The 72089-nt window shown below is 39.9% G+C and overlaps 1 protein-coding gene across 4 annotated transcripts; it reads right to left on the bottom strand.

Annotated features, from left to right (window-relative positions):
• Positions 1 to 24404: 24404 nt before the first annotated feature.
• Vldlr (very low density lipoprotein receptor) lies at positions 24405 to 63314 on the bottom strand. Of its 4 annotated transcripts, XM_063250404.1 has the most exons (20): positions 63178 to 63314; positions 62884 to 63017; positions 50289 to 50408; positions 43788 to 43910; positions 42284 to 42406; positions 40298 to 40669; positions 40068 to 40190; positions 39861 to 39983; positions 39309 to 39428; positions 39081 to 39206; positions 38415 to 38586; positions 37614 to 37832; positions 35928 to 36046; positions 35205 to 35344; positions 34771 to 34912; positions 33346 to 33492; positions 32284 to 32367; positions 31847 to 31927; positions 30866 to 31035; positions 24405 to 29709 (listed from the first exon to the last, which is right to left on the bottom strand). In XM_063250404.1, exons 2-20 carry the CDS (start codon positions 62963 to 62965, stop codon positions 29674 to 29676), a joined length of 2622 nt encoding a protein of 873 aa, XP_063106474.1. In that variant the 5' UTR covers positions 62966 to 63017; positions 63178 to 63314; the 3' UTR covers positions 24405 to 29673. The 4 variants fall into 4 exon arrangements, with proteins under 4 accessions (XP_063106474.1, XP_063106483.1, XP_063106478.1 ...); XM_063250413.1 differs by lacking the exons at positions 42284 to 42406; positions 63178 to 63314 and having other exon boundaries at positions 62884 to 63122; XM_063250408.1 differs by lacking the exons at positions 32284 to 32367; positions 63178 to 63314 and having other exon boundaries at positions 62884 to 63120.
• Positions 63315 to 72089: the final 8775 nt, after the last annotated feature.

Raw genomic sequence — 72089 nt, 5'->3', positions numbered from 1 at the left:
TATCTTTCAAAGCTTGAATTATTTCCCCCCCATGCTCTTCATGATTTGATGGTTTGTGCTGAGAAGTCTGCTGTAATTCTGATGGGTGTTCCCTTGTAAGTGATATGTTTCTTGTCTCTGACGGCTTTTAATATTCTGTTCTTCTACTGGATTTCTGGAATTTTGATTATTATATGCCTGGGTGTTGTTCTGTTTGGGTTGTAGGTGGCTGGGGTCCTGTATGCCTCATACATCTGAGTATCTTTATCTTTTGCTAAATTAGGGAAATTCTCCTGGATTATTTCTGTGAATAGCCTTTGTAGTTCATTTGTTTGTGTCCCTACTTCTTCTTTTACATTCTTAATTCTTAAGTTATAGATCCTCTTATCATCTTCTAGCCTTTGCATTATTGCTGTTTGTTTCCTTGTTACTTTTAAGAAGTTTTTCATTTCATGCTCCCACTTTAAAAATCTGTCCTCCAGTTCAGATAATCTATCCTTAGTTTCTTTCAAGGTGTTATGCCAGCTTTCAATAGAGTTTTTAGTTTCCTGGTAATCTCTTTGAACCTGCTTCATGTATTCTATGTTTTCTCTATTTTCTCCATCAAACCATTCTCCCCTTTTTTTCAGTTCTTCTATTCCACCATCTGTTTTTTCTTGTGCGGTGCTTAGCATTTCTCTAACTATTCTACTTATATCTTGCTTTAGGTCATTAAATACTTCACTTTTGAACTCGTCTATGAGGCTCCAGAGGTATCGCTTTATGTCTCTTGGTGCTGTGTCTGATATTACATGTTTTCTGTCCCCATTCTCCTTTGCATTTACCTTTCCTGGATCAGTGTTCTTAGGACTGGGGACTGAGGACCCTTTCTTGTTGCTCCCTCTTCCCATACTTTTTTGTTCCTTCCATACAAGCATATACAGGAGGCTCAGTTTCTTTTTTTGTCAGTTACAGTTTGTGTGAATCCACTGGCTAGGTGTTCCCACCCACTGCAGTGTACTAGGGAGACACAGACCTGGGCAGGCTCTGCTGGGCCGCCCCTCCAGGTCAACCTACTGAAGGCTTCAGTACTAGGGTGCACTGCCAGGTGCTGGGACCTGGTTTGGGCTAGCCTACTGGGTCTTAGTCTGCTGTGTCACTCAGGCCAAGTGCTCCCCATCAATCCTGCTTGACAGGGGAATATGCAACTAAAGTCACTGCAACATCCTGATCCAGCTAGTCTGCCTGGTCGCAGAATGTCCTCTGTTGGAGCCTCCTTATCTATGGAGGGGTCCCCATTCCTCTCACTCACCGCAGGCTGATGCAGGGCTCCCTGCCAATCCCGCTCTCAACTCTGTTCACTGATTCCCGCTCTCAGAGCTTTAGCGTCTCTGTCCCTGCTGTGCCAATTCAGATGCAGCAGCGGTGGCAGAAAATTCAAATCTCACGGGTTCCACCTTTGGCGCTGAGATTTTATCTGTTCCCATTATAGCACCGGGATTGCATTTCCAGTTGGTTTCTTTCAGCTTAGTTCATTCCTGGGTCAGCAGGTTATATCTCCCCTTGCTTAGGACTGCTCACATCGCACCATTCCTGGACTCTAAGCTGGCTATCTCAGAGAGTCTCCATGGCTGCTGTTATCTATCCACCATATTCTCCTGGCAATAGCACTATTCTTAATGGCTAAGTCTTGGAAGCAGCCTATGTCTCCATCAGCAAATGAATGGATAAAAAAACTGATAGTTGACACCAACCATGCAGAACCCAGGAATAGAGAAGCCAGTCCGTTCCTCCCATGTGTTGGCAGAAGCAATGCTGGGTCTGGGAGGAGTAGAGCAAGAAGCCAATTTGCCCTTCCCATAACCTGTGCAAGCCATGGGGTTCCCAGAAAGAGAGAAGCCTGTTTGCCCCTCCTGTCAATGGACCGGCAAGTGGGCTGAGAATCAAGAAGCCTATCCCTATTCCATAAGCAACTGGCTGGTTTGGAGGACAGGTTGAGTTGATAGTGACTAAAGTACAAAAACAACTAAATGCTTGTATCATTTGATTGACTTTGCAGGCCTAAGGCCATTAGTTTGAGCATCTGTTAGGAGGGTAACAGTATGTAGTATAGCAAATATGGGGGATTTTTTTTCTTGTTTTTGAAATTCAATATTGTTCTCACTGTTTAGTTTGGTTCTGATTTAATGTTTTGTTTTGTTGTTTTGATTGGTTTTGCTATGTTTTGTTTTACTTGATTTTACTGTGACTGATGGTATGGATAGCTGTTGTGAAGGGAGTAAGAGTTTTCATAGTAGCCATTGTAGATTTCCCATTACCCTGTATTGAAGTTCTGGACAACTTTCACTGTTTTGTTTTGATTTGCTTTATTCTGTTTTATTCTCTTAGATTTTATTCTCTTTGAAATTAAAATTAAAAAAGAAACCCTGGTATTTATATACAATGAACAATCACTCTGCCCTAAAGAAGGGTAAACTGAGTCATAGGTAGGAAAATGGATGCACTTGGAGATCATAGTGTTAACTTAAATCAGGCACACAAGCTTAAATATCACAGGATTTCTCTTATGTTAGAAACCCAAATAAATGATATAATTTATAAATTAAACAGCAAAATGAAAGATAATATGAAATGGAAATAGATCTTTGGATAAGTGAAGGTGACACAGAAAAAGAGGAAGAGAGGAGGGGAGGGAGAGGAAAGGGATAAAACAGCGTACAGCTCTGTTTTGTACTACTACACTAGCTCGCCATGGTGACTGTAACCATGATGTACTGCAAACATGTATAGGATGGTGACTCAAGGATCCAACGGCCCTCATAGCTTGCTCCTGGAAACGGAGCTTATCAAAGTGCCATGTACATTTAATGAGTACCAACCAGGACTCTTGCTCCATTCTTTGCTTCTTTGTCCTCCTGCTGTTCCTGTTCATCTCTTTCTTAGGGTACAATGGAAGGGTCAAAGAATCACTCCCTGCCTTCTGACAGAGTCTAAATCTTCTAAAGGACATGTCTTCCATCTGTTTACTCATTCTTAAGCGTTGCATGTTGGATGACTAATATTCTCTACCATCTCCTGTTTTATGAAAAAGCTCTGGTATGATTTGGAAATGTCCTGATAAAAGCCTGGGTCAGAAAAACTGACAGACTATAAACTCATTGATGGCAGAGATCTGTTTGATTGAAATATGCCAAACTCTTAGAACAATTCCAAGCCTAAAGGAAATGCTCATAATTTTTGTTAAATGTATACATTTTCAAGTGTGTTGATCATAATTTAATAGTTCCAGACAGTACAGAGTCTGCTGAAAATGAAGGCTTTTCCTTTGTTCTTTCTTCATAGGCTTAAGAGTTTTGAATCACAGAATAAAGGTGGAATATTGGGTTGGAGAGAGAATTTCAGAAACTTGAAATTTTAGGAGTAAAGGGTTAAAAATAAACAAATAGCCAGGGATATAGCTCAGTGGTATATGCACTTGTTTGGCAAGTGCAAGGTCCTGAGTTCAATTCCTGCTGCCAATAAGTAAATAAATATCAGAAAGTACATGACCCAAAGAATTGAAATCATATACTTGTGCACTGATGTTCACAGCAGCATGCTTCATCATAACCAAAAGATGGAAATGACTCAGGTGCTTATCAACAGATGAATAGATGACTGGGTAGACAAAATGTATTCTATAGAATATTCAGCCTCTAAAAGACGTGGAATTCTGTTGCATGCTACAACACAGATGAACCTTGAAGATGCTACACTTAAACAGCCAAGTGCAAAAGAACAAATACTGTGGGGTAGTACTTATTTCAGACTAGACAAATTCATAGAGGCAGAAATCAAAACAGAGGCTACTAGGGCTGTAAAAAGAGGATGGGAGTTTCTGTTTAATGGGCTAAGAGTTTCTTTTAGGGATGATGAAAAATTCCAGAAATAGATAGCGGTGAGGGTTGTTTAACTCTCTGAATATACTTAGTATCACTTTGAAATAGCTAAAATTGTAAGTATAGTTATGTATATTTTGCCACAGTTAAAATAACGTACCATAAAACCTGACAGTTTGATGTGCCCAGGAAGCAAAGAAACTTTAACTTTTTGCTTTTTTGATTTTTTTACTCTGTCATGACACAAAATATTTTAGTATTAGATAGAGTTGGTTTAAATCCAAGCCTGCCTATACAATAATGGCCTTGCTTTGATCAAGCCAGTTAACCTTTCATAGTTCCAACATTCTGGCTTTTAAAAGGCAGGGCAGAGAAATGTGATATGAGAATAAACATTACTCTGTATGTGAATGATTAGCACAGCTCCTGCTTCAAAGGCGGGGAATAAACAGTTATTCACAGTCTCGCCTCCTCTCTTCCTCATCCGTGTGACACCCACTGTGTGACACCCACTGTTCCCATTACTCTCTCCCACCCTCTCCATTTGGTGAAAGCTGGTTCTGTGATCCAGGACCTGTGTCTGCAACAGGTGCTGTTCCTCCCCCTTTGCATGGAGAAAGCAGCTTTTCGATCCAGGAGTCTGCCTGCAAAACTTCCTGTGCAGCTCTTTCAACCACAGCTCAGATTTCTCTTTGCGCACGTGGCCTTGCTACATAGTGTATACTCTTTCCTAGCTGCATCCTGGATTTTAGAATATAGCAAGGAAGGGGAATATCATTTTTATTTTTGTTGTAATAAAGTATTAAGGTATCTCCTCAGCCCTGTGTGTTCACACTGAAAGTCCACCTCTGTGTCCCTCGCCTCCCTTCCTCTTTCTCCTCTCCTCTCCTTGTCCTCTTACTTTTCTCTTCCTTTCTTTCTTTTCTATCTGCCTGCCTTTCCTTCTTCCTGTCTTTCTTTCACTGGGAATCAAATCTATGGCTTCACATGTGGTGAGCGCATACTCCTCAGCGGACAACCGTAGCCCTTTAAGACATTTTTTGAGACAGGGGACCCCCCCCCCGCTGGGTTAATCAGACTGGTCTTAACCTTGCCTAACTCCTCAGCTTCTACAGCAGCTGGGGTTCAGATGTGCACAGCCACATCATTTTCTTAACATTTTTGTTGCAAGTAAACATATAGAAGTTTTAGAAGTCAGAAGATTCTACAATGATTTTAGTGAAACTAGTAGGTTTGTTTCTCTCTTCATTCCCAGTCCTGAGCCAAACTCCCCAGAGATGAGTACTATTAACTCTTACTGCTTAATTGCTAATATTTTACTCCACTTACAAGTGATATAGCTTTGTTGTTATATCTTGTATGTTATTGTCAATTGACATGCTAAAATGAAATAAGAGAATTTTGTCGAAAATCCCATGCACCTGTTTCTATATTCTCTCCCCATGTATCTTTCCATTGTACTTTTAGATTATATAATTTATGTTTATATTTTAATGATGGAAATTTTATTCGTAACTGGGGTCCTGTGAATTTTACTTTTCTTATGTGACACTTTATTTCACCAAAAATAATTGATTTCTTAATTTGTTTGATAAATCTAAGACTTTGTATATCTAAAAACGTGTTTGTGTCACTTTCCACACTTTTTCAATTAGTAATTTGATGTGATAAAGAATTCTAAGCTAAATTAACTGTACATATGAAAGCTGTTATTCCATTTCTTCTGGTGTCTGATATTGAAAAGTCCAGTGACTTTTGTTTTTTTCTCTTTATTGGTGCTTACTCTTTAGTTTTCTGAAGTGTTCTGAGGCTATGTGTTGAGATGTTTGCTTTTGCTCTTTTTATGTTGTATAATAAGCAGGCTCTTCAAATCTGGAGACTCAGGTTTTTCATTTCTAGTAAATTCTCACATTATTTATTAGATGGTTTTAAACCTTTTATAAGTCCCTCTTTGAGTGTTGAAACTTCTTTGATAGTTTTCCTTTGTCTTTTGTTCTATTTCTGGAAACCATTTTTCTAATTTTATCACTGAACTCTTTTGCTGACTTTTATTTTATAGTATTTTAACTTCCAATAGTTTTTTCTTTAAGGCAGGTTTTCACTATATGCAGTTTTGGCTGGCCTCAAACTGTGGCAGCCTCCTGCCTCAGCCTCCGAAGTTGTGGGATTGCAGGCCTGTGCTATCAATCCAAGTTTTCTTAGTCTCTAAATGTCCCTCTATAAATACCCTGTACTTGTTTTATAAACACAATATCTTTATGTCTGATAGCTATGAGTTAGTGGAGTCTTTTTTTAACATTTCTTTCTCTTTTCTCCATTGATAATATTCATTCTGAAGTTTGCCCTTGTACAAAACAGACTTTTTATTTTGTTGTGGTTTTCAGAAGAAATGCTTCTAGTATATTTCATCAAGTATGAAAGTGGCTGTATATTTAGGCTTGCTATATAGTATCTTAAAGAAGTAACTTTAGGGCTGGGGGTTTAGCTCAGCAGTATAAGTGCCTCTTGGCAAATGCAAAGTCATGAGTTCAATCCCCAGTACCAAAAAAAAAAAATCTTTAAAATACTGATTTTCTAAAAGTGATCACTTGAAATTACTAAATTTTATGGAATGGCTTTGAGATTTTTAATTATAAGATTTTTTTCATTTCATCAATTGGTATGCCATTTTAGGTCACTTAACATTTAATCTTTCTGACATAGCTTGAGAATTTTGACTTGGCTATGCTAGATTATGCCCTTTATACTGTTTTTAAGTGTGACTTGCTAGAATTTTATTTGAAATTTAAAAAATTTACATTCATAAGTAACAATGGTCTGTAAGTACAGGTGCATGTGTGTATGCGTACAAGCTATCATTGTCAGGTATGGAAGAAGATGAGCTTAGGTTCATGCAGAGACTCAAGTACATAGACAAAAACTGATGGAACCATAATGAGTAACAGATAATCCATACTCAGATATTTCAATACTTTTGTTTTAAAAATGATAACATAAGTAGACAGAAAACCTGCAAGAAAGGTAAGCAGAGTGGTGCATGCTTCCACTCTGGGAGGCAAAGGAAACAGGACTGCAAATTTGAGTCCAGTCTAGCCAATTTAGCATTTTAGAGGGAGTATGTCAGAAAAAAAAAAAAAACTATGAGGGTGTAGCTCAGTGCTCAGGCCTTGGGTTTGATCCCCATACAACGAAAGAGAGAAAGAAAGGAAAAAGAGATATGCGAGAATATAAAAAACATGAACAACAAATTCAGTCCCATTGACATTTATGGAATACTTAACTATAGCAGACTATGTATACTTTTAAGCTTGTACATGTGGCATTTATTAAAGTAGACTTTATTCTCATGTTCAAGTCTTAATATTTTCTATCGTATATGTCTTTAAGTATTTTGTGGTATAGATGATTTAAATGTTAAATTCTAATTATTGCTAGTTAATAGAAAGGTGACTGATATTTATGTATTTTCCTTGTACCCTGTAATTGCTAAACATGGTTACTAATTTTAGATGGCTTTTGTAGATTGCATAAGATTTCCTATTCAGATGATTCTTATCATCTTTCTGTCACTATAACAAATCGCCTGAGGTGCTAAATTTAAAAAGAGAAAAGGTTTGTTTTGGCTCATAGTTTTGTTGTTTCCAGTTCAAAATCAGATGGACTCATTGCTTCAAGCAGGTATGCTGAATAGTAATGACAGGGAGTGCATGGGAAATCAGACCTCTCTGGTCAGGAGCAAAGAGGAAGGAGACGGAGAGCCGCAATCTACTTGGAGGGCTCATGCTCAGTGACCTGAGGACTTCTCAATGGGCCCCATCTCCTAAAGTTTCCACCATCTTCCATGGTACAATCTTGGGAAATGATCCTTTAACACATCAGTTTTTGAGGGACACTTGATTCAAACCATAGCATCATCTGTAAATAAAGTTTACTTCTTGCTTTCTAATTTGCATGCATTGTGGATTTTTTTTTTCTTACCTAATTTCATTGGCTGGGACCAGCAATACAATATTAAAGTAGTAAAAGAAAACAGCTTTGTCTTCTTCCTGAATTGGGCGTAGAGAGGATTCTGTCATTCACTAATAAGTATGACAATAATTAAAAATTTTTAATACATGTTCTTTTTTCAAGTTGAACAAGTTCCCTAGTATTTCTCATTTACTGAAAGTTTTTATCAATAATAAATGCTGTATTTTGTCAAATGTTAGTTCAGCAATTAAGGAGATAATCGTGTGGTTTTTCTAACCACAGTAACAGTGGTTACTATGTTACACATTAGTAACATAATGTGCACTGACTAAATCAACCTTCCATCCTTAGGATGAATGCCATGTAGTTATGTTACATTATCCTTTTAGTTATTGCTGAATTTTATGCTAATATTTTGTTAAGAATTTTTACATTTCTGATGTGAGGAATATTTGTGTTGTTCAGATTTTTATTGCTGTGATCCAATACGTAAGAAAAACAATTTAATGAGGAAAGATTTACATTAACTCATGGATTTAGAGGCTTTAAATTACGGTCAGCTGGCTTTATTGCTTTTATTTGTGATGAAGCAGAAATATCATGGCAGAATGGCAGGGTAGAGGAAAGCAGCTCACCTCATGGTCTCCAGGAAATAGAGAAAGAGAAAAATATAGAAAGGAAGAGGCTGGGGACAAGATATACCCTTCAAAGACAAACACCAGTGGCCTACTTCTTCCAAGTGGCCCCACCTCCTGTTAGCACCTTCAGCTATGAATTCATTGCTGGGTTAATCTGTGAAGCTGTCACCTTGGCATCTCTAGGCCCCAGTTCTGAACATTGCTTCAGCTCTCAATACATGTCTTTGGGGGAAATTTACATTTAAATCAAATATGGTTTCATATGGTTTTGGTATCAGAATAATGTTGGTCTCTTGAAATGAACTGATAAAGATTCTGTCCTTGATTTTCAGAAAAGGATTGGGTAGATAGGATATTATTTCTCTTTTAAATATTTCATAGAATTCACTAGCAATGTCATTTTGTGGGCCTTGCATGCCAGGCTTAAATGTTCCGGCTTTTCTTAGAAACTACCACAGTTCCCATGGTATAAAGCTGTTTACATTTGTTTTGGGAAGATTAATTTGGCAACTGCAGGCAGTGAAGGCCTAGATATAAGTACAAACCAAAGAAAATCTTTATTCTAACTTTCAAAGTTCCTGCACATAAAGATTTTGTTTAATTCTTCAATGATTTGAGGATTCCCCATAAAGAGAGAAAGTGACCCAGTTCGATGAAAACTACAAAGCCTGTAAGAAGTTTATTTTTTACGGAAAGGCAATACAGAAACTGTAACCACTGTCACTGAAAAATGACTCCCAATGCTTAGGGTTTCTAATGTAGCTGAATAAATCCAGCCTGGCTCGACACTTGCATTATGAAATACAAGGCCAGAGTTACACTGAAGCATTTTTAAGTGACTGGAATTCTTTAAAGACTATTTTATATTTTCTTTGTAAGTTCAAAGAGTCATAAAAAGAAACATCTGAAGGAGCTGTTCATAACAGAACTCTATGAAGTTTCTGGCTTGCACAACCCTGGAAATTGGTCATTTTGAACAAGCATAATCTTACATTCTGGCATGGTACACAGTGCAGTTCTTTCAGCACTGTTTATTATTTTTGAAGAACAATATTGCAATTTGATCTATCCAATTACAATAGCCACTCTTATTGAGTTGCACTTTATTGCATCAGCTTTCAGGATAGGATAGGTAAGCCAGGGCCAAGCAAAAAGGCTGAGAACTTCACAGATAAAAACACTGATATGCATTTGTTTAAAGACTGAAATTGCTATATTTTACATACCATTTTACAGCTCATGAAAATGGTATGTAAATACGAGTTTTATGAGCATATCTTTCAAGCATTCCTTCTGCACTATGACAGACACATTGCTTTTCTATTTGTAAGGCATATGCACCTTTCTAATATAATGAATTAGTGTCAAGAGGATGTCCTGGTAAATACAATTCAAAGAGTTCATGACTCAGGAAACAGCTCTCAAAGGCATTAGTGTGAATGACTTGGCATTGTCAATATGAGTGGGATTATTTTAGTCACAGAAAATCCTACGTAGTGATTTTCATTGTAAACCAGAAGTCCATGATGTCATACTTCAGCAAGCTTTCTATCTAGGAAGTGAACCTGCAAATTGCACACATAGCAAATGTCAACAGCTCTGGGCAGTTGTAATGGAGGGCACGGGAATGGAAGATGAGAAGCTCATCTTTGGATAGTACTCATCTGTTTTCCTTGTCTGGTTCTTATGATACCTGTGTAGAGTGATTAAGCAGAATTTCATTGCTGATAATATTCAGTTAAAGAAATAAAGAAATATTCATCACTGATAATATTACCGTTAAAGAAATGGAGGTTTATCAATGAAATGAAATTACTAAGATTGTAAAGCAAGTAAGTGGCAACTGAGATTGGAACTCAAGGCTTTTTAACTCTATCATGTGCTGTTAATCTAATAGCACATTGCTTCCCCAAAATGAAAATGCTGATATAGTGATTAAGAGAAAGCTAGTTTGCAGAATCAAGATATACACCTAATTAATAACACAAGTCAAGCAAATATTATATCCCTGGAGCTGAATATTATCAGTGAACTTCCAAATGTTATAATTCCATAGTGAAAGAATTTTTATAGTTTGCTTTAAAATATGCTAATTTTGTCATTAATTCTGTTATGATGTCATCTCAGAGAACTTATATATAGGACCTTAGAGATAAGAAAGCAATAATAAAATGTGAATTTATTTAAATGTTTGAGTTAGAGCTTTCTAACCTGGAACATAGATTTCTTTAAACCAGTAGGGAGACATCAGGTTAAGAGAAATAAACTGTAAAATTTTGTGAATGCAGTTGTCTCACAGTATATAATGCCAACAGAACCCCTGTGGGTAAGAAATGCTCTGGATATTCAAGTATCTTAAAAGGTGTAGTATTTACATAGAACCTATGCACATCTTTCTATATGCTCTAAGTCATTCCTAGATTTGAGGTGAACATCTCTAATCTGAAAACCTGAAATTCAAAATGCTCTAAAGTCAAAAGGATTTTGAGTGCTGATAAGATACTAGAAGTTGAAATTTTGTCACAGTGAGACTTTGTATTATGGTGTATATAAGGTATGAGATATAAAGTATGTTTTTTCTTACTGTATAATGTATATGAAAAGCATATACATTGTTCTTCTCCAAAAATACACCAAAATTAGACATCTGAAAAACTTCTGATCCAAAGCATTTCAGAGAAGAAATATTCAACCTGTGGTAATAATACTTAATGTAGTTTGAGTACTTGATACACCATATTGTTTATGATTCAATAGAAGAAAAATGAGTTTGTATATGCCAAAAATAGTCAATTTTGTTTTTGATATATTTATTCCATGAATGGTTGAGTCTGTGGACATAGACCCACAGTTATGGAGAACACATATATATCACACACTTGGGTGGGTGACCAGAACACCTGGACCACCTTCCTAAAACTGTTTCTATTCTACAAGCCACAGATAAGCCAAGGTTAATTATGTCAGCCATATATCCTTACTATGTGCCCCACTTCCCTATTGGATCAATATTAGCTAATATGTATATTCTTGTTGCTGGGACAAAATATCTGACACTAAAAGGTAAAGGGGGAAAGGTTTATTTAGCTTGCAGTTTGTAGAGGTTTTGGTCCATAATCAGCTGGTTCCAAGGCAAAGTAAATGGCAGACAGGCATCATAGAGTAAAAAAGTTCAAGGGTGAGCAGAGGTAGCAAAGAAAGCAAGGGACAGCCACAGCTCTTTCTATTCCTCATATCTTATACAGGATACTTAGGGCAGGTACCACTCACAGTCTTAACCTTAGTGCCCTTTAGCCCAGCATTGCACCATGTATTAATCCCAGTGTCACATACTCTAGATCTAGTCACGTCTGAAAAAGGCCCACCTATGATCACATGAGGCTTTGAAGAGACATCTAAACAGAAACCATAACATTCCTTCCTTGGCCCCCCAAAGGCTGACGCACATCCCTTTATGAAAAAGGCATTTAGTACTTTCCAAAGTCTGTATATTTTCAACCTTTCTTGCTGTAGTGTCCAAGTCCAGTGTCTCCTCTGAGATTTAAAGGAAACTCGTAGCTGAAAGCCCTATACAAATGAAAAAAAGTCAAACATTTCCAAAATTCAGTGACACAGGTAGATATTTCTATTTCATAAGGCACAAATGGGGATACAAGGAAATGAGACCAAAGCAAGTCCAAAATCCAGCAGGGCAAACATTACATCCAACAGTTCCACCTTCAGCATCCCCAGAAATCTGTGACAAGTTATGAAATTTAAAAGCCTTGGGTGGCTGCACCCAGTAGGACTGCCAGTGTTTACCTCCCATGCTTCTTTCTGGGGTCAGCTCTACTCCTTCCTTGAAGTTTTCCTTAGATGACACAAGTTCCTGGCTTCTCTAAACTTTTAGGGTCTCCAGTCAACCTCTGGCTTCACACATCTTCACACACAGCCCACTCAAGCCTCCTTCTGACATCTGGTTGGAAGCTTCCCTGACCCCACAACTCTTGCATTCTTCATGCATCTCAAATTAGCACTTCATGGATGATGTCAAAATCTGCCACCAGCTGGAGCAGTAGCCAGTCTCTTGTCTGAACAGGTTAAGTACCTATGAATCAAATCACAACAGCTTCTGTAGGCTGCTGACATTCTGATGTTCTGGGGTTCTCAAACCAAACCAAAATCTTTCAACTTTGCAACTCTGAGGCTGTGAAGACTGTAGTCCTGTTGGTTCTTGTGATGTCTCCAGGCCATCTTTTATATTGTTTTTTTATGAAAATCTTGGCTTTCTCTCTTTAGGTTTTTTGGTGACCAATTTCTTCTCTGGTCCATTTTTCAGGGCACAACTTTACTGAAGGAACTTCCTTTCTGGCCAAACTCACAATATTTTGAATCATGCTGCTGAGATCTTTGCTCTTGATTCTCAACCTAGATCTGACAAACAGCCCCAACAGTAGCCACATCACTGTCTCAGTAGTAGGTGCCCTGAAATCTATTTTGCCAGATTAATTATTCTGTCACCTTTAATCTCAGTCTCTGGCAAAGTCTCTGAACATGAGAAAATGTGACAAACTTTTGCCAAGTCAGAACACACATAGTTGGAGTACTAAAGCCAATGCAGTAATTTTCCCCACTCTTCAGTTTAAACTTTACCAGAAGAATTTATATCAGCATTCTTATCATCTGATCTCTGACCAAAATCTTGTATCAAGTAGCACATCAGGTGTTCTACTTCTACTTTTTGTTGTCCAAACTTTTCCTAACTCTTTCCTTTCCCATAAGCCAGCTACACATGGTCAGATACTGTCTCAGCAGCAATTCCATGTAACTGGTACCAAATAATGTTACTTTTCTCTTTGCTGGGAGAAAATACCCAGTACCCAAAGCCAAAGTAGGAAAGATTTACTTAGTTCACAGTTTATAGAGGTTCCATCCCATAATTGGCTGGCTCCAAAGCAGGGTGGATGGAAGACAGACAGGCACTTGAGATGAGAAAGAGTTCATAGTGCATAGAAGGTAGCAAAGCAAGCAAGAAGGATGACCACAATTCTTTCTAATTCTGATATTTTATCCAGGCTAATTAGCATGAGTAGCACTCACACTTTGAATCTTAGTGCCCTTGACCCTAGCATGAATTAGCCCCAATATTGCCATCTCTTAAAAAGCCCCCCTTCTGATCACATAAGGCTTTGAGGATAAATCTAAGCACAAGCTATAATAGTGATTATCCTTGCTCTCTTCCAGGTTGACTATAGTTTAACTCACATTTTACTCATATTGCAATTTTGTGGTATAAATTATTCCGCACAATGGGTCTTGGTGGCAGCCTACAAGGACCCTTCCTGTTTCTCTGGAGATATTACTATTCCACCATAAACCTTTGCTACTCTTCACTTCCTTTGTCTTTTGGAATTTAACCATTGATTTCTGGGGATACAAACTTGATACATCTGACCTTTAGCAGGTTGGGAGTTCTATTTCTCCTATATCAACGTCATAGTGGGCATTAGTTTGAGGCTTTGGATGTTGGCCTTCATTCCATAGCCAACAAGAAGTGATATAAAATGGGGACTGACATAGTAACACTTGCTTTGTAGAAAAAATGGTTCCATTGTTTGAAATATTCTAAGCTCCTACAGGACACTGCTATAAATTTTCTTCTCTAACTTGCAAAATGCTGGCTGCATATCATTTGAAAGCTACCTGGTCCCTCTTAGCTAATAGCTTGTAACATTATTTGTAGTCACTCTGTCCCTTAAGCTCCAGTTAATATGGGCTTTTTCTTTCCTTCTATATTCTGAGGAATGTCCACCATTTCACCAATAGTGTTCCAAGAGTCCCTGGAGAGTTCCTGCTCTTAAGCTCTAAGCTCTTGCAGGGATGCCGTATAAATGTGTCTTAGTCATTTTGTTATCAGTGAGATAAAATAACTGACTTCACAGGTTAAATGAGGAAAGGTTTATTCTGGCTCACAATCTGTGGAAGTTTCAGTCCATAGTTGGCTGGTTTCAAATAGGGACAACATGGCAAAGAGATATGGTGGATAGACCTGTTCATAGCATGGCAGAACAACATGGCAGAGTGGGGAGCCCCAAACCTTTTTCTTCAAAAAAAAGTCTTTTACTTTTGCAACTTTGAGCCCAGAAGGTGAGGCCCTGATGGTTTTTGTGAAGCCTTTAAGCCATTTTTTCTATTGTCTTCTTATAAAGTACTGTACTTGGCTTCTTTTTAATGCCAAGCTTTTTAGTAACTAAGATCTCTTCTGCTCTGTCTTTGTGAGTGCTTCCTTTCTGGTAAAACTGCAGACATTTTAAATGGGCCCTTTGCTCATTTCTCATGGAGTGTCTTGTGAAAAGCAACAAGCAGTGATCATATTATAGCCTGAATTTTGGATAGTTTAAAAATTGATTCACAGTTTGCAGAGGTTTTAGTTCAGTCTGCTGGTTCAAAGGGGAAGCATGACATAGCAAAGGGGTGTAGTGCATGTTCTCATGGAGCTTCTCATGGCATGGCACATAGGAAACAGAAAGTGAAGAAAAGAACCAGAAGGAAGATGAACTCTTCCCCAGGCCATGCCGCAGACACCCAACTCTTTGAAACAGACTCCACTTCCCATCACATTTAGCTCTAAACTCATCAGTAGACTATTTAACTGTTGAGTGTCACACTTTTGTGATCCATTCACTTCCCAGAAAACTTACCTATGATCACATGGCATTTCAGGGGGACATGTAGATTTAAACTATAACAAATCCCTTGTATTGGTCTGCTGATGTGATGTATTAACCCAGGTCTTGGGATAAACTCCTTTCAATGACTTTCATCAAATGCACCCACACTAAGTGTTAGTAGGAATTGTAACTCATTCAAAATTAAATGTATTACATATTCTGCTGACAGTGAACTTTGACGCCAGCATATGCTAGGACTCCATCCTCTTCCACCCTGACCTGATTGTAGAAGTAGATCAATTCAGTCATTGATAGCTTCCTTCCCAGATTAATCTCAAAATCTCTTTGGAAAATCCAAAGATTCTCCATTTCTTGTAGCAATACAGAAATTGTCTTTTCCAGGGACATTCCCAGTCTTCCACTTAAGACAAGAGAAGATATTTTGGTTTTAAATAATCTTTTTCTACCTCAGTTTTACTGGGTTTCTGAAAGATTGAGATTATACATAAACTGATGAAGTGGTGTTGGTGAATCAACACTACTAGTTAGGCTGATCAAAATCTTTGCCTACCTGTAATGGAGATAGTTTCCAAATTGTTGGAAATATTGAATCTGCCATAGGGTTGGGGAGGAATGAGAAGAGCTGTATTAGTCTCTTTTTAGCATCATCTGTTTTGGAGATTGCTGGATCCTGAGATATAGGAGGCAGGCTTAGTCTTCTGAGTGGTAACAGGTATTGAGACTAAGCCTAGGAAGAGGCTGCTTCCTGTTTCAAAAGCTCTTTGTTAGTGTTTGGTTTATTTTCTGTGACATGTGTAGATGCAGTTGAGAAACTCTCTTCACCTTCTAACTCATTTTTTAAAAACCCTCAAATTTGGGGACTCGGAACCTTTTCCCCCCAAAATAATGCCCTATTTTTTTTTGTCTTTTTCCTTTTTATCGGTACTGGGGATCGAACTCACGACTGCCTGCTTACAAGGCAGGCGCTTATGCTGCTGAGCTAAATCTCCAGCCCCCTATTTTATTTTGTATATTAAAGTTTTATGAGATATTGTTGAATTTGCAAGCTTTCAATGAGTCTGGAGGAATTACTGAAGAGGATTCTTACTGCTTGTCTTAGTTACTTTTTACTGGTCACTGAGACAAAATACCTAATGCCAAAAGTTGGGAAAGGAAATGTTTATTTCTTACAGTTTTTGGAGTTTTCAGTCCATACTCAGTTGGCTCCAAGGCAGGCTGGTATGCGGGGGAGGACACAGTTCATGGTGGCTGCAAACAGCAAGGCAGAAACCAACAAAAGAGCAAGATGCGCCTTCTTCCTGCCATTACATCACATCCTGGTTCTAGCCATATGTGGATGTAGCACTGACACCATCAATCCAAACACTATACAATGAACCAATCACAGATGCATAATGCAAATGCATGAGGCCTGGGCCACCAACATAAACCATGACATTCCACCACTGGCCCCTAGGACTCATGTACATCCTTTATACAAAAAACATTTAGTCCATCTCCAAGAGTTGCCAAAGTCCTAACAGTTTCAGCATTGCTGAATAGTCCAAGTCCCAAGTCTCCTCCCAGATCTATGGCAAACTCTTCACTGTAACGCCCTGTACAAATGAAACAAGGTGAAAAAATTCTGAAATGCAAAGGCACAAGATAAACATTACCATTCCAAAAGTTACAAGCAGGGGGATATAAAGCCTTGGAAACAAAGCAAGTCCAATATCCAGCAGGACCAACATTAAGTCCTAGAGTTTCATGCTCAGCATTGGAAGCAATCTGGTTGCAAGCTCCAAAAGGCTTGGGTGATTCCACCCCCATGGCTCTTCCAGGGATTTCAGTTCCTGCAGCTTTTCTCTTAAATCCTTTCTGCTCACTTTTTGCAGCTTCCCTTGAATCATCCACATTCCTGGCTTTTCCAAGTCTCCACTGCACCTTTGGTTTCACCTTTATATCTTTACAAATTGCCCTCTCAGGGGCACACTGCTTGGCCTCTTAGGCCCTTTGTTATCAAGGTGGAAGCCATCTCACCCTCAGAATTTGTGCATTTTCCTTGCACCTAAAATCAGCACCATGTTGATGCCACCAAGATTTGCTGCAATCTGGAGCAGTAGCCAGGCTTTTTTCTCTCTTGACTGTAGGGGTCAATTGCCTGGATTGTTGGGCTCTATAAACCTGATTGTGAAGAAAAGCTTCTCTATGTTGCCACCCTGGAACCTCATGTGGCCTCTGTCACCATTCTGGAGCACGGTGCTCTGCAGCTTTCTCCTCTGAGCAAATTCTTTCACCTTTGCAGTTTTGAGGCAGCGCAAGGTGGTTACCTGCTGCTTCCTGGGATGCCCTGGGGCCATCTTTCTTATCTCTCTGTTTCTCCTCAGCAATCAAAGTCTCAACTTTGTTTTTACAATCCACAGCTTTCCTGGAATTTTTCTTCTGGCCAAATTCACAGAGTTGTAAATTACCCTGCTGGGCCCTGTGCTCTTGATTTGCAACACAAAGCTGGCTAAAAGCCCCCAACAATAGCCATGCCACAGCCTCAACATTTCACTGCCTGGAAATATCCTTTTCCAGATTAATCAGTCCATTGCTTTTTGTCTCAGTCTCAGGCAAAGTCTCTGGGCATGAGCAAAATGCAGACAAACTTTCTGCTAAGCCATAATACGCATGGTGGGGAGTCCAACAACCAATGCAGTCCTTTTTCCCAGTACAAACCTCCCAAACCTGGTCTTATCATCAGGTTTTCTATCAGCCTTCTGGTCTCCTGAGCTCTGACCAGAATCTCCTGTATAGAACAACCTAACCTGCTCCAGCTCTATGCATCCAGGAAACATGTCTGAATCTTTCTAAACTCTGCCCCAAGCCATTTCCAAAGCCTCTCGAAAAACACGGTCAGGTATAGTCTCAGCAATGACCCCACTCTCGGTACCAAATTCTGTCTTAGTTACTTTTTACTGGTCACTGAGCAAAATACCTAATGCTAAAAGTTAGGAAAGGAAAGGTTTATTTCTTACAGTTTTTAGAGGTTTCAGTCCATACTCAGTTGGCTCCAAGGCAGGCTGGTATTGCGGGGGCACAGTTCATGGTGGCTGCAAACAGCAAGGCATAAACCAGCAAAAGAGCAAGACACACTTTCTTCCTGCCATTATATCACATCCTGGCTCCAGCCCTATATGAGTGTAGCACTGACACCATCAATCCAAACACTATACAATGAACCAATCACAGATGCATAATGCAAATGCATGAGGCCTGGGGGCCACCAATATAAACTATGACACTGGGTAACTCCAGATCAGCATTTTCTGCTTCCTCAACTGGACCCTGTTACTTCCTCTAACAGATGAGCATCAGACTTAGTCATTTTACAATTTCTTTTAACTCAGAAATGCAAAGTTTCTATAATTTCATAAGGAAAAGCAGTTTTTTTAATGAGTGACAATTTTATAAGGCTTCAAGCCCATATAATGGGGAATCATGGTTATCACGTACGTTTATATATTTGATTCATTTCCTACACTAGGGAAACTATTCGGAGTTCATAGATGCAAGCTTGATTTAGTTTACTTATGAGTATGGTTTCAAGCTGTGCCCATTTATTGATAAATAGCTCAATGTGATCCTTCTTTATAGCTGAGTAGTACTCCATTACATAGAAGCACCACAGCTTTTTTATCCATTCCTCCATTGATGGACATTTGGGTTGTTTCCATGATCTAGCAATTACAAATTGTGCTGCTATAAACATAGGTGCGCATATGTCACTTTGGTATGACGCTTTCAGTTCTTCTGGAAAGATGCCTAGGAGTGGAATAGTGGGAACAAATGGGACTTCCAATCCCAGCTTTTTGAGAAATCTCCAGACTGACCTCCACATGGAAAAGCAGTTTTGATGATTCTCCAATTCTTTTGGGAAACAGGTGAATAACAAGAAAATATAAATAGTTATGGATAGACACAAAATGCTGGACCTTGTCCAAAAGCATTACATTAAAATGGAAAAAAATGTCATCCAGATAAAACATGTTTCCAGACACCATTACTCAAGAGCTTGCATAGAACTCTATACCCTGAAGATCCGCCAAAATGAATTCATGGAAAGGCTTTGCATTAGAAATGGAGGACTATCAAAGTCTGAAGCCCTTTCTTTTTTTAATTGCTAATTGGAAATTCTGTATGCCTTATTTATCTGTGTGTCAGTTTTTTTTTTCTTTGTCAGGAAAGTTTTTTGTCATGATGTCTATGAACATTTTTAAATGTTATTTTTGGTGTCTCCTGCTTTTTCACTAACTCCAGTCAAACTTCAGTCATCTAGCAGCTGTTACATTGATTCTTCATAGTCCCTATGGACTATGCACTCACTGCACTGCACTCACTGTCATCCAGTGGAGTCTTTCATATTTGCTGCTCCCCTCCATTGCTGTGTCTCTCTGCAGAGGGACAGATGAATTCCCATAGTCCCATTGTGTCATCTAGCAGCTGTTACACTGATTCTTCATAGTCCATGCTAGTTTTGAGAAATCTTTCTTTTCCTGGTGGCTAACTGCAAGTCTGCCTTCAATATCTGAGATTCTGTTCTCACATTGGCCTAATCTACTTTGAATACATTCAGTGGAGTTTTTATTCTCCTGGATATGGGCTTAAATCTGCTTATGGATTCCATTTCTTTCCTGTGCTGAGCTTCCATAATTTTCTTAAGCTCATCTATTATCTTATCTTATCTGTATTTGCTCTAACATCACTAAGCATGATGTGTATTTTGGTAATCTCTGTAGTTATCTGAGAAACTATTTCTGATTTCTTTTTTTGCAGAGCCTCAGTCAATTGATTTATTATTACCACTTCAAAGAGACCTGGTGGGGTCTTTTGAATTGTCCACTTCATTGCTCCCCGAATTTACCTTTGGTGAACTGGATATTGGGGCTTCATTTTGTTCAAGTATCTTCTCATTTTACTTTCTCTTTTTTAAAGTTTAATTCCTTGGGTAATGCTTGTAAGTTGCCTATAGTGGGTTACTTTATTTATTTATTTTTAAAGTTTAAAATTTTTAAAAATTTTTTGGTATCAAAGATCAAACTTATGACTGCATGCTTACAAGACGGGTGCTTATGCCGTTGAATTAAATCCCTGGCCCTATGGTGGGTTACTTCATTGGTAGTATTTAGGAACCTGAGGTGATGATTACTTCTCTGAGGTGTAGCTGGTTTTGGGGTTTTGAATATTTTGGAAGATTTTTCTTTCTCAGTTTGTTGAAGATGAGAAGTTGCTACTTATTTGGCCTAGTCCCTGGTTCTTTGGCATTGTGCCACCATATTTTCTTTGACCCTTAGTTAATCTCAGTCATGGAATACCTGGACGAACATCTGTTGAGAACAAGTATGTCAATTTTGGCTATAGCAGTATCAATAGCATCAAATACAGTCTAGAAAATGACAAACTGAGCTAATCCTTAATTTTCAAGTTTTAATCATATGAACTAGATTTGTAATTACATAACAAAATGTAAGACAAACGAGATAATTATATGAAACTATATAAATCTGCAGTGTGTAAATTTTGTCCTGAGGGGTTAAAATTTAAAATGGATTGAGGATAAAATAGAAAAATGGAAGGAAAGAAAGACATTAGAAGTAAGGTTGGAGTATAAAGGGGAATCACACTAACTTTGGGAAACTGGTGCAGAAGACTGAAGGAAAAGAGCGATGGAAGAGAGAAAAGGAAGAATAGAACAGAACCACAGCCACAAAGAATTTAGGAACCACTTTCATATTCACAAAAATCAGTAAAGGGGAAAGTGAAGAAAAGAAAAAGAAAAACAGTCCACTTTAAGGATTCTCTGATTTCACTAGTAGACAACCTGTGGAGACAGAGTCCTGAATCAGGCTTATTTATTCCATCAAGCCAGCAGTTGCTTTTTGGTGGTGTGGTGGATAATCTCAGCAGTCCTGTCCTGAGACCAGATACATTGGGCTTGCTGTAATCCAAGAAATTTCCGTGGGTCTTTACCCAGCAGGGAGCTGCTAAACAAGGCCAGCAGCAATTCTGGGATCTGAGCTCAGTCAGCTAATAACTGTCTCCCTGTGGGAGGAATAAGTCCTCTGCACTCACTATCATCCAGTGGAGTCTTCCATATTTGCTGCTCCCCTCCACTGCTGTGTCTCTCTGCAGAGGTTTCTGTGGTTGCCAGCCATCACCATCACCTTGACTGTGGGTTCCCAGGTTCAAACATCTCCTCTTGTGTAGTGAGCTCTGACTCAGGGTGAAAGTGCACTGGCTACTGAGTTCTTCCTTGAAGTTTTTCTTTTTACTCTCTCTGTGGGACTCAATTCACACTTCAGATTCTTATTGAGTCTAGGGGATCCACTTCTTTTCTTCTTGTCTTCCTCATGATGCTATATTCCAGTGTCTGCACAGTAACTATCAGAGAGGCTGTGTTTTCTGTTCTTCATCACTCCACTATCTTTCTGGAAGTCTATCAGAAATTTTTTGTTTTGTTTGGATTGGAAATTTTGCTCCTGGTCCACCTTCTTTTCATTTGATTCTGACTGTATTTAGTTATGGAGGGGTAGGATGGATTTTCTACAAGGTCCCATGCAGTTTTGTTGAGTTTTTCTACCCATACTCTAGGATTATGCCTGCCATTATTGTTCTGTCAGGGAGGCAGGCAAACTGGTATCAGCATGTAGAGACTACAGCTGAGATTGGAGCCCACACACACTCTCCTGGATGAGGGAATATCCATCATGCCATGTTCTCTATTCCAGGGACATGTACTGTGCATGTAGCTTCCTCACACGATGGACTAGCTGTGCAGGCCACTTTCTTCCATCCCCAATGGTCCAACTCAAGCACAACTATCTACCTGATTATTTCCATAATCTCCTAACTTGTTCCCTGTTTTCATCCTTGGCTTTCTACAGCCTACTCCAAAGAACATCTTTTAAAATTGGATATCAGTTTATTGCTTTGAGTTCTCTAAAACCCTATCATTTTAACTCCTGAGAAGTAACCATGACTCTTGATCTTTGTTTCCTTTTCTCATCACTTTTGTCCATACCACTCGTAGTTGCCAGACCACCTTGCTTTTTCCTAGGTGAATCAAGCATGCTTTTGGTTCAGAGCTTTTCTCTGCTACTTCCTTAGTGGATCATGCCCACACTTGCACCAGGTTCTCTGCTTAAGTCACCTCTGTGAAAATCTGTGTTATCTAAAATAAGACATTTTTGTTATTCTCTTTCCCCATACTGTTTTGTTTTGCTTTGTAGCTCTTACCACTGCCTGAAATGTTACTGTGTGCTCAGCACTGTGTGTTCAGTACATTCCCAGCTACAATGAACACCCGAAAAGAAGAGGTTCTGTCCTGTGCATTCCCACTGGTTTTCCAGACTCCAGAACAATGCCTGGTAGAAGAGGTACAAAACAAATGAACAAAGTAATGATCATGATGTAGGGGTGAGACTATGTGTACATAAGAGGAGGGATAACTTCTGAACAGACTGGACTATAGACATCACCAAAGGTTAAATATTTTGCATTTTCCCTAATTGATCTTTGGTCTATGATATTCCCATTATAAAACTTTCCTACACCCTTCTAGAGATTGTTACTGTCAGTATCCTAAAGCCTGAGAAGGAATACCAGTTATTATCTAGTTATCTCAAATCATTCTCCAGCATTTGGAAATCTCTTTGAGGAAACTACTTTCATTTGAGATCATGCTAGAAGGTAAATTTCCTTTCAACTTTAAAGAATGAATCCTCCCTGAATTTTAAATGTAAATATGTGAATTAAAAAAAACATAAAATAAGGGTTTAAAATATTCTCTCTGCTTCGGAATTAGACACTGCATTAGATATTTAGGTCTGATGTTTAATGTTCTCCATTTCCTAGATTATAGGTCAACTATATTTGCTGAGCATAATAAATCCAAAGAGTACACTAACCTTACCTGGAGTGGTAGAAAGTTTACTCTGTGTTCCCCCACTGATTAAAAAAGACCTTCTATATGGTTGGCAAATTTAAGCCAAACATGTGTATCCTTTAATCAGCATGGGGCTTTTTGCAAAACTGATAGGTATAAGACAATCATCTCGGATTCTTTTAAAGAAGACATTCAATATTGGGGAGGTACTTTATAGGGAGATTTATCAAAGAATGCTTGCACATGAGATGTTAATACAAATGTGCATTTCAAAATCAAATACCTAAATGAACAGCAATGAAAGACTGATTTTTTTGAATTATTTTTTGGTATACAGACATAGTTGTTATTTGAATGAGCCACTTTATACATATTTCACAACTTTGTCTAATGAGACCCCTTTGATAGTACTATAATTTTTGTAATAGAACAGCTGAGATGGTAAGTGACTTCCTATGACCACAGCTGGCTAAGCTGTGGAAGAAGTTCTACATGACTCCACGTTGCTGCAGAACTGGTTTAAGTTCAACATCACCTTCATTAAGGACTTAATACTGAGCTGTAAGAGATATTTTGTTTCTCCTTCCATTAGTTTACTTACTCTCCCCACTACTCTTTCAGGTCTTCTGAGTTGATCAAAATTTACCAGCCATTATAATTCAAACAAGAGAGCATTACTGCTTGTAGAATAACTGTAAGGCTCACAAGATTTAGTCTTGTCAGTTAATTTCAACATAGACTTTGAAGAACTGATGAAAGGGAAAGCATCAAAATGTCAAAGTCTCCTGTAAGGATCTTCCCTTTAGCTGGGTACCACATGTTTTCAGTCGGCCATATGGAGGGAGATATGGACTAATGAACATTTCTTGGTAATTGTAGCTTTGACTTTGGCTTTTCTCATGGGAACTGTAGGAAGGGGTAATTTGAGAAGGTAATGTACTGGCCGCTAATGGTGGGGCGTTAATGGTCTTCCTAAGTACAGAAAGAGAGAGAACATCACTTTTTTTCAGTCAGTGAAGCCAAATCTGGGTAACCCTGTTTTATAACATGTTCACCAGGAGCTGTAATTTGTGCATTTGCTGCTAGATGGCTCTGAACCACTAGGAGTACATGCATGAGTGGCCCATCAAGTGACAGGGGATAGTCCTGATGGTTAGTTCAGGCAACTTAAATGTCAGTCATGCCCCTGCTACCAATGGTATATACTGCCCAGTGGAATAGTCATGCATGTAGGAAGAGTGGCTCAAGCTGGCAGGAATGTGTTCATCAGAAATGGGTGATCTAGCTGTCTTCAGCATTTCAGTGGGAAAAAAAAGTAAAAAGGAAGGCTTGAGTAAAAGATATTATAAAAGGTCTTTTGCAAAGAAAGAAAACTCTTGCAAAGTTATCTTAAAAATAAACTTTATTTAAGGTAAAAGTACAGTTCACTAATAAATTGAAAACATTTATCTAGAGGTCAACAGGACATGACGTGTTCCAACATGCACCTTTAGAGTTCTAAAGATCCTGAGTATGGTAATTGGTTGTATAATGTGGACTCCCGAGGCACTGCATGCTTTTAAATCACATTTTAGTATTGAATTTGACATTTACAAAGGGCACAAGTTTTATGAAAACTAATAATTTTGTCCAAAAATGTTTCTCCCTTTGCATGTATGTAAATTTAGAAATACCTACACCTTGGTGTACATTGTCGAATGCCTAAAATTTAATTCTAGTTATAATATCTATCAGTTGAAAGCTGCCATTCCTGTTCTCTTCTTAGACATCTCTTCCTATGTGAAATCTTTAGATTCAGATTTATTGTAACTAGCTTTCTTCCAATATTACCCTCATGCACATATCTATAGAGTCCTTGAGAAATCTTTATCTTTTATTTTGCAATCCAGTAATCTATTTAATTCACTTGCATGAACAAGGAACATAATTCTGGAATATCTAGTATGTTAAAGGCATGACATGTAACTGAATCACTCTGTGTTGTCCTGATGTAGTAGAGCTAGCTTTATATTTCCATGCCCATCATACTGGAAGGGCATCTGAGACACCTGGAAAGTGCTGAAGCATCCTAATATCAGTAGTAAAGGTGACTCAACAAACACATAATCTGTTACCTAGCTTAATTTTAGGATGACATCCTTTTCTGCAGGAGGGTGGTAAGCTCATAGGGTTTGGAATCTTTTGGTTTGCACATCAGCAAGATAGAGATACTTGTCTGTTACGGGGATGTGAAGAGCCAATACAAAACATGACAGCATTTGTTTAACATGGTATTAAACATGTGGTAAGAAATTAAAGGGGACTTAAAATGTTTTTATGGCCCACTAAAGATTATGCAGGCTCTAAATATTTGTTTCTCTGCATAGGCAGTGAAGCTAAAAGACCAAGGCCGACAGACACATACTAGCTATGATTCTAGGGTTTACCATGTAATCCTTTAAGTCTTTGTGCCTATACACGGTGATATCATTACCTGAGTTTCATACTTAGACTTAATTAGAAAGGTGTAAGTGAAAACACTTGACCCAGGGTCACATGCATTTTATACTCATTGAGTAAAGTTACCTTTAATTCTCCTTGGTAAAGTCACTATCAGCTCCTGGACTGTGCTACAAGAAAGAGAGACCATACATTGATAGTGATAATCAGTAGTGATGTCTGCCTTGCACATTATAAATGTTAAACTCTTTGAGTGCATCTCTCTTAATCTTTGCTATGATTAGTAGACAAGATAGTCCCCATCACATCCATTTGACAGAGGGGCTTATTAACCTGCCAAGCTACCACATATCTGGCCTCCCAGAAAACTGCTTTGAGATGACTCAGGCTGCCCTACAGAGTCCACAACCCCCACACTCTGCCTGACTTACTTGTGCCTTAGTGTCCTGGGATGCAAGGAGATGTACAGGACACTGCAACATAGTCCAACTTCAATCCTGTCTCTCAGATGAATCAGATTTAGAAAAATGAGTTTCAGGAGACACCATGGGAAACGGGACTTGGTGTATCTAGGAATCCTCCCACTCGGCCCCTAGGACCTCCTTCTGACTTACATTCAGCTTCGTACTGATGAAGGTAGAACTGACTGAAGTACATAAAAATATGGATGATTATTGTTACATGAAGCTTCTTTGAGCTGAACATCCATGTTAGATTTGAAAGAAATACTCTTTAAATTGTTCACCTTCAAATTAATTCTTCCTATACTTGAAAACAAGATATCTCCAAAGCTTTTTCTAGACTTCTATTTATTCTGAAATTCTCACAATTTAAGCTAATATGACTGAACTACGCATATACAACTTCCAGTTTTCTCAAACATTAGGGCTAAAACAGTAGATTATAAAACGGAAAGGCTCAGATTTAGGGATCAGGATTATTCCAGAATCTAAATTAGCAAAAATATCTGGTTTTTCTTTTCTTTTTAAAAAATAATTTTACCAGCATTAAAAGAAAGAGTATAGGCTTCTTTGGGTTTAAAGTAACACATTATTTGATGAGGAAAGATTTCATTTGGAAAGGATTCTGGGTAATCATTCCAGCTGGCCTACAAAATACAAGAGAAACTCTTCAAGTGAAGCCCCCCACCCCCGAATTTGGTTTGGAGGGAAAACAGTTAAAACCTGCACTTTAGGATCCAAGTTCTGCTATGTACTTAACTGAAGAATTAGTCCTTTAAATGCTCCCTAGTTCTATTGTTTTGAGGCAGTCTTCTCATTTTTTGAGAGGGCCCATAAGACTTCCAAAACATGGAACAGAAAGAAGCAAGTGCCAAATTTAAGCCTCAATATATTTTTTTTGCCAAGAATTCAAGAAGCTTAGAAAGAGGCTTAGAAATGATACCAAGACTTTAAAATAGCTATAACATATTGTGATCTACTAGGACTATTTCCTTCCAAATAGTAGACAGCTTACAAGGAAGCTACTTAAAAATTTGGATTCAAGAGACTTGGCTGGATTTCTTTACTAGGGCCCATAAATCTGTTGATTTTTCTGTTATTTATGGTAATTCCTAAAATCTCTGGAGGATTTACTTTCAGTTATTTTCTAAAACAGGCTCATATAACTCCAAATTACTCATGTAGTGTTTGATAAGCTTCGTATTTTACCTTTTAATTGTCTTCTCCTATATTTAAGCTTTAGAGACACAGCAAAGTTATGCCAACACATCTCACAAAGGATTCTTTAGAATCTTGCTCTGGTGATAAATCTCAGGCTATTAGTACTTCATGAATTATTATTACATGCTGAGTTGACTAGCACTCTAGGCATTTAATTCTTATCTCAATATAACTATAAAGTTACCTCATTTATTTTTCCAAATGAGTTTGTACCTCTTAAGTTAGATACAAGGTGCTGTAGCTTGGATTTTTACTGAGGACAAGGTAAAGAAAATGAAATGCTTTAGACACTTTCAGGGTCAGAAATTGGTATCCATAACTTGAAAGAACACATATAATGGATTGTAAGCCTAAAGAAGGTAGGAGAGAATAATGCTTTATTTTATTTGCAAAACTATGACTTTGAGCCTTATAATTAATTTACATTGTACACCCTTATAACAGGGAAAAACATTGGAATCTTTAAGCTTCTAAAAGAGAATTTAGTATTACTTCAATTAAAAAAATAAATCAGCGGCTTTAGTACCATAGTAAGATCAAAGCACCAAAGAAATGAACTTAAGAGTTCAGATATGATAAATACCAACCTACTTACCAGATCGGCACTTCAGCCAGTCCCTGTCAGCAAGCCATATTGGTATGTTCACTGTTCATTCTCATGAGTACGTAGAGGTACAGAACAAGTGGGCAGCAGACAGGCCTACCTTAATGTCTCCAGCCTTTTCCTTCTGCATGGTTGACTTCCATACCCCCCATAAAATAAATGTCAATGTCTAGCCTTTCTCTTTCATCTGTTTGGCCAAAATTTCAAAGGAGTACAAATGAGACAACAAAATTAACTTCCTCTTCATCTATGATTAATCGTCTCCTTACCTAATCCAAAAGCAAGAATGCTTTCTATTCCATATGCAGGCGTATTATGTTTCATTGAGTTTTGTACCTACTCGGACATCTTCTGCTCATCTTCTTGCTGTTGCACTTGGGATTAATTCCAGATGGATTAATGCATCTTCTGAAGTAGATGCCCCACTGCACATTGAACCTACAGCATCTTCTCAGTGTTTAAACCTTCGCATCCTCCTTTGCTTCCCGATATCTGGAGACTTCAGAGTAAGGAAGTGATGACTAACCTCACCATACACAAACTCATTTGCTCTTTATACTAAAAGTTCCAGAAGTTTCCTACAGAAGGAATCTGTCCTAGTCTAACCAGGCTGACAATTTTGAAGATACTACAATGATATTCTCCATGAGTCACCTTAGAACAGTGGTTATCAAACTTTAGGTTATATAAGTGTCATGGGAAGGGGCTGTGAAAACAGGGATTCCTGGGCCCCGACCCCAGAGTTTCTAATTCAGAAGGTCTGGGATGGTGCCTAAGAATGTGTATTTCTACCAAGCTCCCAGATGATACAGATACTGATGTACCTGGGACCACACTGAGAACCATCACTTTAGATTCAAGAGTGATGCTGGTTGATATTCTTCCTAAGCATTTTCCTAGTAAGACAGAATAGACTTCCATAAGAAAAAAGCCCTCCCCTAGGCCTTAGAAGGCACTTGTCCTTGATCTGTATATGACAGAATATGGAAAACAGAATTGTGGACGAAGCAGAAGAATTCTTACAAATTTCAAAACATGCTTCTAGATCAAAACAAATTAATAAGAAAAGGAGCTCTTCTATAATCAAGAGGAATTCTGGGTACAGACTAAGGAAGTTTCTTTTACAAAATGAGAAACATTTGAAGAGAAAATGTTAAATGGTACCTTGTCTTTAGTTAGTACTTGTTTGTAAAGAAGCTTGCTCAATTATAGGCTTAGATATACAACAAAGGTGCAGCTCATACATTTAGCTAGAAGACTTATACTTACATAAGCTATTTTTAACAATTCATTGTAGAGGAATAGGCACAAACCATGGTTAAGCTGCTTGATTTAATTTTTAGCACTTGAAAAAAATGTACAGTAGTTTGAACTCTCAGTCTTTGTAAACCTCCATTGAGGTCAAAGAATTCATTCATACGTACAAAATTAGTTTACAAATTTTTTGGCAATTTCATTTTAGTAACCCGTTTTATCCTATTGCCATTGTCCCAACCATTGAAAAAGTTTACAATAATTTACATAGAAATATTTTCAAAGTGCTTAAGAATAGTGATTGTTCTCTGGGATATTTACAGATGGCCTATACAATGTATGTACAGGTGGTATACACTATAGCACAAGTTTCATTGCTGGAATATGGCTTTCTAGGGAAAGTGCATATTTGGCCAGAGGCGGCAATACTGTCTAAAAATTCAAGGGTTACAGATACTTGGTAACCACATCCAAAGCTGAAGTAGAATGTGGACAAGAATATTTACAAAAATAATATAAAAATTGTCAAGTATACAAGTTTGATCCACACAAAGATATCTTCATGATCTTCCAGATGGGAGGAAGAAAGAGACTTCAGCTGCAGGCTCGGTTACCATCCCAAAGTGGCTGTTATTGGTTTAAACAAACTCAAAGGTCACCATGGGTCTCAGAAGTCACGCTAAATCATCATCTGTGCTTACAACCGATATCTGTGGACAAGAAAACGTTCAGAATGAGCCTGGTGATTACTCACTGGTGACAATTCTGCTCTATAACAGACTTTTTTGAGTTAATCATTCAAAGACCTGAAGAACTTAGAAGTCAAAAACAAGATGGTGCTGAGTTGTTAGCGCTCATGCATTTAACTTAAATTCAAACTCCCTAACTGGAAAAATGTGAAATATGAAATGCTGAATATTCGAAACTTTCAAAACACTAATATGACACCACAGGTAAGAAATTTCACCCTTGACCTCATGTTACATATGGGTTGCAGTCTAGCTGAATGTGTACTAAACTACTTTATTAAATTACCTTCAGCCTATGTACACAAGGTTTGCATGAAACAAATGGATTTTGTATTCAGACTTTCAGAAAGTCTGAACTTTCATTATGTGTATGTTAGTATTCCCAAATCTGAAAAACTCTAAACTCTAAAACATTTCTGGTTCCAAGGATTTGAAAAAGGGCTATACAACCTGAACCTAAAATAGTATGATTGATTTTTCAAATTCTATATAATGATCATAATCCTCAGGAAAAAATATGAAAGACACATGGTTGCTACCAATTTACCATTATTATATATGTCTCCAGAGAACTCAAGAGGGGCATGCTCAGTGCATGCTTCATTCAGCTTGTTACTTACTGAAGATCAATACTCACTTGGCTTTCATCTGAGGGATAAATGAATAACTCTACCTTTGAAAGAAATGCTAGCTACTCTAGGAGAAAAGGGTACTTTTCTAAACAAAACAGTCAGTACTTTTGGCTACATTGATTTAAATCAACTCAACTATATATAATATATGCACAGAGATGATTTACATGTATGTATACAGAAGCCAAAGATTTCAGTTTTAAAAGAAGCTGCTTGGTTTGTGCTAATATGTTGTTTCTACAAAAAACAAAAACAAAACAAAAAACCCTCACACACTGTAGTACAGAAATGACCTTAAATTGACCTACTTGACATCTTGTGTGGGTGAGATGCTCACTAACTGACTTATGTTCCAAGAGGCTACAGTCTGATACTTGATTCTAATGGTTGTCCCCAGCCCAAACAGCCATAGCTCAAGTTAGTGGTATCCTTTTAGAAGTGTCTCCCTTCAAGTCAGGGTGCACAGAAACACAAAGCCGACTTACTGCTGGGTACGTGTGTCCGACATTAGCGCTGTGTCTACCAATGTCTATAGAGAGGTCCTCTTCCGTGGTCTTCAAGTACACGGGATTGTCAAAGTTCATGCTCTTCATGTTCTTGTGCTGCCAGTTCCTCCACATCAGGTAGCCGCCCACTGCTGCCATGGCTAAGAGCACTGCAAAAGGTTAGAAGGCAACGAAATGAGGTCAGCCTCCAGAACACATGAAAAAGGCAATGTCAGGGACCCATGATAATTGACATTAATAAAAGGTTCATGCTTCAGAGAGCTGTGAGGTAACAAAAAGTTACAATATCAATGAGCAGAATGCTGTAATAAACTCAGCTCAGTGATTGTGTTTTTCTATGCACCCAAACTGACCCAGCCACATCCAGCCAGGCAAGCAGAGTCCTGGGCCCCACCCGTTGACCAACTAAATCAGCCTTCCAGAAGCTATTGAGGTAGTCCTGGAATGTTAAATAAGGTTGGAAGTGAGTAATCTGGGTAAGAAACCATTATAGCAAAGTAGTTTATATGCCTGATAATGGCTTCAGAAGTCCTTTTCCTTGGACTTGAAAATCCTTAACTACTTTGAATTTATCCTCTACAAGTCCTATAACTCTTTAAGAAAGCATTTAGCAACTTCTTTGCATGAAGCAGCGTAAACATTTAGAAAGGGAACAGAATGGAACTCTTGTTAAAGGGATTTAGGGTAGTTGGGGCTGGGCCACCCTAAAAACTCTGAAGTGGAAGGCAATGAGGACCTTTTATGTAATTGATGAACACTCACCACTAACTGCTAGTGTGCTGTGGACAAACTAGAGAGAAACCGTGGCCCCTTCGTGTACTGTGTGGAGTGGGTAGTGAATGTACTTTGGTATCACAAGCACTGTGACAGTACACAGGAAGGTGAGTTCGGGTGAACTGGAAATGTCCATCTGTTATCCAAGAAACTTATCTGATCCACACATAAGGGGAATCTACTTACAGAGGGGAAGGATGGCCCAGGCAGCAGAAGTTCCTTTTGGGGGAACACTGACCTCTGGTACTGCTGTGGTTACATTGATCCCTACAGAGCAATAAAAGGAATCAGTGTATAAGAACTTGAATTTAGACTCAGAAATCTATCCTTGTACTTTTGCACTCAATATTGATGTCCAATGTCTTCTACATTTATATACTCCAAAAACTCTAGCCTAGAAGTATTTAAATCATATGCTCTAAGAGCCATTTCACTAACAGCTCCACAGCAGAAACATTAATAAGGGTGGGCAACTCAGGAAATGTAGATTCTAAGTCTTTGAAATTTAAATATAGGTTATCAATAAGGGGCTGAGCTAGTAATTAATGGCTGAATAATTGCTTAAGCTATAAAAAATGTGGCTGTTAGTTGAGATTAACAGTTTGCAGCACTAAGCCCAATACCTCCAGGAACTAGTCCACTAGTTGGTAGAATTTTTGTTGTGTTGGTGTCTTTTGACTCACTGTAAGCCACAGTAGTTGCAGTACCTGGATTGTAAAAATCAAGAACCTGGTTAATGCCAAGGTTCCTGAATGGCTAGCGGTTCAGTTCAGACAAGCCATGCAAGTAGTCATTTTAACACCAGGTGCAAGGGACAAATCTGTGCTGGCCTAAGTTTCCTAGTGGATGTGCCGAGACTGAGAGAAATGACTTTTGGGCAAAAATAGACACATCACACTAAGGGTGGAACAATTAACCTGTGGAATTTGACAACTGAAAAGATGTACAGCAACACTTAGCAACCATTCTTAACAACATCCCAGACTTCAGGAAGTTACAAGAGAGATTCTCAGGCTCATCAAATTGCCTTGCAACTACTTTCTCAGTAATGACGAAGTCTCTGTCATGTCACAGAATTAAGCCAACAAGAATCTCATCATCGGAGTCTCTCGCTTGCAAGTAGGTTTAATTTGCCACTTAATTGAATGTTAAAACAAAAAGATTGAAAGACAAGTTCAGTTTAAGTTCCTGTTATCCATGAGGCCAGTTGTGGTAAACCTAAGGCACGTGTGCCACAGCTGGCTGTTTGTTATTACTGAAAGCTCTAAAAGGTTCACCATCACTGCATTGGGCCATGAGATTTCTCATAACCAATGCCTCCCTTAAGCATAACTTTTTTTCCCTTAAGCACAATTTTACTCAGGCTTCTGTGGAAGGGAATGGTAAGACTTTGTTTAATTCTCTGCAAGTCAGCCAGCTCTCTGCTGTTATTGACTAACTGGTACAAATTACCATGAGGCATGTTGTTGATACCTTAGTATCCTATGAATTTGCCTAATGTTGACATCGATTGCAAGTTAGTCACAAGCCTAAATACCAAAATGAACTCATGACATGCAACAGTAGAGGATATGTTCTCAAAGTTATTTCAGGTTAGCAAAAACAATTCTTAAAAACCCAGGTCAGCTTTTATAGTTAGTGGTTTATATTGCCTATGTATGTTTTTGAAACACAAAAAGCCTTACTTTGGCATTGTCGCCCATTTTCCTCTAGATTATACCCATTGGGACAGGAGCAGGTATACTTTGGAGAGTGCTCATTAATTTGTGGTGCTGGCAGGCACAGGTATTCACATCCTCCATTCTCCATGTCTTCTTCACACCAGTTTTTACCTGCTCAGAAAAGAGGCCTTTAATATAGGTGTTCCAAAGCCTACTGTTTATACTCTTTGGCTTCATGGAGCTTGGACTTATCTACCCTGTCAAATCTTCAAGTGAAACTAGTATCAATGGAAAGTAGCTACCAGGGTAGAGGCAGCAATATCTAAGAACTCCAGGCTCAAAAAGCTTCTTGGTGGTAGAGTAAGAGCTACAGTATGTCTTCAAAAGACAGGCGCCAAGGGTAGAAATGGCAGGAAGAGAGTGAATGTGTGAGTGTGTCTCTGTGGGGTATGCATGTATGAGACAGAGACAGACAGACAGACACACAGATGGACAGTGTGTGTGTGTGACCAAGACTGGCTCTTATTATTCATCCAAGGCAATATCATGAAGGCTCGAAAGGAGGTAGCACATCTTTTCCTGGCTTTCCTTGACTTTCTCTTACAAAGCAGAAGGAAATTCAGCAACAGGAGATTTGAGATAGACCAGATGAATGTTCTGAGAGGGAGAAAGTGTCTGAGGATCTGTACAATCCTGCATAAGAGATTTCATAGTGGGGAGGTCAGTGTTATGAGTTCAACTGTGTCTCCTCCTAAAATTTGTGTGATGAAGTCCTAACGTTCTGTACTTTATTTGGAGAAAAGGTCTTCAGAGATGTAATCAGGTTAAAATGAGCCATTAGAGTTGACCCTATTCCAGCCTGCCTGGTTTCCTTCTTAGAAGAGGAAATTTGAACACACCATGTGTAGAAGAAAGATGATATGAGCAGACATAGGAAGGTGGAGAAGGGCTAGGGAGAAGGGCCAGCGACATGTCCTTCCTTCAGAGTCCTCAGAAGGAACCAAGCTACGCAAACCTTGATTCTGGACTTCTAAACTCCAGGACTATGAGACAACAGACTGCTGTTGTTTAAGACACCTAAATGGTTGTACTTTGCTATGGCAACACTACAAAGTAAATAGTAGAGAATGTTTGTGCCATAAAAGGCTACTATGAAGTCTGGGGCAACAGGCTCAGTGAGATGATGGCCTAGAGGCTATGGAAGAAACAGAGATAAAAGTTCTGACATGGAGAGTTGAAAGGTAGCTAAGAGCAGATGTTCTGTACTTCTCTCAAGGAGATGGTAGAAATAAGGTACCAAACATTTAGGGTACAGAGTTGAGTTGGGGAACAGAGGCAACAGCTCCATTTTAAGGAAACTTGAGCTGCTGAAGAGCTACCCACCCAGAAGGTTTTGGGTCATGCTGCTGCCTCATAGTGGTCACTAAAGACTGTGCTTCCCCACGTTACCTGACGGCTGTACGAGCTCATGATAGATGATGATGTCTTGGGCATCGTTCAGGTTGTTGACCAGAGTAGCCAACTCTGATCCAGTGAATTTATTGGCACCATAAACTGCTTCATTTTCCCCATCTATCCAGTACACACGGTCCTAAAACAGAACCTTAGTAATTAGTATATATACCAACAAGTGAATTATCTGAGATCATCGTTACTTATTGACTCCCTCATGGACTAAGGTTTACATCTGATGAAAAATTAGAGGTAAAACTGGAAGGGAAGCAAAGGTTTCCCAAAGTGCTTCGAGGAACTGGTATTCATTTTTTACCAGGTTTTAAGTGAAAGTAGTTTTTCATGGTGTCATATGCTTTTCCCTCCTTTCCCTTGGCCTAATCTTTCTCCTCCAAGTCCTGTAACAACTAAATGCGAGACACAGATCTTACCTCAAATATTGTTAGTGCAAGAGGGTGAGCCAAGAATTCCAGAGACTTTAGGACTATCCTACGATCTTGGCCATTCAAGTCCACGCTGGAAAGCATGTGCAACTTGGAATCAAGCCAGTAGAGGCGACTTTTTATAAGGTCTAGGTAAGAAAAGAATAGACACAAATGGAAGCTATTACTTCTCTGGTTTCTGAGTAAAAGATTTGAGGAATTTCATATACTATAGTGGTTCTTCATCCAACAGGGATTCTTAAGGAGGAGTCTCAAAGAATTTGCAGAGCAGCATACAGAATCTATATCTACACTCATTTGGAGGACTAACAGGGTATTTAAAGATCTCAAGGTAACTTCCTGAAGACATGTTACACTGCAGAAAGTACTAAAACAGGCTAGCATTTTTGTCCTTTGTCTGGGATGAGCCAGAACAAAAATGTGACAAGATTGCAGTTGTGGAAATGCTAAGGCACCTTTGCAGGGAGAATTCAGTATTTGCTGAATTGGTGTCACATGTAGGCAATGTGGAGAACAAGCTAGTCATCATGGGGCCTGTAAGTTGTTAATTTCAACGTTCTACTTGTGTTACTCAATTAACTCTTGTACAAAGTTCCTGCTATGGAAAGAGTCAAGAAAGACAACTGGTGTAGCCCAAAATTTATTATGGAGATGAGTTAAGACACTTTGAAAATAGCTAAACTGGTGGGCAAGAAGCAAAAACATACATACCAAGTGTAATTCCATTAGGCCACTGGATGTCCACGGTCACCAGTGGGCGCCTATCAAATCCATTCATTCCTGCTTTTTCTATTTTAGCTGGTTCACCCCAGTCTGACCAGTAAACAAAGCTGGTAAAAACACAGAGATACACCTGAGAGGTTTAGAAGGAATAAATTTGTAGCTCGAAGCAAAAGTTTAAAAAGGAAATAGGAAACTCTAGAGACTGATTCTCTAGAAACAGTAACACTTTGGGGTTTTAAGTATGGTCTAGGTAAATAAAATTTAATGCTAAAAATCTACAAACTCATTATTAAATGTATTAATCTCTATCAATCTGACATTTAAATTTCAGTCCAAAGTCACATGGTTATGTATATCCTTTTTAAATGGAGAATTCTTCAAGAGAAGTAAATGAATCTCCTATAAGTTTAATATTAGACACTGGCTGATTATGTTCAAATGATACTTCATGGAGGCCAATTGTAATTACTCTCTCCCGTGCCCTCTAACTGCCTGACACCACCTTACTGCCTTATCATTTTAGTCTTTGTGATCAGCACACATTGCCATTCGTCTGTGTGTGCATCTCAGAATTACCTGATCAGAGAAACTGCAACTAATTTAGTCAGATTCTCTTTAATCTAAAGTGCCTCTGAGCTTCAGAAATCTTCTGTCAATTTCCTCTTGGGCCACTGACTAGCCTGAAGAAGGATGGCACTGATATGACTACCTGTCCAGTTTAGATCCATTACAAAAGTCAGGACACAGTGATGTAAGGAAGCACAGAGGGCTCCATTGCTCATGGGTCAGGGGTAGGGTAACAGCCTCTCCTGTACCCATTTCAGAGATCTCTCTCAGAAAAGAGGAGAAAACAAAATACCCTACTTGTGCACAAGATAATATAAATTTCATTTGCAATTTTCCAAATTATTTATTACTTGACTCTGTTTTTCTACTTGAAGTATACACTGATATAAAAAGGTGCTAACATTTAATGCTACTATGCCTATAATTTCTGTCTTTAGGGTTTTTTTTTCTTAACTATATTCCAGAATGGTAAAATATTACAGAAGGTATCCAGAGATTGTGAATAGTTTCTGACTGCATGTTATAGTCATTCAAAGTTGTTGTTTAACCACGTTCTAAAATGCTAGAAAATTAAAGATGAATCACACTTTATGAATAAGCTTTCTTATACCTGTTCTCTTTATCTTCCAAAACAACAACAAAATCAACCTTAGTCAACTCCCTAAGATGCTGGTTTATGTTACTTAGTTGCCATTTAGGGAAACCCTTCAATGAAATGTTTATAGGAAAGTTTTTTTTTTTTCAATAGAACTTTTAAACAAATTGTACTTTTAAATGGCAGTCTTAAAGCAATGTGGTTATCAAACCCCCAACATTTCATGTTACTATTTAGGTCGGCTCATCCTTAGCTAGCCCAGAAGCACGTGCAACCAAAACAAAATCACTGGTAAAGAAGCTAAGTAGAGATGAGTTTTCAAAGTTTCAGACACAGCTTTGGGTGTGTAGAACACATGAGATCTTAGGTATTGTTTCATTAATGCCAACAAGCAGTCAGATATACAATGAGGACCTGTCATACAGAGGAGATATTCCAACAAGGCACCACTGACATCCTGAACCAGGTAACTCATAAGTCTTGGGATGTGTGATGGGAAACAGAATACAAACCCAGACAGTGGGTCCACGGCTATGGAGGCAGGTTCTCGCAAGTCAGAGTTGAATAGGAACTTCCTCTTGGTCCCGTCTAGGGTAGCTACTGAAATAGTCTTAGAAGCCGCATCAGTCCAGTAGATGGTCTTGTACACCCAATCAACAGCAATGGCTGCAGGATTATAGACATTGTCGATCATTTTAACATGTCTACCAACCTTGTCATCAATTGAGGCACTGAAACAGAATAGGTCACAAGAAATTTAAGAGTTTGTCACCAGAATCTGGTGAAGGAACTTTCTGCCTATAAAATGGTCAGGGACTTTATTCAGAAAGGACAATATCATAGCTAATAACTTCATAGCTTACCACTCAAAATATTCAACCATGATGCTTGCTGATGCTAAAGAATTACTATATTACTAATAATCTAGGTGTTGATATTTACTCTGCATACAAACAGAATCAAATTCTAAGTGAAGCCTTTGGTTTCAGTAGCCATCACCTGAGTTCTCTACAATTCCCATTTTAAAAAGTTGCTGCTGCCAACATTTTTGTTTGTAGCAATAAAAAAAAGTTCTCAATTGCAGACAAAGGGAGAAAATATGAGAAATAAAGTGATTTGCTGCTATCTTCCATTGGTAGTCATATCTTCATAAAATTAATTTCTAGTTACAAACTGACAGTAAATTTGATAATTAAAGAATCACTGTTGGAATTAAATTCCTAGGTAAGTAAATGGTGCGTTGGAGATATAGACAAGAGAAACTCCTCCAAGCCTTCCCACAGGCTAAGAAAGGGAACGGAACTGAATGTTACCTGAAGATGGCTTTTTGGCTCAGATCAGCCCAGAATAGTTTCTGAGCAGCAATATCAGCATCAAGAGCCACAGTGTTTCGTAGCTGCTCAACTAGCTGGATATATTCTTTCCTCTCTAAACCAATCTTCCTGATGTCTCTTCGGTTAGTGAAGATCAAACTTGGTTCTTTTCCTGCAAGACAAGAGTGATATGAACTCAGCTCTTCTATAGGAAAGCAAGGTCGGCTAAGTCATCTCCTCCCGACAGAGGAGCACTTACAAAGCAAAGGAACCACTGAAAGCAGCAGCACCCAGTCTGGAGTTTCTGCCCATGGGACCTGAAAGTGTTTCCCATGTTTTAGGGAGGCAGTCCTGGTGTTACACTGTTCAACAGTAGGGCGGTTGATGAACATGTTACTTATAGGAATTGTACTTGGTTTCAGAAGCAGAAAGTAAGCAAACCTGCTAAGTGTTCATGTTATCATATGCAAAAGGAATGACCAAGGCAGATGCATGGGAAGATGACTTGCTATATAACCTATCCTGCTGCCCTAGGAGATTAGTAGCATTGCTCTCAAGTACTATTTTAATTTCAAATCTAGCTTGACTGTTGCCATCATTGGCTGTACCTTTTATAAGCACTTACTCATAAAGGTACCAGGGCAACACCAGTCCAAATCCATTTACCTACTGCCTTGCACACGCCAGTGGCAAGATCCATTTGATAGCCACGACTACATTCACACTTGTAACCGCCTTTTAAGTTGATACAAATTTGACTGCAGATTCCCGGATTTTGGCATTCGTCAATATCTAGGAGGGAAATTAGAATTAGTCTTGCTGTTCCTATACCTTGCTAGATGTATACTGCCCTTGCCCATCTCCCCGGGAGCTAGGTTATCTCCTTCAACTCACCTCCACAGGTTTTCCTATCTATCAGCTCAAACCCAGCTGCACAGTCGCATTCATAGCCTATAACTAGGTCTTTGCAGATGTGGGAACATCCACCGTTATTTACCAAGCATTCATTGACATCTAGAATAAAAATACATCCAAATTACTTGACAACTTATTCTCAAATGACATTTGTCTTGCTACACCTAAAATCTAGGTTATTTGTGGTAATTTACCTAGAAGGCCTGGTCAAACTCATGGTTTTTCTAAGAACCAATCATTGTTTTTATAGATATTCTTCCTATCAATTCCAAGATGTATGTTAAACCCCATATCCTTGGCAAATTATTAATGAATTAAGCAGTAACCACCTTTCTTTATTGTTAATAAGTTAATGTTTTAAGAGGTTAAATGATGAACTAGTTGGTTACTGTCTACACTTTTTAAGTCACAACACTTTGCTTTCAAGTCTAACAATTAAATTTTGGTTCATCCAGGAATTCCCAGGGTGTGACCAGCATAAGCCATGGTGGGCTGAAGCCCAGTTCTATCCTCCAGCAAAGCTTCACTTACGACATTCTTTCAGGGGTTCATCACTCCAGTCTCTGCAGTCCTGCTGCTGGTTACATACTTTGAGGATATCTATGCATTCGCCACTTCTGCACTTGAATTTTCCAGGGCCTAAGCACTGATTGGCTACAAGGAGAAACACAGAAGGGTGGTTCCATTGGTGGATATGATCAAAGCAACCCACACATAACTAACATGAAAAATCCTTACCATTTTTGCAGTTGACTTCATCAGAACCATCCACGCAGTCTCGGATGCCATTACACTGTCTGCTGCCATGGATGCAGCTACCGTCCTCACATTCAAACTGGTCAGGTCGGCAGGTTCGAGAGGCTGGGGAGGAAGGGAACAGCAGGGAATTAAGCCACCCAAGCTGCCCCCACCCCCACTGGTACATGGAAGAAAATGAAATATGCCATGCTGATAAGAAAGTGACTTACGACAGTTAACCTCATCGCTGCCATCCTTGCAGTCAGGATCCCCATCACATCGCCACTTTTTGTGGATGCACTCGCCGGAGCCACACTGGATCTCACTGGCCTGGCACTTGGTGTGCATCACTGGTTGGCGGCCACACTGCTCAAGGGACTCATCGGACTGGTCTGCGCAGTCTGCATCATCGTCACACACCCAGCTGAGGGGGATGCATGAGGAGGTGCTGCACTGGAACTCGTGGGCACTGCAGGTTGGAGGAGCACAGTCAAGCTCATCGCTGCCATCGTTACAATCATCCTGGCCGTTGCACACGAAGTTTCTGGAGATGCAGCGGCCACTGGAGCAAGTGAACTCGTCAGGGCTACACGTTATGTTGCCTGTTAAGACAGAAGATGCCCCCATTGAGCGGACATCAGTTTTTCACAAGACTTATACCAAAATCAAATATATTGATTTGATCATTCTTTTTAGCTTCCTAGCTTAGCCTTAAAGGAATGGTGGAGTTACATCAAGAATAAATTCTTGAAATATGCAAAAAAGTCTCACTGTGTAAAAAAACTGCAAGCACACTATGAATAAGAACAGAAATAAAGGATCAAAAAAATAGCTGAAGACTAGAAATTAATTTGAGACAAAAACCACAATTGACTCACAAAGGTACAGTGATCAGTAACTTAAGAGTTGTAAGTAATTTCACTTTAGAAGGCAGAGACTGAGCTACGCCTAAATCAGCATGCTGTGTGTCAGACCAAACCATCGCTAGCTGAGAATATCATGCATCATGCAGAGAAGATGCACACTAAGGTGCTATGACCAAAAAGAAGTAAATCACAAACACAATACATGCTTCCTTCTCTTTTGATCCTTTAAATGAGGATCAGGAATAACAAGTCTTAAACACTTTTAAACAGTCACTGCCACTGCTAGAATCACAATTTTGTAATCAGGTCTGAAGATAATAAGAAGTTGTCATATTAGCTGGTTTGTACTTCAATTTAAATTCCTGCCAAACATATTAAGATCACAATTTGATGGTAATTGGAATGGAGACCATGACTCTCTTGGGAAGCTAAGTCTAGATTTATGAGGGAAATACTTGGCAGCTTACCAATACATACAGCACAATTGTAGGACTGAACACTAAAACTCACTGGACTAGGTGCAGTGGTATTGACCTTGAGAAATGATTTCTACATGCGAGACAGGGGTTCCAATTGCAAGGGCCCTGAGATCCCTTCTGCATTACTGCATCAGGTGGCCACATTCCTCAGGCTTGGAAGCTGAAAGTTTTAGAGGCCCTATCTAAAGGGCAATAGCTTGAAGGAACACTCAAAGCAATGTTTATTCAACCTAGAGATTTTCCCAGGACTTCACCTTTAACACATATCATTTTATTACAGATTTTTCAAGAACAAAGACATGAAATAACAGGTAACAGAGTTCGATTTCAGAGATAGGAAGTGTAACAAGAGACAAAGGTTGGGTGGACTTGTCTTGCTAGCAACCTGTTAATTCATGTTTCCCTGCCAGTTTAGTTTTTGGAAAGGTTATAAGAGAAACTAGCTTGGGGGTAAGAAATAACTATATAGTACTCAAGTAGTTTAGTCCAATGAATCCAATGGTGTCTTTGCTGGTCCTACTCACTCACCTTCTAGCTTTACTGAGCCAAAGTGAGGCAGGGCCATGAATTGTCATAACAGAGACAAAAGCCACACAATTTGCTTCTCTGAGCTAGTGCCAAATCTAATTAACCTGAAGGACTTACCTTCTTATTTCTATCTGCCTAAAAGAAACACCAAGAAATGGCCAACTATGAAAACATCTTTTAGAGTTTTAGGGCAGTTATAGAGGACCAGTATTGAGCAGACAGTGAAGTCACTGAAAAGTGAGTCAACGTTACTGCATCTTCATGCTTAACTTAGGTTCCCTTGCCCACCTTTCTTTGAGGAAAAGGGTCTTTGGGATAGGCCACTCCACACTGATCTTCTTACCACAGTGTTCTTCATCTTCTCCACTGTCACAATCACTTTCACCATCACATCTCCAGGATACTGGGATACACTGAGTAGAACGGGCACCACAGCTGATTTCATTTATGCGGCATGTTCTCATATCTGTTGATGATATACAGTCTCAAAAGAGCCTCAGAACTGATCAGTGTCAGGCTGCTGCTTTTGGAAGTGTAATACCTAGAACTGTGTGGCCTGGCATACTGGGCAGATCATCTAGCTGAAGTCTGGGTAGATTTTTCCAGTTCTGTTCTTTAGAATCCAAGCCAACTAATGCCACTAGGCAGTGTATCTAAGAGCCTTAACCATGTCAGTCCTTTGGGTTCCATGGTGTGCTTGCTTCTGGCTTTTGTTTTGCTTGGCACAGTTAAGGTGATGGTCTGGCCTGCATCTAGACCACTGCATGCATGTTTGCTATGGAGTGGGCATATCATGTACTGTCTCTTAACTCTGATTTCACTAAAGGTTGGAAGGGCTAACACCTATGAAATGATCCATTGCCTAGGTTTCAGAATGTCTCCTTCACAACCTTCTTTAGATTAACATCTTGAAAGCAGAAATTTGCCCTAATTCTTGTCTTTCCTAGGTCATACCTTCACTAAAACTTGGGGCTGCATGTTTATAAGACCTGTCTGGAACTTGTAAGTCTTTAAACAACCTGCTTTACCTATTATAATTATTACCCTTATTTCTTACTTGGAAAATTGAGTTTCTGCTTGATTTTCTTTTATATTCACATTCTGAACCTCAACTATGCACATTAGTCCTTTATTCTGCATCAGGCATCCTATATTAGCTTACAATGAATTCTAAGACTGTCTTCATTTGGGCTTTCAAATGATTTTGATTTATATGATTCAAAACCATGATCCTCTCTGAGGATCTCATACACTTTTCTCTTCATATCAGTCTACAGACAGAAGCACACAATCGCAAACCTATGAAGTTTCTCCTCTTTTAAAAGAAAAAATGACTATAATAGCCCTGCTTCAGCAACTTTAAGTTACATGTTCGTTAAAAATCACTAAATCACTCAATAACTAGTCACCTTACCTATTTAGGAATAACTCTTTTCCCCCCTAATATTGAAAGCTGTGTATCTAAAAGCTTATACTTGGCCCATGGGAATCCTTCATATCTTGACTTAGCTTCCAGGACTCGAGTACCATCTGCTCAGAGTTGTTATTATCAAATATTTGAAATCTATGCACCTAGTCAAGGAGTTCTTAATCAAATCTACTGGCTTCAGTCTTAAGTACTGAACAGTGAAGCTACCCAAGAGAATGTCAGTCTTGCTAGAGCTGGGAGGATATTCTTTAAAGCAAATTGCTCAACAGTTAACAACTTGACTGACCTTAGGGTCAGTTGACCTAACTTTAAGGCAGGTGAAGGAAAATGAACAACAAGTAGTAGACTAAGCATTACTTAGAACCATGAGACACAAAACGGCTTGGGAAAGTTCAAGTCCAAAGCTAGTCACACTCACGGCACTGCTCTGGGCTTTCATCAGAACCATCTTCACAGTCGGGATCCCCGTCACACTGCCATCGGTTGGGAACACACTGGCCATTGTTACACACAAAGTCAGACTCAGCACATGTCTTCTTTACTAGAAAAGATGATTTCCAGGGTTAAAGTTGAGGTTACTTATCCAAGACCCTAGTCATCACTATTAGGTCTAACAATATGTTTTGGCATGATTTTCTATGAAAATCCTAGTTAATTGATACCCAACTACCAACATCCAGGGGAACTTTTGAAAACTCTTTCTTTCCACAGAAGAAGGTAGTCATTTAAGAGTGAAAGAGGATACTGACATCAAGGAAAGACAAAAGTTGTTCATTATCTCACTATATAATGGCACCATAAAATTAACTTTATTCCCATTTATAATAGTGAAATTCTGTAGCACTAAATCTCTATGCATTTTGAGTCATTCACACACTTCATAAATGTCATAATAAAAATATCTGAGACTAGGTAACTAATAAAGGGAAAAAAAATTTGGTTCTTGGAGTTAGAGGCTGGCAAGTCTAAGAACATGGCTCTGGCAACTACTTGGCTTCTTATGACAGTACAATCCTGTGCCATTGCATGGCAGAAAAACAGAGGGACCAAGTAGACATATGTGGAAGAGAAAGAACACAGGAGAAGCCTTGCTTCACGCCAGTCCACTCTCTCAATTAATAGTTACACTTCCAAGGAAAAAGGCTTTATTTCTTCTGAGTTATTCACTTCTTAAATACCCCACTCTTTCCTCCATTACATTGGGAATCAAATTTTAACATTAGTTTCAGAGGAAACAAATCGTCTAAAAGCCAAACGCCTAGCCTGTCACTAGAACGTAGACCAACTGTTTGCTATGAATGTGTCTGTGTCCTCCCAAAATTCATATGTTGAAATAGTATTAGGAGGAAGGATCTTTGGCAAGTGATTAGGACATGAGTTTGGAAACCTTACTAATGGGATTAGTGCATTTGTAAAAAGAAACATGAGAGCTTTCTTTTTTGCCTCCCTATTCTCCACCATAGGAGGATATAATAAGAAGACAGGCACTTGCAAGTCAGAGATCCTTCACTAAACATTACATTTTCCAGGGCCTTGACCTTGGACCTTTTAGCCTCTGGAACTGTAAGAAATAAATTTCTATTATTTAAGCCACCTGGCCCATGGTACTTTTGTTACAACAGTATGAATTAAGGCACTTCTATGCATCTAATAAACAGACAAAGGTGATGCCCCAGGATTGTTAGTATAATAGGGTAAAGAAATCACCTAGTTGAAAGGGGAGAAAATTTAAAGGCAAATATAAGTAGGGTATCATATTGAGAATTCAGAGGAGAGTAAATTTTATTCCTTCTAGCCAAAGGGTAGTTTAACATCAACCAGCTAAAAGTCATTGAAACTGCCAATGCTAATACCCACCTAAGGCAAGGTATCAATGCTGTTACTAATTCTTCGAAGGACAGATCTTTTCCCTAAAGCTTAGTGTTAGAATTCAATTTGTTGTTCAAAGGGACTCTGTTAATTATACCAAAAAAAGAATAAAGAAGAACTGCCTGGAGCAAACTAGACAGCATGTGTACGCTACCCACTAATGAGTCACAGAATATGAAAGGGTCTTGATAAAGTAGCCAATGGGACACTGTGGGCTTATCTGTTTTAGGTTATATCCTTTCTTACATATCCAGCTATATTTTCTACTTAAAATCTCCATCAAAATTTATAATAATAGTTGTTACTTATAAATCTACTAAAAGTATGCAAGTTACTGAGAATTTGAAAGGAACCATTTCAAGTCAGAGTTTGGGGCATACCTGTGGTCACTCTGGCTTAGCCTTAGATATTGTAAATTGGGGTGATGATGATGATGTTTAATTTTTAACCACTCAAAATGTGTTGATGAATTATGATGATCCAAAAAAGACTTGTCTCCTTGAATTATGCAGTCAAGGAAATAAGAAAGGTCACGTTAGCTCTTAGATTTACATCTATTTCTAAAGTCACCTTAATATATAAATCCTAGTGTTAGCATATTAAGTGCCATTCAAGGCCCATTCTCCTGACTGTGGAGGAAAAGGTCAGAGAGACTGGCAAGGTTAGTTGATACAATTGAACCTGTGATATTCTTGTGAAGTTAGAAGAAAGAGAAGGAGAGTGGCCTTAGTTTTAAGAAGTAGAAAGTATCATGATGATATGATAGATTGGATGTGCAATATTCAAGCAAAGATAAACTGGAGAAAGTGGTATAGGGTTCCTTTTTCTGCATGCCGAGCATAGATTTGGAGGGTAAATAAAAGGAGGCATTTGGACCACACTGCTTTGGTTACTTTCTTTGTTGCTAGAACATAATTCCTAACACCAACACATTAAAAAAGATTTTACAAGAGGTTTATTTTGGCTGACAGTTGTAGACCTTTCAGTGTATGTATGGTTGGCCAGCTCCAGGCGGAAATGGCATAGTGGGAGGGTCTGGTGGAAGAAAGTTGCTAACATCAGGGCATCCAGGAAAGTCAAGAAAGGAGCCAAGAAGGCCACACCCTCAGTGTCCACCTCTTCCAACCAGACTCAACCTACCAACAGCAAGTCAGTTCTAATCTCCATAATCCAATCACTTATGACTCCTATGAGTTCCACCTATGACTGCCTGAGGCTTTTAAGGGACATCTACACGTAAACTATAACATTCTACCCTTGGCCCCCAAATACCGTATGTATATCTCATTATACAAACTGCATTTAATCTGTCTCTTAAGAGTTGCCAAAATCCTAGTAGCTTCAGCATTGCTGAAGAGCACAAATCCAAAGTCTCCTCTGAAATTTAATACAAACTTTTAGCTATGAGCCCCTGTAAAAATCAAAAGAAAGCTAAACACTGCTGACATACAATGGCATGGAGTAAACATTTCCATTTCAAAAGGGAGAAATAAGGGGATAGAAACCAATGGAAACAAAACAAAACTGAAACCCAGCATAGAAAACATTAAGTCCTGTAGCTGTAGATCCAATAGTAGGACAAGCTGTGGCATGATGTGAATGTCAAATGGTTGAGGTAGCCTCACCCATATAGCATTGCTGGTCATTGTGTCCACCAGGGCTTCTCTCTTGGGCTGGCTTTGTCAGACCTTGTGGTTTTTGTCAGATGTTTCATGTTCTTGGCTTATTCAACTTTCTGGGGACTCCACTGCATTTTGGGTTTCATTCTCATAGCTTCACCTGGTATGAAGGTCCTCCTAGGCATTCTTCTGAACTCTGAGTGGAAACCTTCCTAACCCCACAACTCTTGCATTCTTCATGGTTGTAATATCAGCGCCATATGAATGATCCTAAGGTCTGCCACCAGCTCCAGAAGTAGCTGGGCCCTTTTGCATGTGACTACAGGAGGCCTCTGAGTATTTGGATGGCTGAGCACTGTGAATGGAATCTCAGGAGGCCAATTTCTTAGGTAGCCTTTCTTCAACAATATGCCCTTGGGCTCTCTTCTCAAAGAAAAGTCTTTCATTTTTATAGACTTGTGTCTGCAAAGGGTGAAAGCTTGCTGATTCCTGAAATGCCCTTAAACCATATTTGCTATGGTTCTCAACCAAAGCAGTTGGTTTTTAATGCTAATCTTTTTAATGCTAATTTCTTCAGCAAAGCTGTCCTAAATGCCATCTTTGTTAGCGCTTTCTTTTTGGAAAAACAGAACATACTTAAAATAATCTTTTTGTTTTTGATTTTCAGTATACACCTTGCTAAAAACTCCAACAATATCCATGATACAGCCTCAATGCTGATCTGCCTTAAAATTTTCTCTGCCAGATTAGTAATTTTACTGCCTCAATGCCAGTCTGCCACAAACTCTCCGGACAAGAGCAAAATATTGACTTTTTTTTTTTTTTTTTTTTTTTTTTTTGCCAGAGAATAACACACACAAGTCTTGATTCTAACTGCCAATGAGTACTTCTTCCCAACTTGGATTTCCTGAGCCTGTTCTTTACTGTGTGTTTTATTTTTTTTTTTATTGGCACTCTGGTTTTGTGAGCTCCAACAAGAATCTCATATAAAGCGCTACTTATAACATTCTAGGGTTTCTCTAGTTGACCTCTCCAAACTTTTCCAAACTCCTCCTATGAACCAGTTCTAAAGGCTATCAAACCACATGGTCAAGTGCACTCACACAATGAACCCAACTCCTGAGTATAAAAACCTGTCATTATTTTGCTAATTACTGAGACATAATACCCAACATCAATAAACAAGGAAACTTGTACATGTTTCAGTCCATGAGTGGTTGGCTGGCTCCAGGTAAAAGCTACATAGCAGGATGGTATGCAAAGGAAAGTTGCTCATATCATGGCATCCAGGAAGGGTTAAGAGAAGAGCCAAGATGGAAAATACAGCCTTGTAGGCCACATCCCCAGTGACCTACCTCTTTAAACCAGACCCCACATATTAATAGCAATAAGCTACATAATCTGATCACCTCCCCAAACCCCCACCTATGATGATATAGGCTTTTGGAGGACATCTAAATATAAACCATAACACAGACTTTAACATACAGATAGAAATTTAGAGGTGCTACAGGGGGGAAGAAAACTAGTCATTACATGCTTTGGGTTCTCAGTTACTGATTAACCAGCGCAATATAGCAGTTAAAAGATATAAAGAAGTCACTGTGGCTAAAAGAAGCACATGGCTCATGGGCTGTAAGCTTAAACTGACTAAATATGATGCTAGCTGTCATGCTTAAAAGAGCGAGCTCTATTAAAAATTCTAAGCAAGTTCCATACCAAAAAGTTACACAGGAAAATCAAAAGGTAACTTTGGAAGTTTTAAGTAATCATGTGCCTCTTCTCTTTCACAAAGAAGCATCTCAAAATAAGAAATGAGAGTTTCTCAGTATAGCTTGCGCTTTCCTTTTCTCCCCAAGTATCTGGGAGGCAGTGACAAATTCTGACCAAGGATAAATTTAATACTTCAAATGATCTTGATTCATGTTATCTATTTACCTTCTTCCTTCCACAAACCCTCCTACCATATAGCTAACAGTATTTTTGCAGAAATTATTTTAGGAAAAGTAGGTGTTTCACCCTATAAGGCTCATTTTCACTGAGTTAGATGATGAAAGAAGATTTCTACAACATGAATAAAATAATTACTTTTTAGGAAAAGCCAATTTTTTCAACATACAATTTTGAAGAGAAAAAACTGCTACTTACACAAAAGAAAACCGATGAAAAGACTGAGGTCCTCCAAGTGAGAGGTTTTTGGAGAACCATATTATGTAGCTAACCCAGAAATAGCATGGAATCCAATGTATTCCATGTAGATTAAAATCTTAGTGTTAAATGCAAATAATAGAAATGGATAGCATTGGAAAAATATTCCTGGTCCTGAGACTAGAGGTAAGCTTTTTCCTGGAGGTTGCACAATGGACTTTCTGTGCTTCCAAAGGAGCTACTGATCTGCTCGTTGACAAAAAAACAAAACAAAACAAAACAAAAAAAACCCACAAAAAACCCATATTATGTGGAAAGAGCAAGCACAGGACAATGTCTGTCATGATACCTATGCTCCAAAACATTTTAGGAAAGGTCATAAAATCGCAGGCAACGAAACCCCCATTTAGCTTCTATTTTTCTTCTGTACTTCTGGTTTGTATAGGAAAATATATTTACATGTAACATATTTTAAAAGGTAGGTGGCAACAATAGCACCTATATTCACACACAGCAATGCTTCAGGACTTTAACAACACAAAAAAAGATCGAAAAGCAAGCTTCAGCATGAGTTGGAAATACCGAGATGTGATCTTGACATCACTTTTCAGCTGCTCTGTTTGACATGAGTTTACGTAGACTACATGCGTAGGCATTTCTCAGAATGGTCTTTTGCTAGACACTGACCAATGGCATGCGGTTACATCCTCATTCTTTGAGGGAAAAGAATGTCTTCATCCCTAATCCTTTAGAATCAGCAACAATTGTGGTGAGAATTACAAAAGAATTTTTATCTGATCTGTGCTCTGCGATGGCCTATAGCTTCTATGTTAGGGGTTAATCTCTTAAACCTTCATGAGATCTTGTAGTGTGAATAACTTGATTTCTTTTCTGGGAGTAAGGAAATCTAAGAATTTTTTAAAAATTACTTCTGAGCAATTTCCTCTCTACTTCTATTTCTGGCCCTCCCCTCCCTTTCCTTGTCTTCCTATACGTCATGTTTGCTGACCTAAGATAAACCAAGTCCTGTTATTTGAAAGGAACTCCACATTACCTTCAGCCTTCCATACTCAAGTGGATAACCCCATGTCAAACATTAAATTAGTCCCTCTAAATTGGGCAGTACAGATTCTTTGGACTCTGGTTCAAAGAAGTTCTTTGCAGTAGATTTCATTTGAAGAATCTCAATGTATGTATAGAAACTTAGATAGTATCATTATATTTCAATAAAATGAGTAAGTCCAAGTGCAGTGTCAGTTGAAATGATCAGATTCTTTACTTACCACAGTTTTTTTCATCACTGCCATCAACACAGTCTTCATCTCCATCACACTTCCACAGTAGAGTTATGCAGCGGCCATTTGTGCACTGGAATTGGTTAGGTTCACATTTTGTTTTTCTTCCTAGAATCAAGAAGGAACATTTAGCAAATCAACAAAAGCAGTAAGTTAGAGATACAAATTACTCAGACTACCTTGATAGAGATCTTCTCAAAAGTACAGCAACTGACTCAGAGGGCTCTGACATTCTAAGGGCCAGCAATGGGTGCATGTTGAGGCAGGAATTGACAATAAGGAGCTGAGCTGGGTATACCCTAACACAACGGGTCATTTCTACCCCCTCCCAGGGAGTGTAATCCAGGGACTCGTTCTGGTAAACAGACATGGTATATATGACTTCTTCTTTTTTTTTTTTTTAAATTTTATTTAAAAGGAAAAAGAGAAAAACACAAAACAAAACAAAGCGGTGTAAGGGTACACGTAATACAGAACTACAAAAAAAAAAAACAGTAAGAAATCATCAGTTAATAGATTACATATTATCGTCTTAGAGATAGTTGCTCAAATCACAGTATCAAAGCACACAAAGTGGACATTCAAACAGTGAAACTGCAAACAGTATGTTCAATGATCCAACCAAAAACATTAATATGGTCAGCTATTTAACACCCCTAAACACACTTGCTGTTGTATCCTTTAGAGCTCTTTTTTTCGGTATATATGACTTCTAAAAAATACACTCATGTGCCACATCATGATGTTTGGCTAATGTGAATACTATAAATAACAGTGAGCTCATGATTCTAATAGAGCCCTAAGAAAATTCACAATGTAAGTTTTAGCAGAAACTCTTGCAGAATTCAACAAGGACCTTAAAAAGTTTGAAAAATAGACATCTCTCCACCCTAGTGCTGAAGGTTTTTCATACATAAAGAGAAATGTGCATAGAACTTAGGACTAAATCTATGATAAAAAATGAAACTGAGCAAGCAATTTACTGTGAGCATGTTTCTGAAAAGAGTGACAGCTACTCAGGGACCTCAGGCAAGTCTCAAGAGGGATCCACAGGAAGGCACCGGTACCACAGGAAGTGACAGCTCCATGCATGTCCTTGCCTGTGAGATGTTCCAGTAGGACAAGAAGCCAGTGGCCTGGTGTCTTAGTTTTTAACAAAATGTTTAAAAAGTTAAAAAATTAAAACTTATGGAATAACAATATAAAGAAAATATTTTTGTACAGCTATATATTGAGTCTTTAGGGTGTTATTCACACAGTCACAAAGTTGGAAAGTATATAAAACAAACAAAAATTACAGTAAGGTCTGGGAATGTAACTCAGTGGTAGGATTTCTGCTTAGCTTGTATAAGGCCTTGGGTTTAATTCCTAACATCAAAAATCAAACAAAATAACCTCCAGCATGTTAAGGATAACTTATTGTTGGAGAAAAAAGAAAAATGTCTGTTCCATAATTTAGTGCAGCCTGAGTGTGCAGTGCTTAGAAAGTCTAAAATAGTAAGTACAGGAAAGTTCTAGGCCTCACAATCACTCATTACTCGCCCAAATCCACTTCTACTCATGTTAACTGTACCATTTTTACCTCTGTACTGTATTTTTTTCTGTGCTTTTTCTATGTTAAGATATACAAATAGTCCATCAATGCACTTGGGTTGCCTAACAGTGTTCTGCACAGTGCCATGCTGCACAGGTGTAGGCTACACCACAAGGCCCAAGCATGTATAGTCGCCTGGACCATTTAGGTTTGTGTACGTGTTATAGTTTCCCAGTGACCAGATAGCCAATATTGTCATTCTCAAAACGTATACCCATTATCAAAGGATGCATGATTGTATCCTTTAAAGGACAGGGGATTCATTTTCCATCTCTTTCTGATTCCTGAAAATTGGGCATGGTAAGCTGGTGCAGTGATTTAGGGCCAGTGGAGACAGACCATGATAGAAGGAACTTAGATTTCGCAGAGACCACAGGGGCATCACATTTGCCTCTTGTCTCATTTTCCTCATCTGAGTAAGTCACCAGTGTGATAAAAAACATGCAGCCAACCTAACCCCTTCATGGCATTTCTTTCTCATCTTCATATCACTGTTCATGAATAATATTCTCACAAACAAAGTGAAGCAGATTTAGCAAGAGAGCAACAAGGAGAGGGTGGAAATAGAGATTGAGTATATTGTGCCTCACCTTAAAAACTGAGGCTTATTTACAAAAAGACATGTTTACAAAATAGCTCCAGGATAAGATTAAAACAAAGGAGAAACTATAGGTAACAGATAAAAGAAGATCATTTCCCATTTAGTGATGAGGGGAAAAAAAAAAGTGAAGTAGCTCCACAGATAGGGATTCTGTTTCTCTGTGTTCAGCTGTCTTTGGCTCAATATACAGGCATTTAATTCACAGCATCATGAACTGGGACTTAACGAGCACTCAGTTTTTTTACCTGACATGCAACAGCTAATGTTCAGGTGTTTCCTATCATTAGCAGTTCTGTCATTCTGAAGGTGGTGATTACTTTGAGATAAAAGGCATGGATCTAGTCTCTTGTAGCCAGCCTCCTGCAAATACTGGAGAAAACGGATGGAATCATATAGTGCATGCAGATTACTTGGTGAGCGGGGGGAAGCTGCTAGCAGAAAGCCTTCGGATTCCCTGCCACCTTTCAGCATCTGCAGCTGGGACACACTGGCATAGGAACAGAGACGAGCACAGACTGGAACTCTTGTGCTATGTGTACAATACTCTAGTTGGTCCCCCTTGTATCAACTACTCTTTGCTGTGGGGGAAATTCTGTGCTTTGTGCTAATTTCCAGGCAGAGTAAAATTTGATCCAAGTAAAGATTACCACACAAGTGTGGTTACTGGCGGGTATAACAAGTTTACTGATTTTAGAACTGTATCTACCACTCTGCTGCTAAGAGTCTAGTCCAGCTACAAAGCATGATAGTTTGCTGGTATTTCCTGCCAACATTTCATAATATTTATTCATTCTACAATTTTTTTGCATATTAAATAGTACGATGTTAGACAAGGGAATAAGGGGAAGGAGAAATTGTTATCAGGAATTGTCACCTATTAGTTTTTAACGCACTAAGCTAAGCGTGAGTTCTCAGGATGGTGTTTAGTGTAGCACAGGCCATTTGCTAGAATGTTCTATCCTTAGCACCACTGAGGACTGAGAATGGTGAGTCTACTCTGCATACTTTATTTTAAAACGAGGAAAATGAACAATGTGCAGTCAGAGAACATAGGTATAAATGCAACTGGAAAGAATAGTTCAGTTGCAATTTGAATGCAATAAACAATGAAAGGCTTAGACTTTTTCAAGGGTTTTGGTTACTGAGGGTCAAGTCAAAAAGAGATGAAAATTTCTGGGCCTTAACTATACATAAGCAGACTATAACCATATAATCATGTGGATGGAGACTTAAAGGTATAGGTAAAATCATGGCCTTCTATTCTAGGGTGAGATACCTGACAGAGCGTGGTGTTTGTTTCTACAGGTTTTCTAAATGATCAAGCTGGGCTGGGGGTAAAGTATGAAGATAAAATATTCCAAGGCTAATATTTAGCTAACTATCACCTTAAAGAAGTTCTCTGAATTTAGTTGTAATATACAGGCAATCCTTGTTCTCAACTCCCAGCAACTGTGCTGCAAGAGTATACACTGAAAAGGCTCATAACACATGTAAGAATTTTTTAGTGCTTATTTCAATGTCCTATTATTAAAAAGGAGGTTAATCTCTACTTTTTCTTATCCCAGATGTGTCCACTTCACCCAATACTCTGCTGCCTGTCATAACACTGTTCTATCATCACCTACACACACACACACACACACACACACACACACATCACTCCATTCAGAAGGAAGAATAATTGACAATAGGGAGTATAGTGTGCTTTTAGTAAAATAGTCATGCTCATCTAAAAGAGGCAAGAGATTGAGGTGGGAACAGGAAGGCTAGATGGCTTTGCAAAGAATACTTTAAAGAGAGGCAAAGAAAAACCTTAAGCTTTAGGACTATACCTCTTAGTTTCCTAGCACTTTGTTTTGTTACTAGGCAGAAAGTGCTCCCTAATACTCTTAATTCCGTACTTCAAGCAGAGCAGGAAGAGCTCAGATGCTAAATGAACGCTGAGCCCTCAGCCCCCTGACTGCAATGCTGTGGTTTTTTTTTTTTTTCCCTCCAGCTTCCAGAAAGAATCCGCTTCTCCCTCACTGGTGCTTGACTGAGACTTCTGCTGCACAAAGGTCCAGGAGAATTTAAAGCACCAAATGAGTTAAGAAGCTTTGGAGGATTATAGGATTGCAAACTTGTAGTCTATTTCCATCCATGAAAGTTAAGTCTCAAGTTTAGTATTATATTTTTATAAAAGGTCCAGGATGAGCTTGAAATCATCAACACAAAAGTTCTTTTAATTCTTATGCTAAGCTAAAGCCAGTAAAATCTCAAATTAGAACCTTGGAAGTTGAAGCACTGGGCACTCTGCATCCCCAGAGCTGTGTGCTCAGGTAAAAAGTTGGAGGAAAATGTAATTTTTAAAGGGTTCCTCAACGCCACAGTATTTCACAGGAAATGCTTTAGGGGTGAAAGGGTGAAATCTGGGTAAAGGTCATGACTGATAGGCCCTAGGTGTTTCACCTTCTTTGGGGAGATTCTGAATACTGGGGTTTTGTGCAAGAATTTGAAGTGTTCTCTTTTGAAAAATCAAAACTGTCTCGGTTTCCTTCTAGCTCTAACACTTTGAATATGGGTATAGGCCAGGTGGTTCAAAGTTACTTAGACCTAGTCACTTAGCTGGCTATCTAAATTAGTAAAAACAAATTCCCAAAAGTATCAAATAATTACTTGCTTTTCCTGTCACTCATATAGATGGAGACAAACTACGCATGTCCTAGGTGCTTTGCTTACCTAAATAGATAAATCTGCTACCCAGACATGTTAGCAGTTCACTGTTTCAAGATGGTTTTTAGTATACAGCAGTCAGTGGGCCATTGTTTCATCATCCTTTCAAGGATTAACATGGGAGAACATGTATACGTCCATAAAAACTGCAAGGACTTTATAGTGAATACAAGGCATTCGCGATGGGCTGTAAATTTCCCTGTGGGGCTCCTGGCAAGGTGCTCACCAATGTGAATGTCCAGAAGATAGAGGAGATGCCTCTACCAGGCTCAGAATGAACTTGAACTTGCACAAAGTGGCACATCCTGCCACACTGCTGAGGGTGTCACAGCGAAGTACTCACTCTGTGAAGTACTTCTTCATTGCTTGAGCATAAGATTGCTGTCATTTGCTGGGGTTTCTTCAGTCCATTTCTTCTGGCACTTCTGGGGCTGCCAAGGGCATTTATTTTTGGTCCCGATCACTTCTGCTACTTGCTACTTTAATACCAGTCTTTCTATTCATAGGCTAAAACTTCTTTTAGAACAAGCAGATTTCTAAATCAGCAAAAAACTTTTCCCACAGGAAAGGTGGTTTTTCAGAAGCAAAATACTCTGTGTGACAAGGTGCTAAGAAAGAGGCTGGTTACGTTCAGACCACATACTGTTTCAAAACTTTGTTTTTTGACTTATAGAGTCCTCAATTCTACATGGACAACACTATTATTCTCCTTTACAGACCAGGAAACTTGTTTAGACAAGGAAAATACAGTAACTTGCCCCAAATCGCCTTGGTTAGAGATAGAATTTGAATCCAGGCATGTTGGTTCCAGTATCACTCTCCTCAGCAAACAGATAAACTAGAGCATCAACTCAGGACAATTCTACTGACTTGGAGTTTAGGCTCCCAAACTCACTTAAATTAATCCAGAATTAAGGGGCTTCACTTATCATGATGATATTCTCATAACTTTTATTTTTGAGATTATAGCTCTACTTCTCTTCTCCATTGTAGCTTTCTAAATACATGTTAAAATTCCCTTAGCAGATCTTTTTCTAGAAATGCTAGTTTCTGGTTATTAAGCTACATATTGTGTACATAGTGGAAGAGGCTGATTCATTTTCAAGGCTCTAATTCCGCATATACTGTTAATCCCCATAAACCTTCATGTCCATCCTTCATAGACACAGGAGATAAATGCTAGGTTTGATGATGATAACCTGGGTAAAGCTCTTGAGCCTGTTATGCAGGAAAATTCACTTATATGCCTTTGATAGTCATGCATGGTAAAGAAGTTCAAAATCTATCTTTCAGCCAGATGTGGTACTGCACATCTGTAAATCCTAGGCTCACAAGGCTGAGGTGAAAAGATCATTTGAGCTCATGGGTTCAAAACCAGCCTGGGACACATGATAAGACTTCACCTCAAAAAGCAAAACAAAACAAAACAATAAAAATCCATCTCCGTCTCTTTATGAGTCCTATCTTTAGTCCCATCACTCTAAATTAGTAGCAGAAATAACCTCAGCTTCCTTTCCCCTGACATTTGGCCATGGCTAATCCCTCATATCTCACTTGATCTAAATTTAAGTCTCCCGTTCCTTCGCTTCCAGGCTGCAACATTCTCTACCCAAATCAAGACAGTGATTCAAGCAACTTACAATGGTCAAAGAGCTTAGGATGGTACCATTTCTTGATTCCCTCTGTCTCTAGAAGTGAATCTAGGATCTCTACCTGTTTCCCCAGATTTTTCCCAATTGATCACCACCCACCACCTGCTCAGGCTACAGCAGCTAAAGGCTCCAAGGGCCCTCACTCACTACCCCGTGCCTTTGTCTTTGTCCTCTGAGTTGTTTGTCTCCATTTTCCCATGTCACTCCTGATCACTTAACTGCCAGGAGTGAGCTCAGATGGTACCTCTTCTATGAGGCAGAGCCCGCAGTAGGCTGGTTGCTTTCCCAGAGTTCTCTCTGCCTGGCTCACAGTGATCATGCGCTAAGATCTGCTTACTTACCTGTCTCTATCTTTATATACAGACATGACCTAGGGGTCTGGAATTCATCTTTGTAACTCAGAACCTGATGCTGACATTCTTTAGGCAGAGATTCTTTAGGCAGTAGTTAGTAGTCTTGAATGCATATTAGCTCACTAGGAAAGCTAGTCTGAAGACTTTTGTCAAAATACTCTTCCCAATTTTTCTGAAATTGAAACTAGACACTTCATTAGCTAGACTACTTTGCAAGACCAGGTTCTGAAGGGCCCTGTTCCCTAGGCATATGATAATATTTTCATCTGTGTGGTATGTTATCATTTAAAAACAATGTACTTTCACATGCTTGTGAGAATGAGTATATTAGCCTTATTTCATTGTGAGGAGAGAGATTCTGACACGTGAGGAAAATTAGTGCAGCTCACTGGTAAGAAGTTTCATGTATTGGATCTGGATTTTATTTCTGACATTTTAGTGCTCTTTGGTAATGTTAGCAGCAATCCATTGTTGTTTGAGTCACATTACTGTGCAAGATTATCTGCAGAGATGGAATTGCTTCTAGCTTTGTATATTAAAGTCTAAATTCTTGATGATTTTAGGAAAAATTCACAAACTATAACCTAAGTAGCATGTGGAAACTCTAGCAGTCTTTGTCTGCTATCTGCTTTCATGATTAAATCAAACACTGGAGCTACTCCAACTCAGCTTCTATCTCTGGCTGGCTTTGGATCACTGATTTCTTATTTTGACCTTCTTTCTAGAAGAACTGCCACAAAAGGGCCAACTATGTGGTCACTGTTGCTTCTGCCTAGAGCCATATGGCATGTGATAGGTGATCAGCAGATGGATCTCAGCTCATTTCAGGCAGATGTACAAAAGAAACTAGGTTCAACTCATAACTAATTTAGTAAACCTACAGACCAATTAATAACTTGGGCCTTAAGAAGGCTTTTTAAGAAAACAAAAGAGTACAGGCAGTCTATGAAACAGGGACCATATGTACTCATAATATTTGGAAGAAATGTTAAGTTCTAAGTAATTTGCAAATGTTGTTCATCAGCAGTCTTTATCATCTCACTTGGCAAATTGCACCCCCATCCCCCAGCCCCACTGCTAACACTGTCTATACACATAAAGACTACTGGCCACCAGGGCCCACCAAGATGCTCCACGCTGGTGACAAGATCAGCCAGTCTGGCCAATTTCATAAAGCATCTTCCCCTAAAGTTATCTCTGAAGAACAGGGCCAGTCATACTCACTCCCCTGCCCATATACCATTTCCAAGACCCAAAGCAGGCAAAGGACCGAAGACATTTCTAGCAGATTTCTATGTCTATTCTGACAGCACCCAGCAGCTACTCTCATGGTGAACTGCTAGCTGAAGGTCTCAGAATAACTAACAGGCTCCAAGTTCTCGTAGGAGATTTCAGGGTAAGTTTAAGGTATCATTTGCCGTCATTGTATTTGGCTCCTGGAGACCAGTTAAATGTGTCTAACTCATTTGTATGAACAATGTTTAAAGCTTTGTGTTTTGTTTGTTGTAGTATTGGGGATTGAACCCATGGCTTCACAAATGGTAGGCAAGTGCTCTACCACTGAGCTATATTCCTAACCCTTTTTAAGATAAGGACTCACTAAGTTGTCCAGACTGGCCTTGAACTTGGGATCTTCCTGCTCACCTTCTAAGTAACCAGGATTACAGGAGTGTGCCAATATTACTGGCTAGAATTTTTATTATAAGCAAATAACAGAGTTTTAAAAAGTGACAATGATACACATTGATAAATGAGGAGACTACAATTGAAATAAATTTTCAACTATAAAAATCAGATTCTCCTAGAACTACTCTTCCTCTAAGTCCTCAGAAAAGCTACCATTTTTCAGATTTTCCACACTATAGTCAGAGGAAATAATATCCCCAGCCCACTTATTTTTCTAGTCAGTAAGTACATCTCACCCATAATGTCAAAAGGAGGATATTTGGGGTTTTTGCCTTGAAAATAGTCTGACACTCTGTACCTAAGCACTTTCGAGATTAATTCGGGCAAAAAGGGAGGAAACTAAGCAATATTGAATTTATGAACTAACCAGCTGCCTTACCCCACCATGAGATGCTCTCATGGGGTAGGTATATATTTGATAAGCATCATTACAGACCTTATCAAAGTCCTGGAATGCACGTAATTTCTCATGGGCTAGCAGGGGGAAGTGGCTTTCCAATGGAAGGTGTGTATACAAAGTGAAGCCAGTCATGAGAAGTAGGTAAACAGCCTTATCTTGATCACTATTCCCCATATCAGGAACAATTTTATTTACAATCTGCGAGAAACAGAATGATCCAGATATTTACTATCAGTTATTGACATTTCTGTGCTATGTGTCAGGCCTTACTGTTTTTGTATCAAAACCTGAAGCCATATGACTACAAACTGTCTGTTCCCTTGCTCTTATGGTCATGCTATACTGCAGGCTGTACTTGGGCCTGCCAGTTACATTGAAGCTTCCAATTAACAATTAAGGGAGAGCATACCTGCCAGGTGCTGTGAGAATAGCATATATAATATGGCCTCAGTTTTGTCTTAAGTTTGTTACCCCTCTTGGAACAACAGGTGCTTGTAACATCTCACTTCTTCCAAAACTAGTAGAAAACTACTTATGTGAGTTCAAGTACACTGTTATTCAATTTTATAAGAACCAGAAACACCTTGCTCAGTCCTGCATTTGTTTTAAGGATGGAGGCTGCCACCTTTGGTAGGATGCTTAATGCTTAAATATGCAGTTTGCTATGCTGAGTTCTAGCTACTAAACTTGGCTTTTATACCTACTTTAGGTAGACTTAAGGAGTAAAGGCAGAGAATTAAATGACACAGGACAAGCACTAGGGGCAAGTGCTCTATGAAGTGGGCGAGGGAGATTCCAGTAACAAGGCTGTTTCACACTTTGAGAAACTGTCAACACCATTGAGATTCGGTTGGTGACCCTTTCTTAAGGGGCTTAGAAGTTCATCTGCCTTCAGTGACATGTTCATTTCTGGATTTACAAAGATAAACTACTATCACTGTATCTTCTCTTGGCTTTACCTGGATAAACCAGATGCCTTTTCTTTTAGCCTTCCAGTTTTCTACTTTTGGATCTATTAGTATTTCTTGCTACATCTACCCACTCTCCTCAAAACGATAAATTTCTTTGTATTCTTTTCTTGGTTGCTAGCTATATGTGAACAGCACTCACAAAACCGTGGTTCTTCTACATTTTGAGCTTAAACAGTGTAGTACTCCAGATCTTAATCTGCAGGGAGGCTGGAGGAAAACGTCCTAGAGCCCCTAGGGAGTTTGCGGTCAGGTACCATAACTTCCTTTGTTAGCCTTGCTAAGTTTCTCAACACAGTCTTAGTGCATACCTGCTCTGTCCTACAGTATTTTGGACCGGAGTGTTGGCTGGGGAGAGGAGGGCTGGAGAGCAAGGACAGGCATAGAAGACCAAAGTCAGAAATTCAGCCCACATGTCCTGGGACTTTGAACCTAAGACAGGAGCCAGTCTGAGTTGGCTTAGGGTCAGTTCCTGCTTCAGCCAACTCCAAAAGTGCTCTAGTTCAGAAAGGAACAATGTCCTTTCCTTTGCCAAATTCAGGTTGCCTGGGATTCTCTATTCCACTGTTCATGGCTGGTCATGTCTTTTATAGGGGGGAGGGAGGGAGGGAAGGTAAGGGAGGGGAGGGGGGTGGGGGGAGGGAGGGAGGGAGGGGGGGAGAGAGAGAGAGAGAGAGAGAGAGAGAGAGAGAGAGAGAGAGAGAATCCTTAACAATTACTAGGGGAATTTAAGGCTTTGACTAATTCATTTCAACAGTTTAGGTCCATTTCTCTCACTCTATAGGGAAATGTTAGCCTCTAATGCAAAGTTCCTACTTTTTAAATGCCAAAAATATGAAGGACTATGCAGCAAAAAATTGATTTGATGGTTGATTTTTTTTCAAGGGGGTCATCTCTCCTGAAAGTTGACAACAGTTTTTGTTACATCTTAGTGTTTAGAAATGTTGCAAAAAAAAAATGTTAACGCAAGTCGTGGCACTATTCTGAGAGACTGTTTAGTAAGTAAAGTGTCACTTAGCTCCATTAATGATTAATATCAACTCCTAAAAACTCTTGCAAGCAGGGCTGTTCTAGGCTCTTAGGCTTTACGGGCACATTCCATCTTCTCCACACAGGTTTCTTTTTCAAAGCGTCCAGGTAGGAGAAAGTATCAGAGAGAAGAACCGCGCGGGCTGTGACTTTCCCTTGGAGATAACCCTCCTCCTGCAGCCACAGGAGTTCGCAGGCGTCCGTGGCCACGTGACCGTGCTAAGTGGGACCGGGCAGGCGACCAATTGCAGAGGGCTCAGCAGGCGGCTTCGCACGCTCCGGATGGTGGCACTGAGAACCAAAGGGCAGGGGGCCTTGCAGACTTAAAACCCCAAGTTCTGCAGACCACACACTTGAAAGTTCATGCTCACTTCAGGCGACACGTGACTGAAGCACCCAGCCCTCGCTGCCACCGGGCGCCGGGAAGCAAGGGCTCCGGAGGGCGGGCAGGGCTGGGCAGCACTCGGCCCAGCTCCCCAGGTCCCCAGCGCCGGCTGGCCGGGGAGCGAGCCGGGGGTCGCCTCTGCAGACCGCTCCTGCGGGTCTGCCAAGGCACTGGCTGCCTGGCTTAGCAGGGCTTCGTCGCCTGCCCAGAAAAGTTACTGGGCCTGAGCAGGACAGCGGCTGCAGACGCGCCGGGCTCCCGGACCCCGAGGGACACTCGGGGCCTCGAAGGTTGTCACCCCAACCTGGCCGGCAAGCCACAGCCACACATCAGCTTAGTGCTGCTCTGCTCTTTGATCTATTGTTTAGAATGAGGGCCAATTACAGTCATAGACTAGGAGGACGCGTCCCTCCCTGGGGACGAGGATCGAAAACTAACCGGACCGCGTCAGTGTCCCGCTCCCCTCCCCCGCTCGGCGACCCGGCAGACCCGAGGGGTTTCAAGCTTCGCCGAGGGCGCGAACAGGGGACAGACAAAACACCTGGGGAGGGTCCCGTTGAAAGCCACACTCCTCCAACACGCACGCCAAGAAACGACCCGGCGCCCGGGGAGTCGCAGTCCGGGTGCGCAGGCTGCGCACTTCGCGTGGCTCCGCGGAGCCGCCCAGCTGCCGCCTCCGAACGTGAGCCGGCTCACGCCGCGCCAGGACCGGCGCCCGCGGCCTCGGAGACGCCCACCTTCGCCCGCCGAGGTCCGAGGTGCGCGCCGGGACCGCCGCGCGCCTCCCGGCCAGGGCCGGCTCCCAGCCTCCCAGCGTGCCCTCCGCCTGGCAGAGCAGCCAGAACCATTGTTCAGGGCCTCGGCAGCCCACATTGCCCGCGTCCTGTCAAGGTGCGGAGAAACGCGGCAAAATAGGGACTCCGGGGGAGGGGGCCCGAGGGCCTGAAGACGAGTTCAGGCGGAGCCTTTGGAACACCCCAAACCCCACGGCCCCCAAGGCCCGGCTCCCGTAGCCTTGGCGCTGACAGCTCAGAGGCGCCGCCAGGGTGGGGAGGGAGAGAAAGCGAGGAGCGCGGAGAGGCGCCTCCTCGGAGGGGGTGGGCGAGTGGAGACCCGCGCCTCGGCCCCTACACACATACAGGCACACGCACCCCGCGCCCCGGCTCGCCGCAGGCCGTCTACGAGGGGCGCGTCCCCACTCACCCGTCCCGGAGGCGCCGCTCTCCCGGGGCGCCCAGCTCAGCGCGAGCAGCAGCCAGAGCGCCCAGCGCGCGGACGTGCCCATGGTGCCCGCCTGGATGGTGCCGCCGCTCGCTCCGCACAACAAGTTACCAGCCCTTGGAAAAAGAGGAAGGAGGTGGGGGCAGGGAGGGGGAGGGGAGGGGGAAGGGAAGGAGTTAGAAGGGGGAAAAGGGAGCAGGGAAGAAGAAGCACCTCCTCCCCTGCAACTTGTACAATCACCTCCCCACTAAGCAGCCCACCCACCCACCCACCCACCTCCCTGGTCTGCAGCGGTGGTGCAAGCCGAGCCTGCGGGCAGAAAATAATGCAGGCGCTGCAGAGGAGGGGAGAGGAGGGGAGGGAGGGTACAGGAGAAGGGGGGAGGAGAGGGGGTGGGGAGCGGAGAGCCGAAGAGAAGGCAGAAGAGCAGAGCTGGCCGCGGAGCACCCACACTGGCGGCGGCCGGAGCGCCGGGTGAGCTGCCGGGAGGGGGCAGGAGGGGGAGTGGTCAGCGGGGGGCGGGGGGCGCGGCGGCCTCGGCCGTCCTTCTCCGGGACGCGCTCTTCTCACACGCGCCAGGCAACCGGGTGCCTGCGCCGGGGGTGTGCCAGTGTGTGTGCAAGTGTGAGCTTGCGTGCGTGAGTGTGAGTGGCAGTGGCCGTGGCTGCTGCCGCCGCCATCCGGACTGCTCCGGGGCGGCTGCTCCGCGCGTCTGCCCGGGGCTCACGGGGCCCGGGGCGGCCGCTGGTTGGCTCGCGCACCGCCCTCGCCTCCAATCCCCAGTGCCTGTCCTAATTTCCTGATCCTGGGAACCTGCCGCCGCAGCAGCTGTGCGCTCCCTACAGTCATTACTGTACCCTCCCGGCTGCCGCCGACAGTAAATGCAGCAGGAGCAGTTAGCGCTGATGCAACTATTGCTGCAGTTGCTCTGGCCTCCCCACTAACGGGACTTGCCGCTCGCGAGGGTGGGGTGCAGCTTCCAGGGACAGCAAACATCTTTGTGTCACCCTGTCCTGCGCCCCTCAAAGAGGCTGGTACTGAGAGGCCGGTAGGTAGCATCTTCCTGGGGCCTCTCTCCAACCAGAAAGTGAAGGGCAGGGGGTCCAACCTTTTGGTGTTGGGTTCGGGATCCCTATCTCCGTCACACGCTGAGATGCCATTTTGCTAAAATTTAAATGTGTCTGAGCAAGGGAGAGTGTGTGCGTGAGAGTGCATGAGCTAGCGCGCGGTTGTGGCTTCTTCTCCTCTGTAATAGAGCAAGACTAAAATAACCCAGTCTGGGATGAGGAGGAGGCAAATTGCTAGCACAGTGCTGCATTTTCTCATCACCGATTATAGTTAATTGCTAATTGCACAAAATGATAGTTTGAGGGCCTGTAATTAAAAGCTTAACCTTTTCTGGTTTGGAGGAGGGGGCCCTTGGATTTATTCTTCTTGATATACTTTGTACATTCAATTGCAAGGCTTAGAGAAAGAAAAAAGGAAGCAAAGGCAACACTCCCAGAAATGAGTGGTTTTTGTTTTGTGCCTGACAGTACCTGAGCATATAATTCGGTTTTTGTTTACTTTAGTTTTCTTGTGCACTTTCCTCTGCTGAAATGAATTGTCAGCTGTGATCTGTTAAACAGCTGACAAGAGTGGCAGGGTACATTCAGTTATTTCACCTTTAATATATATATATATATACATATATATATATAAAAGGTATATATATATATATAATATACCTTATAAAGGTATATAAAGGTATAAAGGTTTATAAAATATAAACATATATATAAAGTTGTTTCATTTGGATTGGCTCAGTCTTAGAAGTTTCAATAATACTGTGTCCTGGCTACAACCTATCAATGATCTGGGAAGCATCTAAAAATCTAGCTCTGTTCTTCCCCTGGTTCTCCTGGGCATTTGTCAGAGAGGATATTGATTTCAGAATTGACTTTCCCTGAGAGATGCACCCTGTGGTTATACAGTTTACACAAACTGCTGCAGCCACACACGTGTTGCATGTGAAGCAAGTGAAATTTGTGCTGTGTAGTAGTGCAAATGCAGATAGATGTGTTTCACTCTCCAGGTACTGAGATGGGATGGTCAAACCTTAGCTACAGGTGTTCTTGGGTTCTGGAAAGCTATTATCACTTTACAGAAACTAGAAGAGGTTTGAGAGTGGAATCAACATGAAAAGCCACAGCATTAATAGGTGGTCGTGTGACTTTTTTAAACATTTTACTCAGAGAGAAATGTACATTATAAGCTAAATACTGATATGACACTATAAGACTTACTTTTGACAAATGTGTATTATACTTTCTAGCGTAAATAAACTGTTGGCAAAGTAAGCTGCAGCCCTGTGTTCTATCCTGTAACATTTTGTTCAATCAAAAAAAAAAAAAAGCACAACCTTTAAATCAACATCTGATTGGCTGTATAACTTAGAAAAAGTCACTGGGCTTCTCTGTGCTTACCTTCTGATCTGTAAACTGAAACCAAAAGCAATCCACATAATATCACAGTACTCTATGGCTTCAAGAACCAGTTTTGAAGCAAAGAGTTGATTATTAGAAGAAAAAGGTCATAAGGGGGAATTAGAGGTAGAAAAAAAAGATTGATACAAAAAATAACTAATAACTAAAAGAATAAGTCAATCCTGAATAGAGATTAATGTGCTTGATCTAACTGGGCTTGGAAAGGCTGTCACTGCTAGCTTCTAGAAACTGTTAATGTATAGCAACCTTCCTTTCTCCCACAACCCATCGTATTTGTTTCTTTGTTGAAGCAAATTGTATTGAACAACTCTGGAGGCAAATGCCATGCAAGTTAGCATATAGACATTATCTGAAGCAGTTAGTGAGCATATAGACACTTAGAGAGGCAGACAAGTAGGCAATTGTAGTACTCTGTGTATGACACTATAATCCAGAAGTGCTCAAGATGCTATGGCTGTAGTTGTACAGGGACAGAGCTGGAGGTATAGCTTGCTGGAAGAGCACTTGTTTAGCATGCATAAGGTGTTGCATTTAAGCTTCAACACCACCCAAAATATTACAAGAGAAGATCAGCTAATCTCACTGAAGAATGAGGGTATCAGAAAAAGCCTTCTAAAATGTTTGTCTCTGAACTGAGTGTACTGATCATTTTTACCAACTAATTCAAATTCCTCCTACTTCTTGACACATAGTAGGTTTGCACTACCTGTCCCTCTCATTGGTAGTGTGAGAGACTAACTGGCCAACTTGTGAACAGAAGTTTTGGGTGCCACTTCTACACTGGGGTGATTCTACACTGGTGCATTTAATTGCTCCTGTGCATTGTCTTTTGTCTGAGTCATCTTTTTGTCTATATCATAACAAGCAACATTCAAGAAGTGGCTGCTCCATTAATCCAGGTTTTTGAATGTTAGTACTATTCAGAAGTATTCATTTCAGTATATATTGCTATGTCTCTGGCAGTAGTCACATACAGCAGAGGTCAGCAAATTTAGGGTCTATAGGCCAAGTCTAGCCAGGAGCCTGTTTCTGTATGATCTATGAATAAGAACGACATTTTACACTAATATATTATTCTACAAAAGGAGGAAGAGGAGAAGGAAGGGAGGAGGAGAAAGAAATGGTAGAGAGTACATTGCTTATAAGGTAAAAAATGAAATCTAGCCCTTTAGAGAAAAAAATCTTCATGACTTTTCACATAGAACAAGTAAAAGATAAACTTTTTGTCTTTATCTACTGAGTTTTATTGCTGTGCCATAACCAAGCATTAATGCAACTGTTATACTGGGAGGGAGAAGGAAGCCTTTATATTCAATGCTGTGCAAGGATTCAAGAAGGCTCAGAGGCTCAGGTGGACTAATGATAAAAAGCACAGAATTCAATTCAAGAGAAGAAAGGCAAAAGGCAAGGACAGGATGGGATAGAACGTAGTAAGATGCACTAAGGCTTTCAATTTTATTTATGAAGCATGGCGAGGTCTTACGATAAATTTTGTTCAGAGATCCAACAGCTTTTAGAAAGTGGGAAGCATAGAATAAGATTAGGTGAAGAAAAATTAAACGCCCTGGTAGTGGGGGAGGAAAGAGAGGAAGAAATGGTGTCTTTGGGACAGACGCTAAGCCCCCTTCCTTGGAGATAATGATTCGGTGGTTCTAGGGTACAGCCTGGAAACCTGTACATGGAACCTTATTCTAGTTGACTCCTAGCATTAGTCCTGATTAAGAAACTTTTAAAAGAATGACTTCTTCAATGCCGTTTTAATTGCAAAGCAGCTTTCCTTCTGTCAAATGTGTCTAAATCTGCCTACTTGCTCTGAAGAAAGTCAGTTAGGGCCCAAAGAAAAATGCTAAGGTTAATAGTTGTTGTTTCCTTTTCTTTAAGGCCATTATGTTAATAAATATGGGTCAGTGTGCTAATCTTGTAACACTGATCTGTACCATCTCAGTACGGGAAGGAAGAATTGAAAAGAACTATTTCCTTCTGAAATATTGTTATGCTAACTTCTCAGGTTTTCATTCTAGCATTTTGTAACTGTGTATGACAATACACAACAGCCCAGTGACACACATACGATTTACCTTTCTCTCTCATGAGGAGAGCCTGATGATTAGCAATGGCTCACAAATTTCAGCTTGTATCAGAACCACTTGAAAGACTTGCTTAAATATAGATTGGACGAACCCACACCCAATGTTTCTGATTGAGTAGGGTAGGGATAAGGCCCCCAAATTTAAATTTATAACAAATTCCCATGAGATATATAGATGACATTTGTGAGCAATCAGGTTTTCTACTTCCTAAACCCATATGTATAAACTTCTCCTTGAACTGTGTATTATTGTGTTTGGTTCAGGACCTCCACTGTCAGCCTCCGGCCCTGTCTGGCCCATTGACTGATGCTGAAATCCTGAGTCTTATCCACGCTGCTTCAGTTAGTGTGAAGCTCAGGACTTTTGATTGGAACTTTTAGAAAGATACTGTCTTCTAACTAACGTGGTTTGTAAGCATAATGCCAGCGCAGGAAGTCAATTTGAGGTGAAACTCATGGAGGGGAACTGAGAGAATCAGAAACAGCGCTAAGACTTGGGAGCCTGAACCACGATCAGCTTGTGGGGAGCTGCCGTTCTGTGGGGATTTCACACTTACCCAAGCAAAAAATTCCCCCCTCTTTTTAAAAATGGTATCTCAGCATTTTATTTTTATTAATTAGCTTTTGTATACATAGTGAGCACACTCATCATAAGAAATTTGTAACTGCACCTGATATAACTAGATTCTTCTATTTTCCGTTCTCCAACCCTCTCTTCAGCTCTTCCCCTCCTTATTTACAAAAGCTGTTTCTACTTTTTCCTTCTTTTATCATCAGTTTTTCTTTTCCCTTCCTTTCCCCCTTACCCTTCTCTAGTTCCCCTTCCCATGTGAACATTTTCTTCCTATTTCACAATATCTACCAGTTTAGATTGACCTGTTATTTATAATTGACTGAAAGAAATGCCTTCTCAAAGGACATAATGTGCTTAGTATAAAGCAGTAGACAAAACTGCATGTGTAGCCCCCCAGTGGAAATGACACACCCAACCTCTCCTGAAGAACGTTCAAAAGAGGAATATGGAGGTTAGGAAGGACTGTCTTACACAATTGTTTTCTTACCCATCCTGGCCAAATCGACTCCCCACCCCCACTGCAATCCTAAATACAATGTTTAGTGTGGATATATTAATAGTGAACCATTTGTAGTGCGTCAGTAAAAACAATCATTTTTTAAATCCCAAGGCAAAAGACAATTTTGTAGTCTATATCTAAATAATTTTAGAAAGTAGAAATATGATCAAATGAGGTAAAACTAGTTCATAGTTGGAGAAAAATTCCAACATGGATTGAGCATAGGGCTTAACTGTTGGCTAGTTCTCAGCTGGGAGCAATTATACTTCCCAGCAGACATTTGTCATCGTCATTTGACATTGGTGTCTCCAGATATTTTTGATTGTTATATCTGGATGGGAGGCCTTACTCACATTTAGTGAGTAAAGGTCATGTAGGTGGGACCGAGCAGCCCTCCAAACAGAGAATTATCCAATTTAAAATGTCAGCAGAGCCGTAACTAAGATGTCATGGGCTAGACTTGTGACATAGCTCTGTAATGTGTGAATTTTTAGTTAGGGAGGGAACATTATTTAGGACTTGGGTGGTCTAATAGAAAGATCCCCTCTCTCTAGACAAATAAAGGACAGATGGTCAGCCAGTCAATAACAAATGAGAATGAAATGTCAGAGGAGACAGTGGAGAGATTTTCAGCCCTGAGAGATGTAAAGCAACTCAGAAATTCTGTAGTTTACATTTAAGTTGAAGTAGGTCAACTTTGAACACATTCTGGGCTGCACAGTGGACTCCTTAGCAAAGTGTTAGGTTTTGATTCCTTTGTTTTTAAATGCAGGGATGAGGTGCTAGACCACTTACTTTCTGGAAACTTTGATAATAATTCCTATGATTGTGGTCCAAAATTAAATTGTTCTCATTTGTCACAAAGGCAACTTAGAGGAGGTTTTGGAATATAGCGGTTTAGCATTTAACATGCTCTTAAATTAAGAGTTTGTATGGAAATGGAGAATTGGTAGCCTGATTCAAATAGCTAGGTATAAATTTATTAGGAAATAAGAATTTTAATCTGCAAATTGTGAAACAAGAAGTTATTTAATGAGTAATACAATTTCGCAAAGATAATTCTAGGTTTTGAACTTTTTAGGAGTTTTATAGACATATGTATCTGATATATACAAGTCTTTCTTTCTTGGTTATGTGTGTGGTTCAAATTCATATTATACTGCTGCTTACACTCCTTGAAGGACTAAATATACTTTCTTCCATCTTGGCTCTTTGGGAGGATTCTGTCCTAGCATGTGTATGTTGCATTGGAAACACATTTACATGAAGTTCTAATGTTAATAGTGATCATACCTAGAATGAAAGGGAGTCCCAGGTTTTAGCTTGCTTTTGGGGCATAGGGCAGCTTTTGGAAAAGCAGGTAATTCAGAATTGCTGGAGGATAACTAGGCTTAAAGTGGGAGGACATACAAAGTGTAGGTCAGTACAGAGGAGAAAATGTGATGCTTGAGTTTTTATTCCAAAAGCAGTTAATAAACCACTGAAAGTTTTTGATCTAGAGATAATAGGATTTTCTATATACATTTGTGAATATTGAGAAGTAGGTTTCTCTGTACAGGATTCCAATGATGAGGCCACTGATTATGTAGCTGAATTTTTGTTCATTGAGTGAACAAAGGCTCAGAGGTAGTGAAGTTAATGGTTAAAGACAGTAGGTGATGGAACCAGGTATCCTGGCTCAAAGCCTCACTCTGGCACTAGCTACGAAATTTTACTCAAACTATTTAACCTCTGTCTATGAATCAGTTTTTTTGTAACCTGAAAAATTGCATCTACTTTTTATAAGGATTAAATGCATTTATACAATTAAACCACTACGAACAGTACTTAGCATGTAGTAAGTTATCAGTATGCATTAGCTGTTATTGCTAATAATGATGGCATTTGCTTGTGCTGTTGTTGTGATGGTGAGATGATAAATAATTCCTTGTGAAACACAGGCAAAAGGATTACGGGTATGGACCAGAATTTGAATGATGTAAAACTATTTATTTGGGACTGGGTGGTACTGGGACTGAATCCAGGGTCTTAACAGTGACATATATATCACCTCTTTCTTATTTTTTATTTTGAGACAGTTTCAACAAGTTGCTGAGTTGTCCAGGCTAGGTTGAATTTGCAGTCCTCTTGCCTCAGCCTCCCAGACTACTGGGAAGGATTATAGGCACATGCCCTACCACACCAAGCTAAAGCAATGGTTTTTTTTATCTTACCAGCGTCTTAAAATCTCCAGACAAGCCTAGAAGGATAAAAGTATTGGATCTCTACTCTACTATACCAATGTTGGGAAGCAGGCCTGGGCGTGAGCATTTTGAGGCTCCAGGTGAGTCTTATGTGCACTCCCTTGTGAATCACTTGGTGTTGAGCCAGTAGCTCTGGCCCGAGGTAGTAAAGAAGGAAAGCTGTGTGGGAAAATTTGAATGAGTTCACTCATAGAGAAAAAAGGATCTTGTAGCAGCTGCTGCTAGAGAAACAAAAACAAATCTCTGGCCAGTGTTTGAAAAGCAGTTTTCCCAGTCCGTGGTCTGTGTTTCTTGCTCTTGGCCTAGTGTCTCACACCCAGTTAGATCTGTCAGCTGTAGGAGAGCCAAGGACCACGGGAGGTCAGAAGCTGGGCACAGTCAGAGTGTGGGGAACCCAGCTGGCATCTACCTATCAAGTGATGGATTACATATCGCCAGTTTCATGCCTTTGTGAATCAATCTACTGACAAGGACTTGTTGAGCAGCTTCTGTGGGACCAGCAGTGTGCCAGGTGACAAGGGGCAGCAGCCAGATAGCTGCGTGGCTGCTCTTGGGGACCAAAGTGTTATGGTTTTGTTGGTTTTTTCTGTGGAGCCAACTCAGGCTTGTTAAGTGGTAATTGACAGTCCTCTTCTCTAAGGAAGTTTCTCTTGGATTTGCTGCCAATAGGAAGTGTATTATTTCTGAGTACTATAGCATTCATTTAACGAATGCCCACTCAATTATGAGGCATGACAGAGTTTGCCATCTAAGAAAGGAAAGACCACTTAATGATTCCTAGAGTCAGAAGTCTGGAATAAGCAGATAGACAGATCAAAGAGTTAAGGGGATTTCATTGTAACTGAAGTCTTTTTAGCAGGATCTGGGTCTTTCACTGAAATCTTACAGGAGCTCTTGAATGAGTTGTGTGGGAGAGAAAGTAGGTTTTTGAACATAAAAAAATTATGATTTCAGCTTATAGGATAACAAGGCTGTGGTTATTTTGCTAAACCATGGTGAGCACAACCTTAGTACTTGGTAAAAATTTAAATTCTATTTAGCAATCTGAAGAATTATGTTCCTCTGCTCTAAGAGAAGGTAAATTACTCACGGAAATTTTCTGGATCTTATTGTTTTGCTTAACAAGTAATTCATAAAAATGCTACGAATAAGGAGCTTCACTCCTTTGACGAGGTTTCTCTGTAAAGTTAAAGAATTCATGGTTATTGATCCAATGAAGGATAATCAATGGCTATTCCTAAACTGACTCGGCTTTACTTTTGGAAGAAGATAACGGGAGGCCATCTGAAAAAGTTTC

The sequence above is a fragment of the Cavia porcellus genome, unplaced genomic scaffold (genome assembly GCF_034190915.1).
Source record: "Cavia porcellus strain 051 isolate PalLab524CR breed Dunkin Hartley unplaced genomic scaffold, mCavPor4.1 scaffold_1, whole genome shotgun sequence".
Lineage (NCBI taxonomy): Eukaryota > Metazoa > Chordata > Mammalia > Rodentia > Caviidae > Cavia > Cavia porcellus.
Note: the sequence above shows the minus strand (reverse complement) of the source record. Positions and strands in the feature narration are given on the sequence as shown.

Bases quoted from the DNA above. Each gene is read 5' to 3' on its own strand.
- Vldlr (XM_063250404.1), bottom strand. From the start codon at position 62,965: ATGGGCACGTCCGCGCGCTGGGCGCTCTGGCTGCTGCTCGCGCTGAGC. The intron at 40,191-40,297 runs GTAAGTCACTTT...CTTCCTCCCCAG, and splicing joins CAGCGATGAGGTTAACTGTC to CCTCTCGAACCTGCCGACCT. The intron at 39,984-40,067 runs GTAAGGATTTTT...TTCTCCTTGTAG, and splicing joins TGAAGTCAACTGCAAAAATG to CCAATCAGTGCTTAGGCCCT.